Source organism: Pleurodeles waltl, chromosome 11 (assembly GCF_031143425.1).
Source record: "Pleurodeles waltl isolate 20211129_DDA chromosome 11, aPleWal1.hap1.20221129, whole genome shotgun sequence".
Lineage (NCBI taxonomy): Eukaryota > Metazoa > Chordata > Amphibia > Caudata > Salamandridae > Pleurodeles > Pleurodeles waltl.
Genome location: NC_090450.1, coordinates 801070008 through 801142096, shown reverse-complemented (window position 1 = coordinate 801142096; position 72089 = coordinate 801070008). Strand labels below are relative to the sequence as shown.

The 72089-nt window shown below is 45.8% G+C and overlaps 1 protein-coding gene across 2 annotated transcripts; it reads right to left on the bottom strand.

Annotated features, from left to right (window-relative positions):
* Positions 1-11779: 11779 nt before the first annotated feature.
* LHX5 (LIM homeobox 5) lies at positions 11780-50173 on the bottom strand. Of its 2 annotated transcripts, none has more exons than XM_069214527.1 (5): positions 49124-50173; positions 43250-43476; positions 35880-36157; positions 27562-27727; positions 11780-15837 (listed from the first exon to the last, which is right to left on the bottom strand). In XM_069214527.1, exons 1-5 carry the CDS (start codon positions 49294-49296, stop codon positions 15467-15469), a joined length of 1215 nt encoding a protein of 404 aa, XP_069070628.1. In that variant the 5' UTR covers positions 49297-50173; the 3' UTR covers positions 11780-15466. The 2 variants fall into 2 exon arrangements, with proteins under 2 accessions (XP_069070628.1, XP_069070629.1); XM_069214528.1 differs by having other exon boundaries at positions 43250-43473.
* Positions 50174-72089: the final 21916 nt, after the last annotated feature.

Genomic DNA, 72089 nt, shown 5'->3' with positions numbered 1-72089 from the left:
ACATTATTATATAATGTAAATGTTGTTCTAGATAATTGTCATAAATATCTATTTGCAAGCTGGGAGATCTCATGACTATGATGCTGAAATGGAATTCTTTAAGGATGACCTTATTAAAATGTTCTCTATATGCTGACAGCACCTGATTGTACTGCTCAGAGATCTCAATTACAGATCAGTCCCTTGTAAAATTGATATGTTTTATATATAACAAAAGACCCACGAAATATCCAGGAAGCCCTGTTATCCCTAGGAAGACATTATTGTTAAACATCCTTGCTTCAAATGGACTGCTCAGTTTAAATTGTAGTCTGTCATTGGCCACTCCAGCTAGGAAGACCTTTGTGCATGATAACCAGAGTTGCCCTATTGATTATGCTCTTTTGCATGCCTAGGCCTATAAACATGGAGCAATTTTAAGTTTTGCAGATCGAGGGAAGTGACCATCCCCCTGTACACTTAATATCTGATAGAGACTTCTAGCTGCAGATTCCTTACGTTAGAATTATCTCTAGGTGTCAGACTGGATTTTTTTGGATTTTGTTTAGAGCACAACCCCTGCATGCCAGTGGGTGGTATCGCTTGGCTTTGCATTGTGTTGTCTGCATGGGAAGTGAAGTGGGTGGTGCCTATATATGTGCCACCCTAGCTCCCTGACATCAATTGTTTTCTTTCCACGCCATTCAGCACAGATCCGGAGAGAGCTACCCTTTAGTCACTTTTTGACTAACCTTTTTTTTACTTTTGTTGCAATCTTTTTATGATATACTTCCCCTGGTGTGGCTGGGATGGCTTCTCAAAAGGTCGGCTTCAAGCCCTGCAGCGCCTGTCACTGTTCAATGTTGGTGATGGACCCACACCTGGTATGCCATTGGTGCATCTAGCGCGATCACGATCCAAAGGCCTGCCTAATTGCTGCATCATGAACCCAAAGGCCTTGAGGGAGTTATCCCTCAAGCTGTTGGCGGCTCGATGTGCGACACTGCAACAATCTCATTCCCAGTTGAAAGGAAGGTCCAGAAAGCATTCACAGAGTCCAAAATCTTCGCCGCACTCATAGTCGTCAGGTCATTTGGGTAAGCAGCACCGTAAGAAGACGACCAAAAAGTCAAAGAGTTTTTCGACTTCACCTCGCCCATCAGCCGACGAGATGAGGGAGCATCGGCATTCAAAGTCTGGCTTCACGGTTGAGCCAGTGCATGGGCCGTGTCTGCGCCTCCCCAGGTTTCCGAGAGCCAGACTGACACACGCTCAACTTCAGGAGTTTTATGAGGCCATCCGCCTCATATTTCAGCAGCCTGCTGGTGACCATTTGGGCCCCTGAGTTTGGGAGGAACACCTGCTGCCTCCTCGGTGGCAGCTTTGGCATTTGCACCATTCAGGTCTCTTGGATCCACAGATGGACTCGGACTGGCGCCGGTATTATCATCTCGACCTTCTCTAGTGCCTGTCCTGATGCTAACGCTCCCGGCATCCTCATTCTGATCTCCGACTCCAACATGGAGCCAGAAGGGTGTCAACCGATGCCGATTTCAGCACCAACTGGACCCATGCCTTCCAGGCTGGAGCATGAGCCCCATTCTCATGGGAGTTCTATTCCCAGTCCTCCCTGAGTCTATAGGACTGGGGGGGTCGCTGGACCCTGAAGAATACCAGCCCTTCAACCCAAACATGGACTGGTGTGAGGATTTGGAGGAAGCCAGTGGTTTGGACACATCCGCAGATACTGGTATACTTTCTTCGGCTACCATGGCTATGGAAGAGGGAGTGTAATTTTGCAATGGTAGTGAGAAGGGCGGCCAAGGTCTTGAATCTTAGCCTGCCTTTTGTGGTAGTCAAGACGAATGTCTTGACGCAAGTTCTTCAACTGATCCCCTCAGAACTGCTTCTTCCCTTTAATGAAGCCCTTACAGGTGTCCTGTTTGGGACCTGGTCCAGGTCCAGCACAGGGGCACATTGCCTGCCATCATCGCCACGCCCCAAGGGACCTCAGTTTCCTCATACAACATCAAACCGGAAGAACTTGGTGGTCAAAGCCTCTACCTCCCAAGTAAATCCTGGTGTATTCCCTACTGCACCTCCAGATAGGGAGTCCAAGGGTTTGACACCTTAGGGAGGAAGATGTTTTCTCTCACCAGGTCGGCACTGTGGTCTGTGAACACTACGTGCCTTGTGGGCTGCTACTCCCATGTCCTGTGGGATACTGTTACGCAGTGGAGGCACGGGCCATACTCTCCCATGCTGTTGTTGACTGAAGATATGCAGCTGAATTCACTATCAAGTAAGGACTGGATACCACCAACTCACGGGCAGAGCAGTTTCATTGACAGTAGCCATATGGCGCCTGGCTGAGGACAACTGACTTTTCTGGGGATGTCCAAGCATCATTTATGTCTTTAGAGACAAGGTGGATTCAGCACTGGAGCGCTTTAAGGACAGCAGGGCTAAAGGGCTAAGACCATGTTCTTTTGCCTTTCCATGGCCCCTCATCACCCCAAATCTGCCTCTCGCTCTGTTTTTTTGGCCACGGAAGGGGCTTTCAGCTGTGTGTCTAACCACCCAGCCATCGCAGCGCACACGCTTCCCAGCCTCTGTGTGGCTGAGGACTCTGTACCCGCAAACCCCATGGGTCGGGCAGCCAGAGGTCAGGCCAGTCCACCACCCTAGTGGCAGCCGCAGTCTCCAAACCCTCATAGTCTGCCATCTTACCATCATGGACACCCACTGGGAAGCAGGATACACCATCACCTGTCCCACTGGTGGTGTACCACATCAGGCCTGAGGCTTTCCTAAATTGTCTGAGGGGGATACTCCCTCCCCTTCATGTCTAACCCTTCTCCCCTGCCACCTACTTATGACAGGCTGACGGAGGACCGTTTATCCTTTCTCCACCAAGAAGTGACAGCTGTCTTGGCCAAGTGTGCCATCGAGAGGGTGCCAAAGGCCGAAGTAGGTCATGGTTGCTTTTTCCGCTGCTTTCTGGAGCCCAAGAAGGATGACGGCTTTTGTCCTGTTCTCAGTGTGATCCATCTCTATTTCTTCCACAAGAAGGAGAAGTTCAAAATGCTCATACTCACTCAAGTCCTGTCTGTACTGGATGGTAATGTTGGACTTGCAGGGCCCATATTTTCACAATCTCATCCTGCCCACAGGCTTTACCTGTTGTTCATGGTAGGCTATGAACACTTTCAGTTCATCGTGCTCTTTTGGGCCTTACCAGTTCCCCTGGATGTTCACCAAGGTGATGGAGGTGGTTGCAAATCAACTGTGGAGATCAGTGGTGTCAGTCTTCCCCTATCTTGAAAACTAGCTGTTGAAGGTGGGCTCGCCCCAGGCTGTTGTCACCCACCTCCAAACAACGGCAAACTTGCACTCACTTAACTTCACTATAAACATGTCAAAGTCATGCCTGACCCCTCTCAGGTACTTCCTTTCATTGGAGCTGTTCTGGACACGGTGAAGTTTTGGTCTTATCCTCCTGAACAGTGAGTCCAGGATATTCAGGCTATGATACTGTTGTTTCAGCCTCTATCCAGGATTTCGGTTAGACGGATTCTGAGGTTGCTGGGCCTCATGGCCTCCTTGCGTCCTGCTTGTGACTCATTCCTGCTCGCGTGTGCAAGCTCTGCCATGGGACCTGAAGTCCCATTTGATGCAGTATCAGGACAAGCTCTCTGATATGGTCCAGATCTCAGAGTGAACTGCAAAACATCGCCAGTGGTGGCTGACAAACCGCGATTGGGTCAGCGGCAGACTCCTTTCCCTTCCCCGACCAGATCTGACAGTAGTGCTAGATGACTTCTTTGATGGGGTGGCCATCTGGGAGAGGTGGAGATCAGAGTTCACAGTTCTCCAGCGGAATCCGTACACCACAATAACCTGTTGTAGCTCCAAGCGATCTGAATAGCATTGAAAGTCTTTCTACCTTCCATCAAGGAAAGGCTAGCGCGGGTGTTCGTGGACAACAATACTGTCATGTGGTACTGCAACAAACAGGGCAGGGTGGGGTCAAGGGCCCTTTGTCAAGAGGCCCTGCATCTCTGGACATGGCTAGAATGTCAGGGCATATCCCTGATGGTTCAACAGATGGCAGGCTCTCTGAACGCCAGGGCGGACAACCTCAGCCGAATATGCCTAGCAGATCTTCATTGGTGTCTCCATCCGGGGATTTGTGCAAGGACTCTTTCAGCAGTGGGTAGAGTCTTGGTTAGATCTGTTTGTGACAGCTTAGAATGTGATGTCAGCCGTTCTGAGCACTGGAGTTTCCAAAGCGGCTCTCGATCAGAGACACTTTTCATCTTGAGTGTAGCTCAGGCCTCCTGTAACCATTTCCACCCATACCACTCTTGCCTATAGTTCCCAAGAATATCAGGAATGACAGGGACTAAGCCATTCTTGTGGCTCCAGATTGGGTGCAGAGAGTTTGATACACTGAGATTTTAAGCATGGCAATTGGTCCTCCAATCAGGCTGCCCCTTTGGGAGGATCTTCTGTCACGGCAGAAGATCCTCTTCAAAGGTCTGCATTCTTGCTTGGAGATTGAGCAGTGCCAATTGACAACGTTTGACCTTCTTTCCGAAGTCTGTGATTTTTTCTTGGCAGCCAGGTGTCCCTCTTCCAAGTCTGTATACGCCTGCCATTGGGGAATGCTGTGCAGAGAAACAGATTGACCCTCTCTCTGCTACACTTTCTTCAGGTTCTTCCTTTCATCCTTTCCCAGCAAGGCTCTGTTCTGTGCACCGTAAAGGACTATCTTTCCACTATATCTGCAAATCTGCAGTTGCCTGACTAGCCTTCCCTTTTCAGATGGTCTACTATATTTAAGTTCCTGAAAGATTTGCAACATATTTTTTCTCCTTCTTCTATCATGCCTCAGTGGGACCATAACCTAGTCCAGACATTCCTGATGTGCGCTCCCTTTGAGCTCTTGCACAACTGTCCTCCCAGGCTCCTTACCATCAAGACTGCCTTCGTGGTGGCAACAACATCTGCCCAGAGGGTCAATAAGCTTCAGGCTTCATCATCCAAGACAAGCTGGTTCTGCAAACTAAAGCTTCCTTTCTACAGAAAGTCACCACTTCATTTCATATAGGCCAGACTATCAACCTGCCTCTTTTTTTCATTCTGCCAAATCCCTTTAAAGAAGAGGAGCAGGTCCACCGTCTGAACCCAAAAAGAGCATTGTTGTTCTACATTGATTGCACAAGAGAGTTCTGGGTGGATGACCAACTTTTCATGGCGTATGACGAAGCGATGAAGGGAAACGCCATGCAGAAGTGGACCATCTCCTGGTGGATTGTTCTCTGTATTAAAATATACTACACATTGGCCAAGAGGCAACTGCCTGAGGGCCTATGAGCCAATCCACTAGAGACAAGGCTACCACCACTGTGTCAGCACACGGAGTTCCAGTCCTGGACCTCTTCCAGGTAGCAACACGGACCTCGCTGCATATTTTCACCAAGCACTACTGCCTGGACAATCATGTCCATAGAAATGGGCACTTTGCCCATTCAGTCCTGCAGGACTTTTTGGTGTGAAAGTGTCTCGCAGACACACCTCTGGAGAAGTATTGCTTGGGTATCTATTCTAAGGTAAGGAATCTGACTCTAGAACTGTCTATTGATTGAAAAAGTTACTTACCTTCAGTAATGTCAGTAATGTCTTATCTGGTAGAGATCCTGTTTAGCCCCAGATTCCTTACTGACTCACCCATCATCCCCACTCCTTGAATGGATTTCTAGGTACAGGGGTTTCTCCTTTAAGGGCTCTAGTTTTACTCACAAGTGGTCAGTGTTCTTCGTAGTTCCGTGCTCCAAAAGTGGAAATTCGTAAAAAGAAACAAACACCAATGTGCTGGGATGGTGCCTACACATACTTCCAGCGCGAACAAAGCTGACGATGCCACCCATGGCCAACCGATCCCACCTACTAGCACTCAGGAGTGCTGCTCATGAAAAATTCTAGATCCAGTCTGACTCCTGGAGATAATTCTGAGAGTGACGAATCTGCAGCTAGATAGAGTCTCCACCAGACAAGGCTTTATTGAAGGTTAAGTAGCTTGTTCGTAAGTATAGGAACTTGGCAAAAAAAAGAGCAAGTGCTTAGAACAGAAATAACGGAGAAGCATTCAACCTTGTTAATAATTCTACCTGCTGCATTAGTTAAAGGAAATATTAATTGGTTGTTCCCTTTATTTTATTTGTTGTTCTAAAGAATTAGAAAGGTGGACACTTTTACTGTCTGCTGAAAGAGTGCAGTTATCAAACCAATTTATAAATTATAATTTATTTACAATGTATAAAAATGGAGATGCTTCATCCCCCTAAAACTAGAGGCAGGTTAACACATAAGATAAGGGTGGGAAATTATTCTCAATTTTTGGGAGGTTGCTGAAATAGTTGGCAGAGTCTAACGCAATAATCCCTACGGAACAATGGGGATTTTAGGAAGGTCAGTTGACTGCAGGACGTTGCTTCAGATTGTGGGCCTTAACCCAAAAATCCATGTAGCAAACAGGAAGCTTGTATTGTTGCTTTGTGGACTTCAGCTAGGCATTCAATTCAGTTGACCACAAATTGCTTTGGGAAGACTTTAGAATCTATGAAAAACCTCCCAATCGCCTCTTGATTTTATAAGAAATGCACAGAGAAAATTAGGTGCAAGTGGAAATTCATATCCGAGGGTCACTTTCAACAAGGATACATTTTGGAAGTGATTTAAGACAAGGATGTGTTCTGGCCCCACGTTCATTTTCACTATTGTTTAGTGGATCTACGCAAACAAATAGGAATATCAAATGGTGTTGACCCTAAGATGAATGGCACCCATGTTATCTGACTCCTCTATGAAACAATTTGTTTGTCATGGACTTGACAGAAATCAGTCTGCAGAGGACACTAGATGTGTTCTCGAAATACTTTAAAAAAAGAAAGAACTGATAATAAATGTGGATATAAAAACCAGATAAAGTGCTGCAATTTGGGGGAAAAAACGTAAAGTTTTGGTGGGTCCGTGATAATTCACAAGTAGAGGTTATCAATAGATACAAATATTTGGGGGGGTGGTTTGGGGAGAAATTGTCACGGAAAGACTCTATTGAAGCCTTACAAATAAAGGCTCTTTCACTATTAGTGGTCTTGAGAAATTTGGTAGAGAGTACAAAGGGCCAGCCCTAAGACTTGTCCTTGCAACTTATCAAGCAATGATTTGGATCAAATTTCAGTATAGTGTTCAAGTGCTCTGCCGAAGTGGCAAAACCGATTGGGATCTAGAGCAGGGAAGATGCCTTAAAAGAATTCTGTCCTTACCACCCTCCTCCATGATACGAACTGTGAAGATAGAAACAGGCCTGACGGTTTGGAGTTATCTTGCTTTTGCTGAGGTATTTTGGAAATGCTTTGAGGGGGGTAACCCCCAACTAATGTCCACATTATGTCAAAAGGAGAACTAGACTAGTTAACTAAAGCAGTCTTATCTGTTATGACATTTTATACATATAATATGTTATAAGTAACATAATGTGCATCAGCTATTGACACTCAATAAAGGTGACCTTCGGATGTTAATAAGAATTAAGACAAGGGAAAACGGTTTGAGATATTTGGAAGATAGATCTGTATGCCATTTAAGACCATCTTGGATGAAAGAAGAAACATTTCCATATTTTCAAAAAACTACCTGATTCAAATTCAAATCAAAATGTATTTTATTTCCATGACTAATTAAAATATTTTTTATAAAAGAATAGCTACGCAACAAAGCAAAGATATAAAAGTTATCTAAAAGATTATGCAGTCATAAAATCACAATAGATAATAGGAATTCAGTGTGAAACCCTGTAAAGAGTTTGCGTCATTAGAAATTATTATAAAATACATTATGCCTGGTTAACCAGGGTTCGAGAGTAAAATAGGTTTATACTGTACAATTGTGTTTATTTTTATCCCTGTTGGGGCAAAGTTTTTCCTGTAATATAGACAGGAAATTTACCAGCGTAATGTTTAAAGTTGTATTTGTCAGATTAGTTGGTTCATCCCCCCAACCTTTAAAAATGGGGTGTCTTATTGCGTCTTTCCAGGGAGTACTTTGATTAATAAAGGAGCTTCTTTATCTGCATAAACATTAGGGACTTTTTGTGGTATCCTATTTGACCCAGGAGCACAGACAGCATACGATTGAGCAATAATCTTCTGTAACTGATAGCTAATTGCCAGTGGGTAGGCTTCTTGCTTGTCTCCATCACCTTGAATTGCCTAACTTACAAGTGTTTGCCTGGAATCACCATAGCCATTGAGAGACACTGCTGATTTCAGTAAAGGGCTTGGAGCCAACCTCTCGCTCACCATTTGTTGGTTTGCGTGGCACTCTTCTTTACAGCCTTGTAATTTGTCAAGACCGGCCAGGCATCATTTCCGTCCCTCTGTGTAGAGCAGGGATCAAGCACTAGTTGATTTCAACTTAATTAGTGCCCGTCCGCTGCTCTGGAAATGATTGAGGTACTATTTTGCTCCTTGAAACCTCTAGTGCCCTACAAGCAGAAGGCTTGTGACTGGAACAAATGTGCCCAGCAAGACAAACAAAATTGCAAAGTTTCATTTTTTAAAGCAAACTTTCTTTTATTTTGTTCACTCAGTTTCCACTCATGTTTTCTGCTCGTTAACGTTGTTGTCAAAAGATGACAATTAACTTGTCGGAACATGCAAGACCTACTGCATTTCAAATGCTTGTTTTGTCCTCTGGCTACTGTTTGCTGTTTGTCTTCCTCGACTGTTAGATGGGTTGTTAGAAACGTAACCCATTCTTGCTTGCTAATGTTCACGTTGCGTGGTCTGTGCGGTCTGTGCTCCTTCTCGCTTACCTGCTAAAAATGTGAAGGATTCTTACAAGCATGGTCTAGATTATTATTCAAGGCTGGGATTGAATTGCCAGGGCTTGTTTTTGAGTTTTTTCTAGGCCCGGGCGGAGTTCACGAAGTTCCACTCCACTGAGTTGATTAAAATCTCAGTGGAATTCCGCTGAGTTCCGTAAGACGTGGAGTCATGAATGCGCTCGATCTCTGAAGCGCTAAGCAAGGTTGGGCCTGGTTGTTTACGCTTCTGAGATTGGGTGCATTCAGGAGAGGGACAAAGGCAGTCAAACTTGCCATGTCAGGCCTCTTGTGCACCAGCCTGTCCCGTGAGCACTGCACACGGGCAGGCCGTTGTAGAAGAGGCCTGGGCAGGCTGGTGCACAAGAGGCCTGAAACTGCAGCTTTCACTGCCCACAGCCCTGTTGAAACAGCAGCTTTCACTGCCAAATTAAAAAATGAGGACTCGCCTGGGTCCTCTTTGTCAGCAGCCTGGTGCTCTGCCTCTCTCTGCTCTTATCCAGTCCAGAGCTGGTGCCGGCAGCAGCTCCATGCTGCCGCGCCAACATCAGGCTGAGAGTGCGCATTGAAGCCCAGTAATGGGCTATACAGTGCAAGTTCAGACTCTCTGCACTTGCGCTGTGCAGCCCATAAATTGGCTGCAGACCGCATGTGGCGAGGTCTGCTCCGCTGGTGGGGCCAGCGGAGTTTTTTGGTGACCTTCGGGCTCCAAGCAGAGCACAGAGTGCCAAAAACTCCATTAACTCCGCCAGCAGAATGGAGCTCACCGCCCACCCCAAGTTTTTTCCTGCCCAGTTCGCTGATAGTATTAATTCATTACTGTGTGGACTGGCTTGCAGAAAACAAAGATGCTTCTTGAGCTGGTTTTCGGTACACTTTATCCCAGAGGGAATTGTTTTTTGTTGTTTTTCTTCAAGGGAATAAACAGCAGTACTGCACTTACGTGAGAATGTTGCTATTATATGCTCTGTAAATTTCTCCCAGTTACCAATCTGGTCCCCTCCTACTACATTCATGGTAAAGAAGTCTATACTTTGCTCAGTGATGGCTGACAAGCTCTGGTCGTTCCGCCATGGCCTTTTTGGATGTGTTTTATGAGCCTCCATTGGTAATACAGTGGCTTCTTGACAAACTGGAATTCTTACAGATAAAACAAAAGACTGTGGATGATGGTCGCTTTCTGAGGGGTGTTCAGTTCTGTATTGTAGGATATGATCAAATAGGGACATAGCTGCCAGCGTGTAATCCAGGTAGGAGACACTGTGCTCAGTGGCCCTAATGAATCTTGAAGGTTGGTGCTTTTAAAATTTAGATATGTGTAAACCCGGTTTTAACTTTGTCTGCTAAGAGCTCCTTGTTAAAAGGAAATAATAACATCTGTAAATGTGGAGTAAATATGAAATGTGACTTTGCTCACTTTTTATTAGCCTGTTTGCTGTACACCGTTAGGGCTAGGAGACAAGCACCCACCTTTTTCCTGGACATTAGATATTTTTATATTAATGACCTTGGGGAGGTATTTTTATCTGTGAAGGAAATACTAATGAGAAATTGATCTCAGGATGTTTTTTATGTCGAAGTTTAAATTAACTAGATCGTTTTTTTAATCTTTTTTAACCTGATTGTCAAGTTTTATAGTATGTTATTGTATATCTATAGCAGTTGTTTTTATGGTGATGTTTAAAGACTTAGGTCTAAATAAACAAAAGTTGACTGAGTAAACTCAGAGTCGTGGGTACAATTTGAAAGTGCATAACTTTACTTGATATTCAGTTTATATTCATTTTATCTTTCATTGACAAGTTATTCATGGTTATTACACAATGAAAAAATAATTGTAAGCAACTGCTGTTCAGTTGTTTTTGGTTAGACTTTATAAGTTATATATCTCTATGATCAGAAGACTCTGGGGAACATGGCTGTATACCACTATCCTAGATCCACTTTCGATAGCAAAAGTTAATCAACAATCACAGTCAGCAACCTTTTATTTATCATTTGACTGTTTTATCGATCTTTGAACAATCCACCCAACTGGCCCTTTCCTGGATGTTGCCTAGCTTTCGAAATATATATCTTTCTGGATTCACTCATGGGTTATACACCTTTTTTTCCCCACAAATTGCCAGCCGGGGGAACCACAAAAAAAGGAAACGTTGACCAACAATGACAAAGGTGTAATAGTGATAGGGGAAAGTAATGTCTTTCCCCTTTTTTCCTACTGCAGAAATGTGTAAAGTTGTGTATTTTGCACAGCAAACCTTTTTTATGTTTTTTTTTTGGAGGGGGGGCGGCACATTTTCGTGTGCTTCATGTTTCCCACTTTTTAGGAACAAAATTAATTTTGACTCTTTTCTCAATCTCCTCCAGAGAAAAAACAGAAGTCCTGGGCGGCGCTACAGTTGACACATTTGGGGGAAAACGACAAATTTGTGTTTGGATATCATATGTTGAAAACAGTTTGAAGACTCATGCCTGAACTGCCCCAGATATCAAAAGCAATCTAGCGCTAGGAGGCGAAGAGGAACGCATGGGACTTAAGGAGTTAAAGCACATGATTTCACACCCACGCTTAGTTACCTGAATTATGCTGCACCTGAGCAACTCACCTAATCGGAGTAATCATTCTAAAAAGTGGGTGAGCATCAACGTGCATGAAGTAAGTAATGCTTAGCAAGAGCTGCCTTCGAAGGTGCACACAAAAATATATGTTCACAAGTTCCAGGAGTGCGGCTTCTTTTGAAACGGTTGGCCATCATAATGCGTGTCTGTCTCAAAGATTACCTTGTAATATATATTTAAGGCGGGGCTTGTAGCATAAAATTGCCAGAGTTGCATCTCTTCTTTCTGTACAATTCGCACACAAGTAGCATGTATACGTTGGATAATCCATATAGATAAACACATATGTAAACACAAAAACATACTTTATTTGCCTCTTTATACAAAATATTAGGATCGAAGCCATCAACTTCCAAAAAATATTATACATAAGTGGATGCGGTTATCTCCAAACTGTCCCAGAAGGGAGTAGAGTTCACCGTGTTTGCTTTGCAAAATCAGGCTGTTCTCCTGTTCAGTTTTACTCTCAACAAATGTTCTGCAAAATGAGGTGTTTGGAGATTATCTTCCAAGTCTATTCCAAGCCCTGCAGTCGTGGATAGGAAGAGGTAGGCCTTTAGGGAACATTACCGCTAGAGGGCGTGCTGGTTCCAGTTGATGTGTTTATTTTACTTCCATAAGACAAGTTATTTTAATAGGCATGGCATCCTCCTCACCCGCATCACCACAGAAGCCATAAGTTAAATAACTTACAAATAACATTCCCTGGTCAAGGTTACCACGAAGAAAATCTCAATGGCAAAAAATAACTTATCTTCCCTCCCTCCACCCGCCAAACAAAAGCTTGACTCTGATTCAAAGTAGTGATGCGGGCATGTCAGTCTGTCACAAGGCAGATTATGCTTTGGTCCAAAGATGTGATGTGTTAACATGTGCATACTGAGTGTAGTGCCAGTGTCATTACATGCCAGGGTTGCCGGTGAATAATCAGGAGGGGAGTTGAGTCCAGTGTGACATGGGATTCTGTGTGCAGAATGCCTCACATATCCTGTACTCAATGCTTCAGGGATGTGTGTGCAGGTTGATCAGTGACGTTTTTTGCAACATGTTCCAGGGATGCTTTGTGCAAAAAGCTGATGTGCAGAACGACCAGAGCGCTGTGTGTAGAATGATCAAGGGGTGTATGTGCATAAAGACCTGGGATGGTTTGTGCAGAATAGCTGGGGGGCTATGTGTGCAGAAAGGACCACGGATCTGTGAGCAGAATACCTCATGATATAGGCTGCAGAGTACTTCAGTGATGTGAGCAGTGTTATTTATTAATGCTGTGTGTAAAATATTTGGGTTGCTGCTGGATACTCCCGGGGTGTCCTTTTCAAAAGTCTTCGAGGAGGTGATGTGTGGATGGCTCATCGATACTGTGACAAGAATATCTCAGGAATACCGTACGTAGAATGATTCAGGGATGTTCTGTAGAACGCATCAGTGATGTTCTGTTTGGACTTCTGCATGGATGCTGTGAATGGATGGTTTAAATATGTTAACTACAGAATGCATCAGGGTAGCTGTCTGCAGAATACATCAACAGTACTCTGTGTGGACGTTCACGAGCATGATGTGTAGAATACCTATGGGACGCTGTATGCTGAACTCATGAGGGATGCTATATACAGAATGCATCAGGAATGTTGCGTTGACAATAATGTAGGATTTTATATGCTAAATGCAACAGGGATGCTGCGTGTAGAATGCTTTCGGCATCCTGTGTGCAGAATACCTCATGGATTTTATGTGCAGAATGCATCAAGCGTGCTGTGTGCAGAATACCCCATGAATGCTGTTTGAGGAAAGCATGAGGGATATAGTATGCAGAATCCACCAGGGATGTTGTATGAATAATAGATCAGGGATGCTGTATGTGGAGTGCATTATTTCTACTGCATGTAGAATGCATCACAGATGGACTGTGTTGATTTCCACGAGGATGTTCTCTATGGCAACCTCAGGAATGCTGAATGCATCATGGATAAGAAGTTATCTGTAGAATGTGAAAATGGTGTAATCTTTGTAGGCACAAGAATGTGCAAAATATCCTTAGGACTGCAGTTTTCTGAGTCCCTGGAAGATGCTGCATGCTGGATGTGTTAAGCACAACGATCCACAGGTGGTTTGTGTAAAACAAATAGCTAGGAATATCTTGTGGGCAATTACTTACAAGTGCCAATGTCGATTATGGAAGCTGTGCGTAGACTGACTCGTGAGTGCTGTGTTCAGGATTCAGTACTAATGTTTGCTGAATGCCGTTTGCAGATGTATTCACAAGCACCATGTTCAGAATGCTCTGTGATGCTGTTCGTCTCATGGAGGCTATGTGCAGACTGACTGACTCAAAGAGTGCTGTGTACAGAATGCCCTAGGATGCTGGATGTCTCATGGATGCTGTGTGCATACTCACTCAAAGAGTGCTGTGTACAGAATGCCCTAGGATGCTGGATGTCTCATGGATGCTGGGTGCATACTCACTCAAAGAGTGCTGTGTACGGAATTCCCTGTGATGATATACGCCAGTGGTGTAACAAAACATGCTGGATGTCTTATGGATGCTGTCTGAAGACTAACTGGAGGGAGCTGTGTACAGATTTCACTATTAGATTACAATTCCAAATGCATTGTGAGAACTCCCTGTGATGCAATATGATGGATGTCTAATGCATGCTGTGTGCAGCCTGACTCAGAAGTACCATGTTCGGAATGTCTGTCATACTTTGGGCCAGATGTAGCAAAGGGTTTTACCAATTCTGTCATTATGGGAAAATGTGTTCGTACATATGGCCCTATATGTCTCATCGATGCTGTTTGCAGACTGGGAGTTGTGTACAGAATTAATTGTGATGCTGGCTGTCTCATGAATGTTGTGTTCAGATTGACTAACAAATATTGTGGTCAGAATATCCTGTGACCGTAAGTGTCCCAGGAATCGGTGTAAGACACTTAAAATAGCTGTGTACATAGTTCCCTATCAGGCTACATGCTTCATGGATGCTGTGTGCAGACTGACTCACAAGTACTGTGTTCAGATCGCCCCGCGATGCTACATACTGGATGTTTCAAGGATGTGGTTTGTAGACTGACTCTAGAGTGTTGTGTGCAAAACTAATTGTGATGCTGTCTGCCTCCGTGATGCTGTTTGCAGACTTATTCAAGAGTGTCGTGTTCAGAATTCCCTGCGAAGCTGGATGTCTCTTGGATGATCTTTACAGACTGACTCAAGAGCGCTTTGTTTAAAAATTATCTGTGATGTTAAATGCTTGATTTTTCGTGGATGCTAGATGTCTCATGTGTGCTGTGTGCTACGTTTAAAATTCCCTTTGATGCTATATGCTGGGTGTCTCATGGATGTTGTGCAGACTGACTCCAGAGTGCTGTGTACATAATTCCCTGTGATGCTGGATGCCTCGTAGATGCTGTTTTGCTGTTTTCAGACTGACTTGTGTGCTGTGTACAGAATTCCCTGTGATATCGGATGTCTCATGGATGCAGTTTGGGACTGACTCCAGATTGCTGTGTTCAGAATTCCCTGTCATGATGGATGTTGTTTGCTGACTCACCAGTGCTAGGTGTGTACAGAATTCCCTGTGATTTTAGGTGTCTAATGATGCTCTTTGCAGACTGACTCAAGAGTGCTGCTCAGAATTTCCTTTGATGCTGTATGTTATTTGTCTCATGGATGCTGTGAGTAGACTGACTCAAGAGTGCGATTCACAGAATCCCCTAGGATACTGCATGCAAAGAGGCCCATTGAGCTCCAAAGCCAGCTCCCTTCTGGTTCGGCGCTTCTCGGTGTCAGCAGTTGCTGACTTAGGGGTTTCAACCTTTTGCGCCAGTTGCCCTGACCAGGGTGCAGGTGCCTGGCTGGGTGTCCATCCAGGCCGGTCCAAGACGCTTTGTACGATAGTTTCTGGTCCAAAGCTCGGAGTGAGGAGACTGTTCTGGACCGTACCAGATTGGTCCATGTGCCTTGTCTATGCCCAAGGTTTACCAGACCGCCGCTTCGTTCATCTCCTGGTTGGGGTGAGATAGAGGGCCACTGTATCCACTGTTGCTGGACATGGAGAACGGGGGGCTCGGCCCTCCTCCGAAGACTTCTCCAGGGATGGGATGGAGGGAGCCGGTCATACCCGGCTCTGGGCTGGGAGTATCCGGATGAGAAATCATGTCCGTGTACCTTTGGTTTTCTGAAGTGTGGTGTCCAGAGAGAGGGGGCTCTAGGGGGCCAAGAGGTGTGGACCCGGGTCCTGAGTTCTGAAGGTAGCTGGAGTCTGCAGGGGACTGGGCCTGAGAGGAGGGAGGGCCGTGCGGGAAGAAGTCGTAACTGCCAGGAGGTCCGTAGTATTCTCCTTGGTAATCTGCGTTGAATTGTCGAGAGAGAGAGGGGAGGGGGTAGCAGGCGAAGAGAGGGGAAAAGAAATGGAAGAGGGCATGGTTGAGGTAGTGAGAAAGGGGATGAATGAGGAGGGCAGAGAAAGGGAAGGCGCGAAAGAGGAAAAACAATATGGTGAGGAGATAGAAAGAGGGCGGAGTGGGGAACAGTAGGAAGATGAGGAAGAGGGGAGAAGAGATACAGAGAGGAAGGGCAGAGGCCGAACGCGATAGGGGATGGAGGGGGCGCGGGTGGGGGAGTTCAGAGAACGATGGAAAGAAAAGACAGGGAAGAAGAGTCAAGAAAAGGGGAAGATCCGAGGATAAAATGGGAGAAATTCCAAAGAAATATAAAAAGACGAGGCACAGAAGGGTTAAAATGAGAATATTCGAAAGGTGAATGGAGGAGGAGGAGGAAGAAACGAATGGGTGGGAAGATGGGCGGCGGCGGGAGACAAAGCCAGAGGGGGAAGAAATGGAGTGAAAATAGGACAATAAGACAGAGAATAGCAGAATTATAGAGAACATTAAAATATGAGAGAAGGCGACAAAGGGAAAGAGAAAAGGAAAGGCAAAATGAGAAGAAAAAAAATCTGTTAATACACATCAGGTCTGAGCCGTGAAGCATTAATACAGCGCGGCGCGCGTTACTGGCGAGGCCGAGAAGTGTGAATGCGATTCTCGTTCATTTTCACAGCTTCCCTCATCGCCGCCGAGCCCGGCAGAAGGGGCCGGGGGCGCGAAGAAAGCCCCCTCCTCCTCGCGGGAGGAGGAGGGCAATCTTAGGGCGACGGAGACCCCAAGCTCTGCTCGGCCGTGGTTATTTTACAATGAACTGGCGCCTTCGCGCGTTAGAAGGAGCTACTCCAATCCCGACCCCTGGCCCTCCACAGCCACCGGCAGGCCTCGGCTCCACAAAGCGGCCCCGTCCCCTCTGCCCGGACATTGTTTGCCTTAAATTATCCGTAATTGCTGCACAATGGCTTAATTATAGAGCAAGCTAACGAAGTGAGTGCGGCACAGATCGGCGAGGCACGCCCGGGGTATCAGCCTGGCTTCGTTACAATCTATCTGCGCCAGCAGAAGGGGAGGAGGGGCCGCATACACAACCGCTGCTGGGTACCGAGGGTGTGCGTGCACACCACCGTGTGACAATACCTGCACACGTGCACAGCCGTCCACCTCTAGATGCTGATCGGTGTACGGTGCAAACAACAGTGTGACAACAGCCAGCTACCTCTAGACGCTGATTGGTGTACATGCAAACAACCGTGTGACAACAGCCAGCAACTTCTAGACACTGATCGGTGTACATGCAAACCACCGTATGACAACACCTGCACACGTGCACAGCCGGCCACCTCTAGACGCTGATCGGTGTACATGCAAACAACCGTGTGACAACAGTCAGCCACTTCTAGACACTGATCGGTGTACATGCAAACCACCTCGTGATACCATCTGTACATGTGCACACCACCCACCTCTAGACGCTGATCGGTGTACAAGCAAACCACCGTGTGACATCTGCACAGCCAGCCACCTTTAGACACTGATCGGTGTACATGTAAACCACCGTGTGACAACATCTGCACACGTGCACAGCCAGCCACCTCTAGACACTGATTGTTGTACATGGAAACCACCGTGTGACAGCATCTGTAAATGTGCACACTGCACACACAGCCACCTCTGAATAAAGAGAAGGAGCCGCGGCCCGGAACGTGTGCGTGTGCGCACACATCCACCCCTAGATACTGATCATTGTAGGTGCACATCACCCCGTGATACAAGCTGCACGCCCTGCAGACACAGCAACCTCCAGATAAAGACGGTCAGGTGAAGGCGCATACAGGAGCGCGTAAACACACACCCACTTCTACGTTCTCATCGGGGTATATCCACATCACCGTGTGACACCATTGGCACACTGCCGTCCAGATAAAAGCGGCGACGGGGAGCTGCATACTGGAGCGCGTGCACACACAACCATAGCTGGATACCAAAGGGTGTACATGCAAACCATCACGTGACAGCGTCAGTACAAGCACTCTACGTTGTGGTAGCATCGACGCGTGTGCACTCGGCCACCACTAGATACCGAGTGGCGTACATGTACACCACTGTTACACAGATCTGCACGTGTACACACCCACTCACCTCTAGATTCCAATGAGTGTACACGCAGAGTTATGTTATGTGTATTTGTAAATCACTATCACCCGCGAGGCTATCTTGGCGCTGAAAAAGCCTGACAAGGTATTCTGCACAAACAGATTTCGTATCTGTTTGCGTGCAGGTAGACACACACCGAACTACGTCAGCCCGATACAGCTGTTGCTATACACTGAGGGCTGTACATACATCTCAGGACTGTCTGCGCAGCTAAGACTACGTTCTTAAAAACGTATATATATATACCTTATCACAGTATTTGCACCCTGAAGATGTGGAACCTGCACGACTGGACCTGCACATGTGAAAAACACACATGACAACCTGCACTCGTGTTCACACATGGCTACAACAGCGGCCCGATTCATGCAAACACACAATGTGTTTACGCAGGTGCTCACATATATCAACGAACAACATACAGGGGCGTTGTTAAAATGCAGACGTGCTTGTGTGAGTATGATTGCTGTGAAAAAACACACACAAACCAGTCAATAGCTGCGCATATTACTACAAATTACACCACAGACACTGTGTACGCAGTTTATGCCCAAATTCCGAGCCACTCCTATGTGCTCTCTGCAATAAAAATAGTTCGGAAGGTAAAAATAACTCACAACGTTCATAATTTTAGTTTCATTTGATTTTAACTATAAAATCTAGTGTTCTAAGTATGTGCACCCTACATGTATTTTTGTCTACAGAAGTATATGTGACCTATACTAATCAGATAGCAGGGTACGATATTCATGTGCAGATATTTGCGGGAACAGTAAGCATTTTCGAATCAGGAAACATAAGGAAAAGGAGCATTATCTACTTCACAACACGTTTTCCTAGCTGTTCAATTCAGACACATTTTAGACACAACGAAAATGCTCACCGTTCCACCTGTTTTCTTTTTTAAAGGACGCACACCTAAAGGAACACCAATGTTGCCCAAGATAAAATACATTAAACAGCCAACTCAGTTTTAGATTAGTCCTTTTTAAAGTCTACACTGCAGGCCCGGTTATTATTGCCACCAGTACTAACCGGTGGCATCACCCCCTCCCTTCGCGGTACTCTAATATATATTTACACACGCATGTCGACAATATTTCGATATTACCGCGCGCAGTCACATTCTGGCTGCAAACACTTCGGTAAAAATCCGCGCGGCGTTCCTTCATGCACAACACGGGCTCACCATATCAAATACCCGGTTATTAGGGCTCCTTTGTAACATGTCTGAATGAAATTGGGGTGAGGGCAAACTAAATCCCCCGATCGCTGCCCCCCACCACCGCCGACATAACGCGAAATAAGTCATGTTTTGTAATCCGTTAACGCTGCCTCCCATTCAGCCTGTTTTCGCATTAATCTGATAAACAAACACGAAGCTTTTGAAAGAATCAAATAGCGAATTGCAACTTCTTCAAAGGGCGGGGAGGGGGTTATTGGCGGTGGTGGGGGCTGAGATCCTGCCACCGAGACTCAGTCATAAAAGAAGCGGCGCGTATTCATCTCATGCGCAGTGACACGAGTTTTGTTTTTGGTAATGCCAGGGATGTAAACAAACAGCAGAAGAGACAAACAGGGTTCTTGGGGGCGGGGTGGGGGCATGAAAGGAGGGAGCCCCCGGCCTGTGACAATGACCTTCCGTATGCTCGCAGAGTTTGGAGGTAATTGGAACAAATGCCGCATGAATGGGGTACAAAGCGGGGCAGCTGTATCTTTGTTCGGCTCTGCAGAGTGAGGAGGGATGGAGAGGGGGCCGCGGAGGGGAGCGAGGGGGTGTCTCGGGCTCTCCACACAATGCACGGCTTTGCTCCGGTTCTGCAGGGAGCTGGGCTGACATGGGACCAGGCAGGGCTATGATGTGTGTGTGATTTAGTGCATCTGAGCGTGCGTGTTCGTGTGTGAGGGGTGAGTGAATGATACCGGTTTCTGTGTGAGCGAGAATGGGGTTGAGGGTGCACGCGCCATTGAATGTCTGATGTGTGCACGTGTGAGCGTGTAAGACTGTTTTTATTAGTATGATGGTGTGGCTGTGTTCGTGTGTAGGCGCACCCGTGTGAGAAGTGAGTGCTTGTGACTAAATGAAAAGTAGAGGTGTGTGTGAGGGAGCCTGTGAGCGCATGCTTGAGAGCAGGTGGCAGAGCGTTAATGTGTTTTTTTAGACCGTGTCTGTGACTTGTGTCAAACATGGACGAGCGTAGGTGAGCGTACACGTGGCTGTGAGTTTTGCTATTGAAAGTGTGCGTGTATCCATGTGAGGGTGCACTTGTGGAAACCTGAGCTATTGTGTGCGTATGAAACTATGCGCATGTATGTATGTGTTTGTGTGCATCTACTCATGTGTATGCATGATGACCACGATGTTCCTTTCTGTATGTGTATTTGTGGCGCCTGCGTGTTTCTGCATGTAATTGTCGGATAGGCATAAAGTGTGTGTGGCAAGGACTCATGGGCTTGCGTTTGGAAATGTCGCTGTGTTTAGGTGAGTGTTTGTGTGCATATGCGATTATTTCTAATCGCGAGTTAGTTTAACGGGAAATTATTCATTAAACATCACATTAGCATTCTGAAGCTTTTTTCATTTATGCAGTAATGCGAATAGGACAATCCTGAAATGAATAGCCGAACATCGCTACCCTTTATTAGAAATATAGAATTGTAAATCGTTGCAATTGTGTGTGCACTGATTTACAACACATGTTTTTGCCTCCATAATCAGAGGTTTCATAACATTAAAACGAATGTTGCCTTCTCGAGAGTGTATTGAGTTCGAGCCTGTGTAGGCTAAGAAGGCCTGACACGTCTATCCATTTCACTAGAGTGAGAGAGGGGTTTTAGAGTGAGGGGCACGGACTCTACCCGAGCTGCCAGAGGAAGCCTGGCACAATCACAGGCGGCCACAGGCTTGGACTCCCCTTCCCTCTTCTGCCCTGTGGGGATTTCCTGCCCCTTCTCGGCTCTGCGTCTCCATAGGACGCGTTCCTCATCGACCCTACCGCGGCGTTTCACGCACATAAATCAGCCGCGGCCGACGGCAGGCCGGGGTGCGCTCCGAAGAGCTGTTCTAAGTCCTTTCAAAGCGGCAGCCAGGAGGCCGGAGGTACTGCCCGGGTGGTGGAAGGGCGGGTGGAGGGGTACGTAAGAAGAAGCGGGTTTAACCTGGTTGGGGGAAGAGTGAAGAAACCAGGGCGAAACGGGTCAAAATGACGTCACCGGTCAGTAACATTTTTAGATATCTGTCGTTTCCTCATAATGCTCTCATTTGACCGTGAAGATAACATCCGGTTCATAGGCACTTTTTAGCCGCACAGCACCGAGCAAAGGCACATCACACGGATTACCGTAAATATTATTGTTCGAATATAACAGACCGAGTGCCTCAGAAAAGCCAACCCCGTGGAAGATGGCACACTTAGTAAGCACACAAATTCATTATTCCTGCTCTGGCGGGCAACCAGCGCCCACCGAGGGTCACTCCCTCCTGAACAATTGTTTATGCGCTCTAATTTTGCTGGCTGAAGTAGCAATCCATTCAAGAGAGAGCACTGACTACACGTGTCAAGGGATGTCACTGAGCGTAAAGGCGCACAGAACCTTGTCACTCAGAAATGACCATTCTAATCCCGATTTATTCCATGCAAAATTCATAACAGTATTCCAATCTACAGATAGTTGTCTCTTTAGACAGGATGCTCGCACCAGAAGAGAGAGTCTCTCAAAAGTGTTCAGCAGTCATAGGCGAGCCACAGAATGAATTCAATCGCTCATCCTTTCCTCTAAATCCCACTAAAACAGTCTGACACTGACAAAGCAAGGTGCAAAAAGCAGCTAAAGTTAGATAAATACGGGACAGAACCCTAGACACGGCAGAACAGACACGATGACACAGAGGCACAGATGCAGTTACAAACAGACACAGGACAACAGGTGCCTTGTCACGTGGGTACAGACACAGTGAGGCACAAGCACACACCGGAACAGTATGGCAAACACAGTGGCACAGAGGCACACTCATAGGCACAAGGAGACGGCCACCGGGACAGAGTGAAGAGACACGGTATGAAACACGCAACAGCAAGCACAGGAAAACATACAGTGAGGCACAAGCACACACAGGCACAATAAGAGGTACACTGACACAGAGGGGCATTGAGGCACAGGCACACACAGCCACAACAAGAGATACACGGACACGGAGGCCCATCGAGGCACAGGCACACACAGGCACAACAAGAGGTACACTGACACAGAGGCGCATTGAGGCACAAGCAAGCACAGGCACAACAAGAGGTACACTGAAACAGAGGCTCATTGAAGCACAAGTACACATAGGCACAGTAAAAGATACATTGACACAGAGGCGCATTGAGGCACAGTACACACAGGCACAACAAGAGGTACACTGACACAGTGGCGCATTGAGGCACAAGTACGCAGAGGCACAACAAGAGGTACACTGACACAGAGGGGCATTGAGACACAGGCACAACAAGAGGTACACTGACACGTAGGCGCATTGGGGCACAAGTACACACAGGCACCAGAAGAGGAACACTGACACAGAGGCACATTGAGGTACATGCGCACACAGGCACAACAAGAGATACACTGACACAGAGGCGCATTGAGGCACAGTACACACAGGCACAACAAGAGGTACACTGACACAGAGGCGCATTGAGGCACAAGTACGCAGAGGCACAACAAGAGGTACACTGACACAGAGGGGCATTGAGACACAGGCACAACAAGAGGTACACTGACACGTAGGCGCATTGGGGCACAAGTACACACAGGCACCAGAAGAGGAACACTGACACAGAGGCACATTGAGGTACATGCGCACACAGGCACAACAAGAGGTACACTGACACGGAGGCGTATTGAGGCACAGGCACGCACAGGCACAACAAGAGGTACACTGACACAGAGCGGCATTGAGGCACAGGCACGCAGAGGCACAACAAGAGGTACACTGACACAGAGCGGCATTGAGGCACAGGCACGCACAGGCACAACAAGAGGTACACTGACACAGAGGTGCATTGAGGCACAAGCACGCACAGGCACAGAGCCACAGAAAACGTGAAGCACAAACACACCTTGGCCCAGTAAGACAGGCACATTGACACAAAGGCAAAGGCACAAAAAGGCACAGCAAGCACAAGCACAGCATGGTGTATTCTGACAGAGACTGAGGGACATAGTTAGACCCAACCACACACAGGCACAATAAGCGAGATACAGTTACATTGAGGCACACATGGTCTAAGACACAAGTACACACAAGTACAATAAGCTAGAGTGACTCAGACAACAGCACACAATCACATGTCCTATTCAAGCATTGTGAAGGGCCTGATTGGGGGTTCGTTAACATGATGCATGCCAGTTGATCTTGGAAAGAAGAGATGTGCGGTACCCAGACTGAGGCTCAGTCATGCCCATTGCTGGTTTTGTCATGGTGTTGTACATCTCATTGGTTCGGTGGTAGGAGACTGTCCTTATACTATTAACTGGGCCACAAAGTTCCAAACCAGTGTTTGCACACACTTGTGAGCTGCATGTGTCTCCAGTCTTGTGACAGGTTTACCTGCTACTGAATTCTGCAGTAACTGGTTCTGCCATCTCTGATCTGTGCTCATCAGTATGAGAAAGGGGGCTTGCAGGAGGTGTGGAAAAGCTAATTATGTGAGTGAGAGGGTCACCTCTGTTGCCCTTCGGGCTTCTCTTCTAAAATCACTTCTAGGTTCACTGCACATTTGTAAACTTGCACCACAGAACCTCACGGATACAACGCTGGGCATGTGTGCACTGCAGAACAAACCTACCCCTCAGTAGCTGCGTGCTGCCCAAGTGGCAAGTTTACTCTCTGGTGACCTGTGACTCGGTCCCAGGAAAGTCTCTTCTTCTCATGCAAGGGCTTAATGAGATTTGGGGATCTTGTTAACAAGAAATTATAAAGTGTATATATATATATATATATATATATATATATATATATATATATATATATATACACATATATATATATATATATATATATATATATATATATATATATATATATATATATATACATACACATAGATGAATAAGAGATGCACTATGCACTTGGAAATATTTCCACAAGTAAAATCTTCAAGGAGACTTGCAGACTACTCTTGGGTTAGCTTTATGATTGGCGACAGCTGGAGGACTTTGGGGACAGAACGGAAGACAGCTCACTCTCTCATAAGTGTTGCATACATCGATTGCATTCCAGGTATGGCCTGGTTCATGAAGCCCACTGATGGACTGCATGGTTGGCCAAACTGTTATCTGAACCTTAGGAAAAGGGACCACGTGGTACCAGCGCTAAGGGCAGTCTACTGGCTCACAGGGGAGTCAAGAGTTACATTAAAAGCTCCTTGTACATCCTCAAAGCTCACTGGAACAGATGGCCCAGACGACTTACAGAAGTTTGCCACTATCATTGTCCTACTTGCACCTGTTTCACCAAGCTTCAGATGTAAGGATGTTTGAGGCAGATCATGGGGCATCCAGGGACCCAGACTGTGGAATGCTTTTTGAACCATGCCCTGAGAGTAGAACTCAACCTCCTCTCCTTTAGCAACCTTGTTAAACTCGAACTCTTCAAGCTTGTACTCTACCCAAGCTCTGCATTAACTCATTTTGGGAATAAGAAATATTACTCAGGGCCCCCTGTCTTACTTTGGGACCATCACTCCCCTGCTCCCCCAAGCTATGCTGGCAGGTTTCCAGATGTTACAGTCTGTTTTGTTTCCATCTGCATTAGCTCTCAGTTTTCTAAATAGTAAAAATGTGACAGAAAAGAGACCTGGTGATCTGATATCCTCTATCAATTCTTATGGTGGCAGAAACAGGCATTCAGTCTGCAGCGTCTGGTGATTGAGCTGCCAGGATCTCAGGCTCGCTTACTACCAAAATCTTCCTGAGACTGCCTTAGTTGCAAACTGTTGTGAGCTTCTGGAACTCCAACAAGAAGATAGCATAAGCTCAAACATTTTTCATTTTCATTACCACTGTTTGACAGCGAAGCCCAGTGAGGCACTGTTTCTTAGGTTTGCCAAGGTGAGGCAGATTCACGAAGAATCCCTTGCTAGCACGGCAGCATCACTAGAGCAGACACCATAGACCGATACTCTGCCTGGTGGAAGCCTTGCTTTTTCAGCCAACCAATCTGAATCCATTCCTGAAAGTCATCTTGCCATGTGTGTATCAGATTCACATGCTTGTGCACTTTTACCGGAAAGGAACCTCTAGTACTCGGGGTTAACACCATATTAACTCTATGGGGACTAAATCAAATTTCTGGACATTGGAACACCCATTTCTGCTCCACTTGTGCTTCATATGGTCCCAGTGAGAACCCTCTCCTAGTCTTTGCACTGTATTAAAATTTGCAGACATTTAATTATTTTAAATGTAATGGACTTGAGCTAATTTTCTATTCTAATTGTTCTGTGTCATTATAGAGATTGTATAGTTGGACACATCCTCCGTTATTGGGCATGTAATTTGGGAACTTGATGCTAGCATCCCATTATGTGACCACAGCTAGACTAAGTTTACCTGCAGGACGGCCTTGGTACATTGAGTTTTATGACTCAGCCTCAGTCAAAAGTTCTTGGTGGAAGGAAGCAAGATTCCTGCCAGTATTGCAACTTCACAGACAAGTAGGATGACCCAAATACAAGCATACTTACACACATTCAGATGCAATGTCATACAGACACACAGTATCGCACACACATATGGTTTTTCTATTGCTGCACAGTAATACATTTAAAAAGAGACACAAACTCCATCAAGTTCAGTTTTCTTCCAATCTAGTACACAATACAACATATTTTATATGCTACTTCCCCAAACTTGTTCCCAAAAGGCTGGTCAATCCAGATTTACTGGACCTAGACAACATGATCAGAGCAACACTTTAGCCTCCCCTATTTACAGCAAACATTACCATAATTCAATAATGCTGTAGCTCAAAAATCTTTTCCAACCTGGACTTTCAGACATTGGGAGAAACTTTCTACCACTATACCATAAATTATTTTTTCCACACTGTAAAAAGGTGCTCTATTACAACAATGACTAGCCTTTGTTACTTAACCAGGCGGATGGCCGTATTTCCTGTCTATTATGTGACTGTAGAGTAACTCTGCAACCTCCTGATATGCTAAAATCAGTTTATGTATGGGGTGATCAATTCCCTCGCTTTTAAATCTACAGAAAACAACTCAGCATCTCTCATCATCTTTTCATGGTTTATTTAAAGCTGGATGAATGGGCCTTATTTGAAATTCGTTGCAGGAATTTCTCCATTTGTATTCCACTTGTTGTCTATGAACATTTTCAGATGCATTCCTTAGTTTGTACCCTCAAATCATTTGTCACCTCATTAACTTTGTACCTGTTCTTTCCATTGTTGTGGCCCAAGAGTATGGCTGTTGTCGACTTCAGACCAGGCATACAATTAATTGCCTATGATCACCACCACAAATTTCAAGAGGACACCAAATTGCAAGAAATTGCCCTCAAAGAGGCCTTATTGCGAGGGGAATGGAAGTACCTGGCTGGCAAAATGTCACTTTGGAGAATCATTTGGAATTTATCCACATTTCGCCTCATTTGCCAAAGGCGTGCCATTGACATTTGGGTGACAAAGTCCATTTAAAATGATCATTGTGTTCTGCTATTTTCTATCCTAATCAATTTTTAGTCGCCAGCAAAGTTAAAACATTGCCTTTCGCATTCCTCTTTAAATCATTTATTAATATGTTGCAAATTACTTGCCCCATATGATATCTGGATAATCACCACTACATACTTCGCAGGTCAGAAACTGTGTAACTAAGGGCTACCTATCTGGATTTTTGGGAAGAATTTGCGTAATTGCTTCAATTGATAAATGTGTTGGCAGTTCAAGCAATCATTGTATTGGCACCAGTTTAGCTTTACTTGGATAAGAATTCGTAAAGACACTGTTTCCCTGAGATACTCTCCATTTGTTTGTTTGGTTGTAGCGCCAGATATTTTCTTGAGGTAACTACCACATTTTACTGTAGTATATAATTGCTGTATTACAAATACAGTGTTGCTACTTTTATACCAAACTGACCTTCTCTAAATGAAGGCTGTTGAATGACACTATAGCAATTACTTAAGGCAATTGTCATCATCAAACATTCCCATTATTTTCTGGATCCACAGCCTAGTGATAGAGCATAAAAGTTCATTTATTGTAAGAAAAAGCTAAGTATTTGCGTTTGTTTGTTCATATTGTAGGACATAAAAGTAAAAATTCCATCCTTATTTTTCAGCAGAAAATACTAAAAACTCAGATTCTTAGCAGTAATTGCACATTACTTTTCTGTCAGCCTAATCCTTAATTTCTATCTAAAATACGAGCTGGAAACCTTTGAAAGGAACAAATATTTTGCACAACTTGGCATTCAACCACAAGTTGTCAGTGCTGCCAATAAGCGCTCGCTGGATTTGTCTCTTACCTCCATAGTAACTGTACGGGGTGGAGCCTAGCATCTCCGACTCGTCTAGCCGGCCTCCTAGGGGGCGCATTCTCCTTGGGCTCCTGAAGAAGGCGTGCCGCCGGGCCCCCAAGGCACTCAGCTGCTTCATGCGCCTCTCCTTGGACCGTCTGTTCTGGAACCAAACCTGGTGAGGACACAAGAAAAGATATAAGCATTTCAGAGGGGACACCCAACTCTTCAACGAAGACAAACCCTCATCTAAGCTGAAAGATTCGAAATGCAGGACATCAGAACACACATACATTGACGAATCCATTTTGTAAATGTAATCATGGTGTGCATGAAAAAATAACCCATCCTGGACAAGCTGTCTGGCAGCTCTTGGTCACTGCACATTCTTCCCCTCTGCTGGAACATAACTACCCTTCCCAATCCCTCCATACATCCTTTGTCATGTGCATGCACCGTTTTCCTTGTATTACATATCTCCACACTTACACCCGTGATTTAAAGTGTATCTTATAAAGACACCGGAAGTCTCATTGTCTAAATCTGAGCGATCAATGTCCAGGAGAGAGCTGACCGGATTCCAGTGCTAGAGAAAGTCAACATTCCTGTTCCCAAAAAGGGTATGGACATCAAGCTTGCATTAGCCCCTTTTAAATCAATTGTGATTTACCATTATCTGCGCCCAGTATGACAGAAGGACTTCTTTGCTGTGGGGTTTTATTAGACAAACTATTCGAAGTATGACAATTTCCTTGGGTTGCTAGTACCTCCTTCAAGAGATTGTTGATGAACTGCTGGGGAGGCTCTAGGTTTAAGTCATTGCTCTGTGATCATAGAATATTATATTGTGTTGTATTGTAATAGTATTTATATAGCATTTTCTACCCCAACGAGGCGCCGAAGTGCTTTTTGGCAAGTAGCACACTACTCCAGAACCCAAGAGGAATTAGTGGTGGATTAGTATAGATCCTTCTTGTAGATGATGCAATTGAGTGTGATCACAAGCAGAACTTTTCACAACTCTTCTCCAATTACATGTAGGCCCTTCTTAATGCTCACTTGTACTTTGAGGATTATTAGGATTACACCCTGTCTCCCTCTTAAGTCATATAGACCATTTTTGTTTTTTTATTTTATTTGACTTTTTCCTGCAGCACGATGCACCTGATGGGTACAGAGTTCTGTAATTTCAGAATTTTTATTTTATTATGCAAAGGGTCATAATCCATGAGCGCATTCCTCTTTTTAACAGTGCGTACATAGTAGTATATTGCTTTATGAGGGCAGGTGGTGTCTTAATCCAATGTCATTGGTAAATGCTCCACTTGTCTTGCTGCCTTGTTGTTCAGTGTGGATAACATTTCTGGATCCATGTCTGGCAATATTTCCAGTCTAAATATACATTTCCTGCCTGATGTCTTGCCTGGCTTGATGGCCTCTGTAGATATCCTGTCTGGTTTCATGCCCGCTGCATAAGTTCAAGGATCCCCTGAATGGTTTTCAGCCCCTGCTCGGTCTCCAGCTCAGTGTCATGACCTCAGTGGATTTCATGTCTGTTTTCAGTGCCCTGCTCGAACTCTGGTCTATGTTACATCAGTAGATCTTCTGCATGATTTGAGGTCACTGCTGTATCTCCTGGCTTAGTGCCTCTTCTGGCAGGTTTAAGATCCCTGCTGAATCACCTGTCAAGAGCCATGGCCTCGGGACCTCCTTCCAGGTCTCCAGGTTGGAGGTCCCTGCTAGATCTCCTGACTAAATTAATTGCCTTAGTAGATCTTCTGCTAGAGGTCCCTGTTGCATTTCCTTCCAAGGGTAATGCCTCCTGGGATCTCCTGCCCGGTCCTAGGCACCTCCTGGATCACCTGACTAGTTGATTGGCCCAAGTGGATCTTCTACCTGGTCTGAGACCCTTGTTGGATCTCCTGACTAATTTATTGGCCTCAGTGGGGCTTCTGCTAGGTTAGAGGCACCTGCTGGATCTCCTGACTAGCTTTGTTGCTTCAGTGGATCACCTACCTGGTTTTTGGCCTTTGCTGGCTCTGCTGCCTTGCTTCACGTCTCTGTGGTGAACCTGCATGGTTTCTGGCCACTACTGGATCTCTTGCTTTACGTAAGGGCCAAAACAGTGCTGTACTGCCCCTTTTGGGGTTGTTGAGCTAAGGCAGGTATACATCTGGTTGATAATGGTCTATAATGACAGAGAGGACTAAAAAAATTGAATACACATACAGAAATGACCAGTGGTTCAGCTTTCTTGAATCGTTTTCATTTATCACGTTTGTCCACATTTAATGGATCTCCTACCTGGCTTTCTAACCCTATTTGATCATGTACCTTGTTCAAGTCGCCCTGATGGATGTGCACCATAGAACGATTGGCTTCAGGGATCTCCTGAATGGCTCCATAGCTACAATGTATCTCTTGTCATGCTTCATGACACTAATGGATTTCTTGCTCAGTTTCATGTCCTGGTGCATCACTTCCCTGACCCCTGGCCGTCTGCTGTATCTTCTGATCTCGTCATGCCCCTATGATATTTTTTAGTTTAGTGCCATGTGGCCTTGGCACATCATGACTGTAGAGGAGACCATGGTGGACTATATTTATCTTTGAAGAGGCACCCCAGGTGGATTCCACGAAATGTCCTAGAAGAAGACAATATCACTGTATCCTCAGTAGAGAAATATCATTTGTTTTATTGGATCTCCTACAATATAGCTTGCTACTTGATGTCAGTGGCCTGGAGCACCAAGAGGCTTGCAGGAGCGAGGATGGAACATAGTAGATTCATCATAACATACATAATTAAATAAACTATATATTTTTACGGATGTCATTTAGACCTGGTTTTTAGATTTTCTCAGGTCTGCTGTTCCATGCTGCAATGGAGAAATCCTGCAGCTCTATTCCAGTAAAGGTGAAGTTCTGTGAATCCCACAGGATTGCTGATTGCTGCTGCTGCCAAATTCTTGACAAGTGACAGCTTTGCAAACAGGGGATGTTGTGAAATGGAAAAATGCCTGGCATTCTGTGTTCTGGATTCTGACAGCACACAAAAACCCTACCAAGTTTTATTCAGTTTGTCACATTATATGAAGTGTCAACTGGTTACCCGGCCCTAGCTGCATCATCTTTGGTCCCTTCGAGTAACCCTTCACCCCAGAAGCAGCACCTGGGCGCTATGTTTAATTTCATTTAATGCTGATTGCTCCTAGCCCCCTTTATCCAACAAGTAATATGAGTCCAAACCAGCAGGCTCTGTAGCTAATCTTTTCAAGGATTTCGGTGCGGACAGGGGATCCCCTTTCACCTAGAATGTCCTTCACAAAGTAACATGCTCTTTGTAAAAACATCTCCTTCCCTCTCTGTGCTCCGGAAGGCAGACATGCCCTCCATGGAGAGGGATGAGGAGATGCCTGGAAGGATTATACATCTAATCCTGTCCAGCTGAGCAGTTTTATTCGCACAAAAGTTGGACTTAACTCCAGAAGCCTTAAGGAGTGGGGGATTTTTAAAACCCTTTGGGGCATTTCATAATAGAGACCCCAAAAGTGGAAGGTGAAGAATATCTTAAGAGAGGAAGTTACTGAGGTGGAAGCGAGCACACCTTCACATTCATCTGAAGAGTCTGTCAGGAAGGAGGTAGCCACAGAGCCGAAGGAACCTCTGCCCCTTCTCTTCCTTCGGAAGATTCCCGCCAGGAATAGCTGCCTTTGCATTAATTCTTCCTGCACTGCCAGGGAATGCAGTCTCAGGCAGGGTAGGCCACGAAGGATGAGCTGGCCGGGAGCAGGCTCGTAATTAAACCTGTTAATGTCCCTGAAGAAGGGAGCTCATTCTAATGCACAGATGGCAGCCTCTTTGTTAGTTAACCATCGTACTCCAAACTGTGGGCATGTCTCAATTAGTGGCCGGCACATTTTTTTTTATTAAGCTTACCTATCGGCAAAATCTGACAATTTGTGTGTAAAACTTAAGATCTTACTGGTGTGGAATGTGTAATATATGTCCATTTGCCTTAAACAAATGTACCAAGATCAACAGCATTCATATTATATCGCTTTTTAACTGTAAAAACTCATATATAGTTTGTGTTACATTTGCATTGTGGCTTTTTATGGGTAGGAAGTACTGTAGGCTAACTGAAATTCAGAATTTTGGAGGCGACTGGTACGATTAGAAGTGAAGAGAAATATAATATAGCTTTACATTATAAAGAATGCCACAATAGTCAAACCGCACTGATCACATGTTTTGACATCGGTAATCAAACAAAACAAGAATTTAATGTTTGCAGCCTGGAGTTAAATATTGTAATCAAATTGGTGACTATGAGCCCTAATGGCCTACCTCTGGATGATGGGGTTTCATATTTTGTTAACAGTTAAACAGTTCAGCCACACAATAACATAGGGGCTCTGACAATGGTGATCAGTGAATTGAGGACTTTGCTTGTTATCAGAAACATATAGCTATACTTACCACATAATATGTGATACATGAGATACAGATAGATATTTTTCGGCAGCATGAAATAAACCAGTGTGATCTGAGCTGTACAAAAACCCTGTAATAAAATGAAGAACAAATATGCTGCCACAGATTTCTGCTATAGTGTTAGAAGGGTAGCTTTAATCAGAAGATGAAACAACATGGCCACGCTGCACATTTACCAATCCCCAGTGAATGGATCATTTTAAGGAGAGATTCGATGCCCCATTCTATCATTAGCCTCTCAGTGACTTATAAATCATTGCTGCAAGTAGATGTCAGATGGGACTTGATAGCCGTCCAGTTACTGGCCTTTCCCTAGTGGCAGAGTACCCTCTGGGGAAGGATCTGCTCAGCTCTTGGCCTACTCTAGGTCGTTCTTGTGAAACCTTGCTCACATTCCAGAACAATTAATTACTTGGCCTCTTTCTGCTGCGTTGAATATGTGTCCCTACTTATACTGTACCCTTTCATGAAGAGTTTGGGTGGGCATTTTACTGCCACTTGAAGTGAATTCCTATCAGCCCTCGGGGCACAAATTTAGGAGGCAGCAGCGAGATTAATATCCTTGACGATTCATCCGTCGGCCTCTTTCTGTATGGAAAAAGCTCTTAGAGGCGTAGAAAAATCCATTTGCCATAGCCAAACTGCTTTTATTATGCATGCAAAACACATGCATTGGCTTGTTTCTATGACTTTACAGTAAAGTAAGCATCTGAAATGTATTGATAATTTGTGTTTCGTAATGAATGGTTTTATTATAGTGTCTTGTAATTTTGTTTGAGCTAGGAGCATTAGAGCTCCTATGAGCCCCCTGGACCCTAAATCCCAGCTAACTGGCTTCTGTCAGGCATGTTAACATAGAGACCAGGGTCAAAGCTAGCCTGCTTCTCTACCTAGTCAGAGATCCAGTCCAGGGTCTCAACTAGTCTTGTCGCCCAGGCATGCTGATAACCAGTCATGGTGTCCAGGGTCACAACTACCCCGCTGCTTCCAGGGATGGCATATTACAGACCCAAGGATCCATGATCTCAACTAGCTTCATTCCTCCAGCAATGCCATCATACAGACACATGGGTCCAGCTATCGTGCTGCCTTAAGGCATGCCACTGCTCAAGCCCTAGGGCCAGGGCACCAGCAGGCCTGCTCATTCATGGCTTGCTATCATCCAGATATAGGTAGAAGAGTTCAAGCTAGTCTGTTTCCTTCAGGCATGTCATCATACAGACAGAGGGATCCTGTGCCTCAGATAGACTCTTCGTCAGGTTGTTATAATACAGGTTTGGGGAATCCTGAGCCTAGTTGCCTGAGTCTCACAGGCATACTAACATACAGATGCAGTGCTCGAACCTGCCTGGGTACCTTACTGATATATTAAACTGAGGTACTTCTTCACAGATATGCTGCTATATATACAAAAGTAATCCAGGGCCCCATCAAATCTTGTGCCTTCCATACATGGAGACATACATGGAACTGGTGCCCAAAACCTAAACATGTCTGTTCCTCCCGAGCATCAATATCATACATAAGCCGGTAATTCATAACCACATGAAGTCTGCCCACCTCTTCTTAAGTCACTCTGCCCCAGCACCCCCAAACGGGTGCTGTACTGCACGATCCTTCTTTTTAGCTGAGATCCACCATTTGAAATATAACCAATTTCTCATTTTACCTCCAACTTGTAGGCTCATAAATGAGTAATGTTACCACATCCTGCTTTTTCTACATTGTGTGATTATATGTTGTTTCGACCTAGAACTCCACACTGAATTGTGTAACTGAATCTTGACAATAATGCTACCCAGTGCTCCGAGAGTATTTCTATGGTACCTTTTATGTGAGTTAACAGCCTCCTGTAAGAATGGCACTCGCAGAGTCTATCAATCTTTCAAAAAGAAAGTTCAATGTTTTAGAAAGGCATGGCATTGCTTGGTACTAAATCTGCGTTGGGATTTTCAGAAAGGATTACTGTGGGTATGTTCGGATTATGTGACACAAGGACATTGAATATTTGTCTGGCTTGCCTCTCTGGAAAAAGATCAAGTTGTATTTTTTGTTTACAACTAGACCTCCTTGATAGAAAAATACTAAGGGCCAGATTTAATAGGGCCTAGTGCCAGACTAGTGACACATTAGTGTCATTTTTTTACTCTAATGTGGAATTAGGTGGCCAAAAACGCTGTGCCATTTTTACAAAGTGGCGCAATGCACGTATTGTGCCACTATGTAACCCTTTGCTCTACATTATGTCTGTGCCAGGCATAATGTATGCAAAGGGGGCGTTCCCTTGTGGGGGGGGGAAGGGCTGAAAAAATGGTGCAAAGCAAACTAGCAGATTTATTTGCGTAATTTTTGTCTGCACTTTTATCGCCTGCTCCGATAGGTTGCAATGGGCCTCTGGGTGCTTTGCAGGATTAGCATCAAAAAATTTTATGCTAATCCTGCAAAGCACCAAACTAGCATAAAAAACTGTGATGCTAGTTCCCTAAGTACGTCATGGTGCACAGTATGTTAAATACAGCGCACACATGGTGGCGTAAGGGGGGCGATAGCGGGCGCCAATGAGCGCAAGAAAACTAGGTGCAGTGCCACTTTTCATAAATGTGCCCTTCAGGTTCTGGCAATGCACAACTTTTGACTTCAGTTACAAAACTCTGTTTAAACTTTTTGTGCACGTTCACATTTCACTGTGCAAGAAAACTTTGAAATGTACATAAAGCGATTCTAGAAAGGGCCCAAAAATGCAACTTGTGCTTGTCTTTTCTGCAAAACGTTCAATCTCAAAGGGTGGGGAAGTGTCTTGTGCCATTCAGGGAGTATCTCATTTTCTTTATGTGCATGGGATGCCCTCAGTGTATTAAATCCATTTGCGAAGTAAATGGTCCTGGCAGCCCTCAGATTTCACAAATACATGTGCCAGGCTACACCTCAGCGAACATAATTTCCAAATTCACAAGATTACAATGTCTACTGGAAGGTACAGCCCTTCACTCAACAGTTCCTGGAGCAATAATGGAATGAGAAACATGTATGTAAAGCAAATTTTCAAAGTTTGAATATAAGCATAACTTCTGCCCGTTTGGGAGGATTGTGGTAGGGGACCTCTGAAGAGGAACTTGAGTGTGACTCAAAAATTTCGGATGTACACAATTTTCAGCCTCTTCTCCGCATCAGACAGTAGTCTGGGTTCCGGCTTTCACAGCTCCTGTTCTTCGGCCATGTCAAGTAATATTGAACTGTAGGGTATTGACTAGGTATGCAAGTATGTGATATTTCTATAGCATAAATACAACCAAAAATAGCAAAATTCTGTACAGTGGCAATTGCAAAGATACAGTCAACAATGGATTAGAGGAGAAGCTGGGTCTGAGAGTGGGTGTGGACTGTTAATGTCTAATGATGTAGTGCTCATTAAGTTCATTAACAGCACATCACTGCAGGTTAAAAATGGTGGTGTGCTGCACATCTAATAGCAGACAACACCAGCATATGTGACTGCAGTGGTGGCTGGGAGGTGATTCTGGTCCTGCAATTAACAGCTAAGATAGCCTATGGAAGCAGGACTATGGGCCAGATGTACCGAAGGATTTTACCGATTCTGTGTCTATGGGAAAAAGCTTTTGTACATATGGCCCTATGTTTATAAGTATATGTACAGCTTTACAATGTAAGGTCACCTTTTGAGTTCCTATAAGATGAGGATTTGTTGAAGATGTGAAGATGCTCACAGTCAGTTGAGAGTACTGTGTATTTGGTCCTTTCAATGTGTTTCCTGTCTGGGCTGCGAACTTGGCACATTGACAATTACATGAATGACAGCCTAGTTTTCGTACCTGAATAACCCTCATGTTGAGTCCCGTCTCCTGGGCGAGCTGTTCCCGGATATGCCTGGTGGGTTTGGGGGTAGCAGCGAAAGCAGCTTTGAGGGTCTCCAGCTGCTTAGCTTTTATTGTGGTTCGTGGCCCCCTGCGCTTGGTGCCTGAGTTCTGCTCTTCATTCTCGTTATTGGTCGTCTCCTTGTCAGAGGAGGTGGAGTTGTCGGTCTCCTTTGTGTCATCGTGGATGGGGTCCTGGAGATCTGGGGACAAACTTCTGTCCGTGCAGGAGGACACTGCAGAAAAAAGGTGAGCAGAGATTAGTGTGCGGGCTCCACAATTGTGTATCTCTGTAGCCAGAGTCAAGATTTTGTTGCATTAATTTTGGAAATAAACAGCCTCTTTATTGAAAAGACTGTAAATTGCAACAAAGGTCACCCCCTGTGCCAGAGGTCAGCCTATATAGAATTCTATAGAACTAAATACAATGATTCATCAAGTCATTTTCAACAGAAATATTTCTTCTCATGAGTTGGGAAATTTTTGTATGTGTATCTTGTAACCACATTTTAGGTAATATTGGCCTTAATACATATCCTTACGAATCTATGTCTACGTACTGTCAGAAAAACATATATTGTCTCAATACCGTAATAAATAGTACTTGAAATAAAAAAAAATGTTATTCTATTGTGTGTAGAAGATACATGCGAGTTTCCAGCTGATGTAGGAAAAGATTCTACTGAAAATTACCAGATCAACAATTAATTTAGTTACAGTCTGTACTAAAAAGGCAGCAAAAAAACAGAGGAACCGAGACTTCTGAACTAGATGTAACTACTTATGTGTATGCTGCTTTATTACATCCTCAGCAAAAACAATAATATGCAGATCTTTATTTTAATCCAGTTTCCTTTGTAAAATAAACTGTGTGACTCTGTGCAAATGACTGTTCTTACCATTAATTGATCTGCCAAACTGTGAGCATCTAGAGTGGATTCAGTTTACATTGCACTGTATATCAACTTGAATATATTCAGAGTTAGGCACCAGTGGCTTGTCACTGAAAAGCTATAGAGATGCGTTTTTCGGTTCTAAAGCATGTGTACCAGTGGACAGTGGTAAATCACATTCTCGACTTCTGGATGTCTGATGGATGAGTGTGGCTGATGAGAAAAGTGTCCTTTCACTGGATCAGTCGATCCCTCAAGTCATTGCATTGAAAGAATGCAATATTACACTGCCACTGCTCACTGGTGCATATACTGTACACACAGGAGGTGATAAAAACAATGGCTGAGATATTGTAGTGCAATGTACAAAAGTGGAGCAGCTAGGCAGAGGGAGGAATATACAGTGGACCTGCTACTCCAGCATTGTCCAGCATAGGTCCAGGCGTGCCAGATCCAGGGCATACTTTAAGAATATCCATATCAAATATATTTCCATACAGTGAATCTAAATGGACCTCATTTAAAGAGTTAGCCCCTCATGACTAGCCGGGCATAGGGTAAATCCCGGATGCATGATTACATGACCCGATTTCACAAGTGTGGATTTGCTATGGACTTTCACACAACCTGGTCCTCACCCAGCCTCCTCCCACGAGCATCACCACAGATGGAGCAGACTGTGCTCCTCCCAGGAAGGCACAACATACCTCCAGATACCATTCTCAGCCCATGGCCCACCCCACCTGCAAAGGCCTCCCTGCTCTGCTGAAAGCAGGTGATAAATACCAACTGAAAAGACCTTGAAATCGGACAAATATGCAGATTTCCACCCACTATTCCCAGGTCCACTGAGTTAATCCACTTTCCAGGAACTATATCCCAGCACCTAAGTCTGACCAACCTGTAATAAGGGCCAAAAACGGACAAGGACGTGGCCCTGCTGTGCCTATTTTGGACACCCCTCCCTTACTTACTGGTAGAAACTGCATTTAATCAGTAACGTATTACCCCTAGTGCAGTTTTACGGGTTCCACTGATGTGGGTGCTGCAAGCACTTGTGCTCATCCAGTGTTCAATTTGTAAAAAGTAAATACGTTTTGCGGTCCAAATGTATTTTAAGGAGGCCACCCCCATTGCTGCCGAATGACAGATTTGATGACTCCCCCTTGGCCCTGATTCCACCTCATGCCAGTTTTCCCTCCACCCTGCACTCCCTTCCTCGGCTGCTTTGTCTCTTTGTCGCGGTTTCGTTGTCTTACTCTTCCTTCCTCTGTCTTGTTCTTTCTTGCTCTGGGGCAGAGACTGATGTAGAAAAAATAAATTCTGGCCATTGAGAAGTGCTTATGCCCACCACTGCCAATCCCTGGGGCGAATTAAGCCCCGTGCTAAGCTGCATAAGGGCACGCTTGCTAAAATGGACACAATAGCATTTGTACTGATTTTCATTATTTTTACATTTCACCCAGGCCTACTGACCAGGCCAGACCTTCCCAGTAACTCTGCATTAGTTCTGTGAATGGGTTGTTGGGGTATCGCGCCTGCTGTCTGTGGACTTGATGCCGCTGATGTGGAATAAGATGGGCAGTGGCCTAACATAAGCCCCCCAGTGCGGGTGGGGGGAGGGCCCCCCTCAGAAAATGTTGTAGGTGGTGGCCCGCTACTTAGCAGCGGCGGGGGGGGGGGTTAATTTTTGTTGCCACTGAACTTGGGTACGCTGCCTACCAGTGTTTTTGCATTTACTTGAGTACAGTCAGCACAGGGTTTTTGCTGTTTCTAAAAGTCACTGTTCGCTCCTCCATCCTCCAAAACACAGTTAGATTATATGAGCAAAGTGGTAATACCACATAACGGTAAGGTTACGGTGCGGTAATCCTTTCGCCACACGTTTAACCCAGACTTGTCCACTTCCGACTGCAATCAAAGCCCCGTAGGTAATTTTATACGGAGCTTCGAAGCTGCCGCTGGGGTGCAGGGCTCCGCGAACGCACCGATGCAAGATAATTTATTACAAAAAAAGGAGCTGAGAGTTGTTGAAAAATACAGAAGCCAGGAGGAGGAAATAAAAGGGAGATCGGAGGTGCGTATCTCACATAAAGAAAATGAGGGATCGGCTGGAGTGACCGGCGTGACAGAGGCGCAGGGAACGAGAGGGATCTGTCAGCGGAGCGCGGTGGAGAGGGCGAGGACGAGAGAGTGGGTGCCGTGAGAGGGAGAGGAACGGCGAGTGAGGGTAAAGAGGGAGAGCCCCCGAGAGTAAGACACTGAATGTGAATGCCATAGAACGACATAGAGCACGAGAAATAGGTGTATTGAGGGGTGCCCGTGCAAAGAGAGTGAGACAGTGCGTGAGAGATTGGACAAGAAAAGCAGAGATCCCACGAAAAGCGAAGAGAGAAAGATGAGAGGCGCACGTGTGAAATGTAATATAGCGCTTACTACCCAGCGAGGTGTCGAAATAACGTGTGTGAGACAGAGAACTCACGCAATACATATGCACTCACACACAGACTAATATTGAGAGAGAGAGAGTGAGAGAGAGAGAGCTCAGTTGGTGAAGAGATGCAAAAGGGGGCGGGTCCAAGGGCAGTAGAAAATGGACATTGGGCGAGACGGAGGGAAGGGAGGGAGGAGTGAGACAGTGGAAGTGGGAGAACGAGAGGGTCGATAAGGATATGAGGCAGCGGACGGGAAAGGACGTGGAGACATGAAAGGAAAACTAAATGGAGGCAGATCATGTGGAGGGAAAGACTAAACGTGAGCCGGGGTGGAATCAGCGGTGATGACGTCTGAGTGTGCCTAGCTCTGAAAAGGCAAATCCGTGAATGTGTGCGCTACATGCTAGGACTGAGCATGAGGCGATACATTGACGTCATGTAAAAGGTTTTTTTTTGTTTGCTTTTTAACGTGTGTGGGTTTCTGGTCGACGTTCTTGTCGCAGTTCCGTGTTCGCGCTCCGCCTCAGCCTTTCCACCAGCCCACGGTTCGAAGGTCGGCTAGGCCTTAGGGTCACCCTGCTTTGCCCGCTGCTCACCCAGCGCCTCTGCTCAGTGTTCATTTTTTAATTCCCCATTTGTGTTCCCCACTCTCTCTCTGTGGGCCGCTCTCTGTATCTGTAATATCGCCCTTTTTTCTAAATCTCCACTGATCACTACTCTTGCCCCACCCCCCCCCTCCTCTCCAGGCACTTTATCCTCGTCGCTCCTGCCTCGTCACCCCCACATCTCTGCCTTCCGTTACATCTTCTCTCTTCTAGCCCTCTAGCACCCTTTGTTCCTCTCCGTCTACTTGTGTCTCGCTGTCCCTTTTATGCAATCTTTACCCATAGGACGAATATCAAATGTTACACATCGATATCATATGTGCCACTTGCGAAAACATTAAAACGCATTTCCTACTTAAACTTGTAAATGCACAAGGCTCACAGGTCACTGATTGAATTCAAACATCTGGACTTTCAAAATGTATTTTTCACAATCGAAATCTTTTCATCAAACTGTTAGCGTTTGAAATATTGATCGAGTACAGATTTACGCGCGGGTTATTGGGCATCTCTGCAGACTTTAAGGTAACACCCCAGTCGTGCGTCCCTAGTTCGGATCAGGAGTCTCCTTTCTAACCAGGAGAGTAAAATATCCAAAAACGAGCTAACAGGAGGAATTTAAAAAAAAATGCTGCTAGGGTCTCAACAAATAGATTTTCCACATCAGCCCTTCACATCCATTTTCTATAAATATGCGTGTAAATTAAGCCTAAGAAATCCTTATTCGTTTTGGATCAGTTTGTTGTTCGTGTTGAGCGCTAGTACATCGTAAAAGGTGTTTTAGTGGCAGGGAGCTGTGAGGCTTGGTCTTTAGAGACCTCACAAACCGCGCCCTGCCGGGTATCTCATTCTGAGGTACCGCACTTCTTCTTGGGGGTCCCTCTGCGCGCAGGCCCACCCTTCCACCTGGCTAGAAAATACCAGATAATCTCCAAGGTGTAAACCCGGCGCCAAAACCCGGTGTCTCAATTCACCCATCCAGCAATCGATCCGTGAATTCTATCCACTAACCCACTCATCCATTTATCAACCAGTCAAACTACAAACATCAAACATTCATTCATCCAACATCCATCCATCGCTAATCCATTTTTTATGCCCGACTGTCTAATTGTGTGCGTTCCCCTGTCTATTCAAATACATAACATATCCAGTTCCCCCGTTCAGCCCCCTCCGTCCATGGTCCTGCCTTGGATGCTTTAAGGCTGGGGCTCGTGCGAGGTGTGAAATGTCGAAATTATGTGTTTCCCTCAATAAAGTTTAAGGGAAAATTCATCTTCAAAAGAATATTTTGTTTAGGAAAAATTCTCCCGTAAATATCAATTTACCAGGTGGCCATTCAAAGTAAAAATATGAACAAGCTCTCAAGGATATTTCACTTATTTTTTTGGGCGAAAATATATAATTTGGAGATTTTTCCTCCTTCAAAATTCTTTTTCGAAAATGTCTTCTCTGTCGGTTGCTTGACACAGACGCGTGTCACATTTCGCGATATTTTTTTCTGAGATCTGACCCAGGCCTTAGTGAAGTGTGGAGAGACGTACGCAATTCCATGCGCTCCGCAGGGCGGGTGTAAAAAGAGTGATGGGGTTATGGGTCCAGTGAGGGCCAATGTGGCCACATCCCCAGTAGTAGCATCCTCTGCCCTCAGTATCCGCACCCAGCGGCAGGTATATATGTGCAGGGTGCCCATCTGCCAGCGGGCGCACGAGAAATCGCGCCCGAAATGGCTGCGGGTCATTGTAAACGCCCTGATCTGGGCGCCGGGGACTTTATCCAATGCCAGTATGTACTAGAGAAGTGCCAGAAGAGAGATAACGTGCCTTCGGTAGTAGTGTACATCCCACCCCCACTCTTTCCTTCTCATTCTCTGATCTGGTTTCTTTCTCTAATATTTCTTATTTCTCATCATTCTTTTCTCGTTTCACTTTCTTCTTTCTCGGGCCCATTGTCCTTTCTCTATAACCCATCCATCAATATCTTCTTTCTCTTGTTTCTTCACCCCTTTCCATTCTCTTCTCTTCTCTCGCTCTGCCTCTTAACGTTTCCTTTCTTGCCACCCTGTTTTTTGTCTCCTTTATCTCATCAGGCTCTCACGTCCCAGTCTCTCCCCAAATTCTCTCATCCCATTCCCAATCTTCTTTCTCACTCCTTGTCTCCCCATTGCTCTCATTTCATTTGAATCTCACACTCAAATCTATATTTTAGAAGAGCGTCTAAGGAACATCATTGAGACTTTTCTTCCACTTAATTTCTTTAGGCCAGACTTTTGTGTTATATTCTATCCCTAGTTCTGGTCCCCTGTCCTTTCTGTTGCCCTGGAGTAGGGTTTGGAACTATTGCCGAGTCTCATGGCTCATTATCACTTTGGAGAAGAGTCTGGAGAACTTTCCCGAGTTTTAGGCCATGTCCGTTGTTATGCAGGTGCCCATTGAGGGTATTACTGGGTTTCAAGCCCTGACAATCAATCAACCCCTTTATAGGATTTAGACAACTCTAATCCCCATTATACACTCATGTGATACCCTTCTGTCTGTTTGTGGCAGAATATTCAGACCTCTCTGTGAGGCATTACACCTGGCACAAGATTGTGTCTCAATGAAAATCTCCTCTCTTCCTATGGTATAGACTTATGCCTGAGTGCCACCCAAAATCTGTCACTTGATAGTATCTACAGATCAAAGACCATGCCTGGGTTATGGCTTTTAGAGTCTAGGATCATCGGCTCAATTTACTTAATCCCACCTCTACCCTGTACCTAAGAAAGAGCCTCCTGAGATCTTACACCAGAGTAAAGGTTGGACAAGATACTTGAGTAAGCCTACTTGTGTTTAGCTGTCCTTGAGTTTCCCTTTCTGAGTTCAGGCTGTTCTTGCAACCTTAGGTCTGCTACTTGATTTCAAATTGCCCCCTGACAGTACAACTTGAGTTGAGACTGCTCTTGAGGTCTGTTACCTGAGTTCACGGTGCCTACACCCCACCCCCCCCCACACACACAAACACACTGCATAGTCTCTTGTGAGGTCCGGGTGCCCCACAGCTCTGCTGTACCTGAGATCAGACCTGTCCCTTCTCCCCTGCCTGAGGTCTAGTTGTTCTTGAGGCCTGATTCCTCACTTCAGACTACAGTCCCTCCAGTCTTTCTACAAGAGTTCTGGCTGCCCCTGTCCAGCCTCCCTAGTTCAGGATACCCCTCCCCTGAGTTGAGGCTGACCTCCACCCTTCCCTTCTACCTGAGCTTACACTGCTGTGGCCCTCATGCCTTCCTGCAGGAGTTCATCTGGAACCTCAGACCTCGCCACTACCTTGGGTCTCCCCCAGTCCCTCCAAAGCCCTTGCCCCGCCAACACCCCACCACCAGCCTTGGGCCTCAGCCCTTTAAGTTGCACTCCTACCTGAGTTCAGGCTGCCCTCCTTCAGGCCGATGGAAGAGCTGCTGTAGTCCTCCTTGCAGACAAACTTGTTTTCGTCGATAATGTACAGCTCCTCGCCGGTGGAGAGCTGCTTGTTGCACACCATGCACGTGAAGCAGTTGAGATGGAACACTTTACTCCGCGCCTTCCGGACCAGGTCACTGGGGGATATGCCCTGGGAGCAGCCCGCACACTTGGTCCCAAACCTCCTGGAAGAAAAGCAGACAGAATCCCCTCAGTGTGTGATTGCTGACTACGGGAGGATCGCCCCTCGAAAGGGCCTGTGATGTTGTGAAGTGCCTGCCAGGCTCAGCATGGAGGATTGGCCTTGGGGTTCAGCGTGGAGGTTTGGAGCACACTAGGTGGCCACCAGACTCAGAACGGAGAATGGTTCTAAGGTAATGCAGTTCCTGTCTGTCATCTTAGGAGAAGGGCCTCTGGAGGTCAGCATGTTGGGAGAGAGGGTGAACTCTAGGGGTCATGTAGTGCCTACCAGACTGGCCCTTGTGGTCACCACAAAGGTGGGTGGCCGTGGGGGTTGTGCAGTGCATGCCCCGAGGTCAGCACAGAGGAGTGGCTCTGGATATTATGCACCTTCTGTACCAGTGCATGGAGGAGGGCCCCTTGACTCAATGCAGTGCCTGACAGGTACAGCATGGGAGGAGGGGCTCTGGAGGTCATGTCTTGCCTGCAAGGCCCAGCGTGGGGCAGGTGCTCCCAGCGTGGGGCAGGTGCTCCCAGCGTGGGGGCAGGGGCTCTGGGAACACGCCTTGCCTGTAAGGTCCAGCGTTGGGGAGTATTTAGACTGCGGACCCCGAAGCTGTGCCTGTCATGAATCAGCATGTGAATGTGGCAGATCCCAGGGGTCACTGGGTGTCTGTCGGGGCGCACTGTGAAGAGGTCGTTGGGGTGCTGCACTGCTTTGGAGAGTTCTGCTGGAGAAGGTGCGGTGACTGCCGGGTTCAGCATGGTTGGGGACATGCCCTGCTGGGCGACGGGGTGATTTGTGTGTGTGTGTGTGTGGGGGGGGGGGGTTATACTTTCAGCCTCCTTGACGGGTGCAAGTCCTGGGGCAGTGAATAATGTGTGTGAGAACCAGTGTACTTGGGCAGTTCGTGAGACGTGACTGCAAACGTACTGGGGGCTCTCAGTGTCCATCAGAGCTCAGTCTGGACAGGAGGCACCGGCTCTGAGCAAGGGGCAGTGCCCACCAGGATTACGCACGGGGAGCAAGACCATAGATTACGCATCCGGTGGCCGCAAGGCCCCGCTCGGATGAGGAGGTTCTGGGGTGTGGGGGTAGTGCATGGGGAGTGTCCAGGGCGGTCATGCAAGGGCTCAGAGTGGAGGGTTGGGGCATATCCTGGGGGTCGTGCAGAGCCTGTCAGCGGGTAGCATTGGATAGTTTCAAACAGAGCCATTCAAGGGATCACGGTGGGGGGTGGGCATGTCTTCATGGCCATACAGTGCCTGCTGCCAGGATTCAGTATGTGTGCGTGTTTGGAGGTGACTGGGGGGGGGGTAGGTTTGGAGGCGTGGATCCATCAGGCTCAAAGAGGAGCAGGTCTTGAAGATACTGCAGTTCGCGTCATGCAACAAAGAAAGGAGTGCTGACTGTAAAACACGAGATTTCTAAATCAAACTGAATCCAATCAATAGACATTTTGATTCGTTTTTTTAACACAGACGTCAGCGATTCAGACATATTTTGCTTGATACACGGACCTAAACAAATTAAGTTGTCCTTCAACCAAGGTGTCCGGCTAATCTATTGCGAGGCGGTGTCACCAGACCAGATTTGGCTATTCGGTTAAAACAGATGTAATCCAAGCGATGTCAGAGAAGCTCGTTGACTTCCAAAAACACATCAGAAATTCTTTTTTATTTACCTTTTTTTTTTTTTTTTTTTTTTACAAAACGAGACGTTTATTTTTAGAAAATCGGGTTACATTTTGAGGATATTTGTACCCTCAAATAATTCCCCTGAATAACTTGCATTTTATCGGTGCGTTCGTTATTAAAAGAAAGTCACATTGGATCCTCAACACCCCCATAAAACCCTGCCCAAATCTGTGCGTCCCCGGGAAGCGGTCTGTGAGATAAATGGAGAATTCTGCGAATCCAGAAAGATACTGTCTCCTTTTCCTTAACGGTTTTACTTGGAAAATTTCCAAAATTATTCTGGAACCCTGGGTGAACTAGCCTACACTGCTTGGGAATTTTCACGATGGGGAATTATTTATTTATTTGGTAGTTTGATGGTTGTGCATAGTTAGGAATGTCACCATCTGTCCCTAGGGAAAAAAGGCATCGTGTCCTTCAGTCGGTCCCGTTACCCTGTGTTCTACTGGAAGAGTGGCCGCTGATATATAAAATGTCATAAATTCAGCCTCAGCCTCCCGCTGTCTTTCTGAAATCCGTATTGTGCCATAGGTCAGTTAGTCTGCTCCTCCGCAATTGAGAAAGCCACCTTTTGCACAAGCGGTTGTGTTTGTGGAGTATTTGGGGGGCGAACACACTGGGCTTTGTGCTTGAAGCATCTCCTCGTGTAAGGTAAGAAGTGTAGGCAGACCCTGAGGGACACTGAACGAATTCCTACTGGAATGGAGGGCCCACCTCACACCTGGGAGGAATGGGCGTAATTTCTCCAAACACAAAGGCCCATATTTATACTTATTGAGCGCCACATTTGCGTCCTTTTTTGACAAAAGCGGCGCAAACTTGCCAACTACAATTGTATTTTGTAAGTTAGCGCCGTTTTTGCTCAGAAAGCGGCACAAATGCGGCGCTAAAAAAGTATAAATATGGGATAAAATATCCACTCTCTCTGTTACACGGTGAGCCTAAGGTCTGTGGGTCACATCAGGCCAGAAATGGTCCAAGGGCCAGCTGCGGTCACCGGCGCAAGGAGAGTACAGTGCTGTGTTAGTATGTGACCAGGCATCAAAGCGCAGGATGACCAGATGATGTGCGACCTCTTTTGGCAGGTAGTGCGGGCTCCGGCAAAGACAGAATTTAAATGTTCCGAGCGAGTAAGAACATGAGTAAGAAAACAAAACAAACAAAAAAATAATTGTAATTTGTGCTAGACTGTCCAGAGCACTTTCAGACCATACCAACGAGAGAAAGGAGCAACATAACTGGTAATAAGAGAAGGAGATTTAAATGAAATGACCAGACTGCGCGGTCCTAGGTCTATGATAGTGGGTGTGTCTCTTTAGAAAATATTATCCACACGTGTTGCTTGTGACACAATATATAACAGAAAGAGAGGCTGATGAAAGTGACGGATAAACGCCTTAGTACGGTTGTTGTTTATCACACAAGGTAATCTTTCAAATGTGATTCACAGACCTGAGATTGACATTTGCTGGTCTTTGTGACACGCAGGTGGATAAAAAGACATAGCGATAATGGATGCCACGTAGAACCGGTGGCAGGGTGGGTGAATGACAAGCCGACAAACGGCGACATGAACATTTCAGGCTTCCGGTGCCTGGGGACCGAGGACACCAGCGCGCGTTTTCTAGGTTGAGAAAAGGGCCCGTGGTTGTAAGGAAATATGCACTCTTTCCTTTTCCAAAGTGAGTGCAGGATGAGGGGGGTACCACCTCCGGGGTAAGGTTATTTTAGTAACGTGGGCGATGGCTCTTGAGTGTGGGTGGAGAGGGCATCCCCCACGGCCCCGCCCGGGGACTATGAGCCTGTTAGAAAGGACCCACCCCCTCACCTGCCCCTCAAGGAGCCTCTAATATGGGGCTTCTCACCTGAGGGGATGCCCTGGCTCTGTAAAGGCCACCGCAGGAAGGCGGGGAGCACCCCCTCCAAAGGCGCTGCGGCGGACACATCACTCTCGGTGACATTGATACAGTGCTCGCATTAGGGCCATGAGCCACGGCCTCGTCTTCTCAGCCCGGGACATAATTGTCTCATCTGCCTCTGATCGCCGATCATTAAGAGCCCTGAGAATCCGTGGGGCCGGGCCGGGCCACCAGGGGCCGGTTAGACGGCATTAGCAGCCACTGAGAGGCCATCACCGGGGTGTGGCTCTCAGGGCCGGGTGGGGGGCCTTTCTGCTAGCACCCTTCTACCCCTTCCCACCTTGACCCCCTTCCACACGATTCAATGTCTGAAGACGTGAGAATGTGCTATTTATTGCCATTGTTGGGTGCCTCAACAGAAGGAGTAAATAGCACATCACACTCTGCACATCTATGGGCCATGGCTTTTTATATGTATTTAGTTTCATAAATGCACTCAATAAAACTAAAATGCAAGGCGCTACTTTTGTTCCGCAAGCTAAAATCATACTCGAGAACCAAGTGACCATTGGGAGAGTTGATGCAACGGAAACAATTATTTTTACAATCAATGGGTGAGGCTGTAAAGGGCGTTTATCTCTTGTATTTTTGCTGTACGGTGATAATAAACTCGAATTTGACCATAATATTGTAATAATGTGGGAATGTGTGTTCATCAGTGCAATTGCATTACCTAGCACGTTACTGGGTGAAACTTATTTTCACTGCAGTGAAAATAAATGTAGCATATGAACACATGATATGTTCATTAACTTGACTGTTTATCGCACATTTAATAATACTGGACAATAGCCAGATGCCACTTCATTGCCACAGTACAACAAAATTCATATTGAGGCTTGAAAGGCGATTTTTACTGCCTCGCACGGTGCTTATTACGACGCTTTAAGCAGCGAAACAACTTTCCTAATGATTACATTCTGCCTGTCAGAGAGAGAAGGGAGGTGTAATATGTGAATATTTTATTTCTGCACAGCGCCTTCGACTGCCCCAGAAATAACATCACAGTTTCAGAAATAAATTCTAAAGTTAATATCTTGTCTCGCGCGCTCTCCTTTGTACATATGTAATCACAGCTCGTTCCCTTCCCCGTTAAAAACTCGATTGCATGAGTCTCTGTGGAAAACGGACGTGTCCGTCAGTGGAAGGAGGGGGCTGCGAGCTTTCTGCAGCTAACCCCGGACTGACTGAGCGTGGCCCCCCGGGTGCCATATAGCAGGTGCCTCGAGAGCGTGACATCTCCGTCCTGACCAGTGGAGGGGGCTGTGCGAACTCCTCGGACCCGAAGCTCAGGGTGCTCCGCCAGGGTCCACGGAGGGCATCGGAGTGAAACGTGATTGGTTCTGCCTTCACCAAGCAAGCAATGTAGATCAGAGCATAGGGCAGTCGCCTCATGTTTGCTTTTCAAGGCAGTTTGCGCATTGTTTGTGCATTCTTAAAGCGTCAAAAATGTCCAGCCTGCCGTTTTGGGCGAGGATGCGGCAATTACCCCCGTGTTCACGTCTGGAAAAAAAATCATAAGCGGGTGTACGCACCCCCTCACCCTTCCGGGGTCGGGAAAGTAGTGCCCTTTAACATGTAACTGGTAACACTCTTAAACCGACAGCTCCTTATTATTAGTGGTGATATAGAACCATTACTGATTAGAGCGGAGTGTAAATTTACCAAATATCAATAGTTGTGAGCGTGGACATTTTTTCATATTGAGACAAAGCCGAACAGCTCCATTGCCCTTTAATATACGCCGCTAGCTAATGCTACCAAAATCAATAAAACGCGTTTGATGGATCCGAAAAGGGTGAAATGCTCCCTCCCTGCAGTTTAAAATCATAACTGTGGATCCTGCGCATTGAGCACCAGTGCTAATTAACCCGCTGACCACAGTCCAGAGGTACGTTGGCATAGGGAACACACTCGCGGCCTTCAAGGCGCTGGCCTGTTTTCCTATCCCGAAAAAACTGTGCAATCAGGGATTGAGACCGCTCGGTGTGTTGCTTATGAGTGTTTTTTGGGGAGTGGTAGGGAGGTCACTCACCTGAAGAAGTCATTCTTGCAGTAGAGTTTGCCCTCCCGGGAGAAGCATTTGTCGGTGAGGTTGCACTTGCAGTCACAGCACAGCACGCACTTTATGTGCCAGGCCCGGTCCAGCACATTCAGAAGGAATCTGTCCAAAATTGGCCTTTCACAGCCTGCACAATGTACCATCATGGCTGCGGCCGGGGGCTGCTCCTCTTGTCCGAGAAACAGAAGCTCGGGTCCCAGCGAGCAGGAGCACACCCTCAACTCCTGCTCCCCCGTCCCGGGGCCTCGAGGCGGAGAGCACAGGAGCAGACCATGCAAGCGCCCCAGTGCGCGCAGGCTCGTCCTTTCAAGGTGGATCCCTGTGCCCGGTGCATGGGCCAGTCCGCGTCCAGGGGTCCAACTATCCCGCGAAGCAGGGCCTAGACCGGCCTGCAGCAAGCGCGCTCCTGTGAACCTGGCCTGTCCTTCCAAAGCCAGAGAGGACGTGGCCTGCTATGCTGATGTCCAGAGGGGGCCAAGCAGATGCTCCCGTGTTGGGCCAATGTGCGGCTGTAGGACACAGTCTGTGGTGATGCCTGGAGAGGGTTAAGATGGTACCCAAAGCTGGGCCAAGGTGCTGCTGCTAGCAGAGGTCCAGCCTCGATTTCATCTTTGGGTCCTGCTGTGATATCTGGAGAAGACAAAGCTTGTTGCCCCTCAGTGGGCTCCTGCGCTGGTATCTGCCCCTTTTTGTTCTCTTTCGCATGAATGTGCCCCTCGCTGGATAGTCAGGAGGTATCTGAAGATAAAGCTGGTATCCTACACCCAAGCTCGGAGCTCCGTCTGGGCTGTTATGTGTGCCTGTTGCAGGTGGGACCAACACTTAGCCCCTCTTCCTGCTTCTCCTCCTCCCCCTGTCGCGCCCGGAGGAATGGTCCCTCTTCTCCTCCACTTTCGTCCTCCCCTAAGATCAGCTTTGACTGCCAAGCTGGTCAATTCGCGCATCCTTATTCAGATTCGGTGACGTCCCCTGGCACGCAGGGGGCGGGCAGCCAATCGGCAGCTCGTATCCATGGCAACCCCTTTAATTTATAGCAAGTCTACATTGGCTGTAGCGTTGAGCTAGGCACAGAGGGGGAAAAACAAGGGACATTAGAGTGCACCAAAAGTGGTTGGGTTCACCTGGTGCCGATGGAACAAAAGTGAGTAGAATCTTTTATAAATTTTTTGCTTGACTTTCTCCAGCAACTATGCGTGGGAAGGGCCTGCAGCTCACCCACTGTTGGGTGTGTTTTTTATGGCCAGACTACGGTGGCAGGGCAGCTGACACCTCCTCGTCCCGTCCTCAGCGTTAGCAGACGGGCACAGTGATCTGCGCCCCCTTAATTTTTTGCCAAGTGCGAATTAACTGCTGCGTTAGAGCTGGGTGGGGGCGAGACGAACGGGGGAAGTTTGGAACACAGGGGTTTAAAATTAATTGACATTGGAAGTCGAATATCTGGTAAGAAAGCGACAACGCACATTTCTCGTACTTTTCTTGAATTTCTCCCCCTTTTAGGTACGGTTTTCGAGTTGTATACGAAAGGAGCCAGGCAGACGGGGTACCGTGATTTGCACCCCATCATTAATAACAAGTACGCTGGGCTCGAGCATTATTCCATAACTAGGCAGCTGGTACTTGCGGAGAGAAAGCGAGAACGCGTGATCCTTGCTGTTTTGGTTCACCCTCCAACTAGAAAGCATTGGAAGTGCCTCAAGGCGCACGCTTCATTTGTGTCTTCGTTGGAGCTTTTGCACACAGGCCCAGGGTGCCTGGCAGCTGCCTGTTTCCCAGCCACTTCTCAGAAGTAGCGGAGGCGGATGGGGGTTGAAATGCACCCCTTCTTTGAAAGCGGGGTTATATTGGCTGCGCTTCAGAGCAGGGCACAAGGGGAAGGCTGGAGGGGTGGAGCGATTATGCCAGGGGCTTCAGTGGGTATCACAGACGGAAGGCATTGCTTGTACAAAGAAAACAGCCAAGGCAGTTTTTTTGATTATCATTTTGCATCAACGTCCCCGTAAAGAGAGGTCAGAAAGTGTCCTGGGATCTGGTTGGCCGGTCGGACTGGTGCTGAGTCAGTCACTGTGACAGTCTCTTCCCAGCCCTGTTGGGGAGCTGCCTCAAGGCATCGACTCTCGGATCGCCGCTGCCTGCGCTGAACCCCTTGAGTGCGTGCGTGCCTCACACAGCGGCGATGGTTTGTGGGGGCCGAGGGGGGCAGATCAGGTGCTTGTTTCCCAGCCATTCTCAGTGTCAACAGACACCCATTAGTGAAACAAAGGCCGCTCTTTACACACGGGGCTGCGCGCCCGTGGAGGGAGCGCATTACACAGCGGGGGCTGGGTGGGGGGACCCCAGCTAAATGGAATGCAGATCGTCCAACCTGAAGGCTCCCCAGGGGTGAGGACCCCGAGGGACAAGGTGAAGCTTCTTATGCGGAATCGCCGCTCCTCGTTGCCCCGCTGGGCCCTTGTTACGCAGATGATGCCCACTGGGCAGTGAAACTTACCTTGGAGGGTGGCAGGATAATGTCTTCCCCTACCAGAAAAACATTCCACCAGCCCATTCTCATTCATTGCCAACGTCTCTCAGGGGGTGAGAAACATTGCACAGTTTTCATGTCTTCAGGCCGAACTCGGAGGTGAGTCGAGGCTGCACCGCCGGCCACCAGCCCCGAGAAACGAGCCCTCGTGGATCAGCCCTGCAATTACTTCCTTCCGTGCTTTTTTGGGTAATTATTTTTTCCCCGTACTTTCATTCTGTCGCTCTTTCTCTTCCCGTCGCATCTAAGTGGAGCCCATCCCGAGTAACCCCGCAACACATTTACACCTTGCTCCATTTCATAACATTTCGTCTCTTCCTCACAATTTTTCTAATTTTATCTAAATTAATTCTGCCGTTTAATGTTGTATTTTCCTTTTGCCTTCCATGTCCTAATTCAGCAGTTCTGTCTCAACTCCTTTCCCTCCTTCATTCTATCCTTCCGGCCTTCCTCCGTTGTCCTTTTTATTCCTTATTAACAATTCATCTTTTTCTCCAGTTTTTTTCTTGTTTTTCTATATGTTTTTCGTCGTTCCATTTAGTTTCTTTCTCCTGCCTTGCCTATAATTATTTCATCAGTTCCACCTCAACCTTCACTTCACTCCTTCCTTCCTGCCCTCGGATTGATTCTTTCTTTCTTTCTTCCCGTCCACGCCGGGGCGAACTTCCCACACGTCACAAACAGCAGATTTATAGTTGCGCTGTTTCTGCTGTTATGTTTGCAGTGTGCCTGTTTTTACTTACCTGGCGAAGGGGGCTGCCCCGCGTCCTCTTAGCCCCGGGCTCGCACAGATCATGTATGCACGAAAGAAAGAAATTAAAGGAAAATAAATTATCTCTCCTCGAACACGTGATGTACAAAACGTAAGCTAAGGCAATAAAATCTAAGCAGTGATGGTCCTGGTTTAAAAAAGGTAAACTAGATTATTAAAACCACAAAATGTCCCGAATGGTGGGTCCAGGGGTTTACGTTGCTGTGTTTAAACCACAGTGGGTTGGAAACATGTCTCAGTATATATACTTTGTGACCTCTCTCGGTGGCAGCTCCCACAGTTTATTCACCAAATCTGGCGTTTTAGGTGTTATAGCACCGCCCCACGCAGCAATAACGGACACAGTAATTCCACTAAACGAAGATCGGACTTGTAACAAAAGTCTAAAATAAAATGTGATTTAAAGAAGCCCTAGCGTGTATTTTCCGATCGGCTGCCCGCAGACAGGTTCAAGTTCAAATCGTGGTGGCACGAGATGCCGCTCGAGTTTTTACATATATTTGTTAGGTCAGTTTTTCAATGTATGTGTTGTACTGAACGGCCATGCGTGCGAGACATGTCAGTGATATGTCATTTGTGAGTGCGGGTAGAGTCTGTTTTTTTTTTCTATTTCAATCTTCAACAGTAACACAATACAACCCCCACCCCCCCTTTCCGAACAGGCATATCTATTCGATGTTTTAAATTGCGTGCGCTCAACACCCTCTGAACCACCCAGCCCACTTGCTACGTCCTCTCTGCTCCTCCCCAAATTAACCCCGTGTGTACCCCCAGCAGACAAGGCCCCGCTGCCTCTGGTTGGACAGAGCCGGCTAACTCCGCCGGCGGCTCCTCAGGAAGCTCAAGGTGTTTTTGTTTCATTCCAGGAAATCTTTTTCCAAACACCCCTCCCCCAACTCCCGTTCTTCAGGCCTTCGCCTTTCCCTAAGAAACACTTCACAGGCAGTCTCAGACCGCACCCTCATAAGGACGGAGGAAAGAACTCAAGAGAGGAGGGGAGGAGAGGGTAAGATGGGGGGAGGAGGGATGGAAGGGGACACAGAGGTCAGGACGCACGAGAGGAGCGTACAGGCGGGGAAATAAAGGAGCATACAGGAAGATGGACAGAGGAGCGGAAGGGAGAGGTGAGAAGGAAGGAAAATCCAAAACAGAGGAAGGACTATAGGGGACGGGCGGAAGGGCGCGACCAGGAGAGAAAGGAACCTGGAAAAGAGAAGAGGTGAGCAGATTAGAAGGAGCACAGAAGGGAGAAGGAGGCAATGACAGGAGGGGGCAAGAGAGGACACGGCGCGGAGGGGGTAAATGTGAGGACACAGGACAGGAGAGCACTGGCACAGAGCGAGAGAGGGGAAGCAAAGCTATTGGGGGAGAGGAAGTTAAAAGAAGAAGAAGAGAATACAGAAGAGGGAGGAGAGGAGAAAAGAGGCCATAAGTGTTCATTTAGGTGAGATGATGACAGAGGGTGGAGGCGGGAGGAAGAAGTAGACAGGCGAGAAGAGGACAGACGAGCGAAAGGTCAATAAAGAGAAGAGGAAGACACAGGAGATTTGAGGAGAAAAAGAGGGCACAGGAGAGGAGGGTGCAAGGGAGAGGGCATAAGGAGAGCACTGGCAGGTGAGAAAGCCGAGGAGGCTATGAAAATGTGATGAGAGGACGGAAAGAGATGGGAAAAGACATCTCATCAGGAGAGTGTTGGGTGGATAAAAAAGAACGGAGGGGAGGAATGGGAATGGACGCGTCTAAAAGCAAGGGGAGAAGGGAGTCGAAAGGGGAGGATGTAGGACCGGAGGATGGAGAGGACCAGCGGCAGGAACAGAATAGGAAGGGTATGAGATGGAGAGACGCTGAGTTCGCGAAGGAGAGGGGTAGGCCTGTGATGCAGGAGGACGGCTAATCAGGATTCTAGAGAGTCGACCTCCTAAAATGGTTTGGTACCGCAATATCGTAGTCTAAATATTGCCTGGCAAAATATCCCATCCTAAATATCTTTTACAAACATATGGCTAAGTGAAACTATTAACAAAAAATGTGCACCCACTGGAGATAATTATTTGCAAACGATATTTAGGCCACGATATGTTAGATTATATTATATTCTGACATACAACTCTTAAATACTCTCCTGTTTGGATGTATGTATGCATCGTCAAAGAGCAGCAGGGTGCATGCCCCTTCAAGGACAGAGTGATAGTGATGGGCCAGATCTAATGGCTCAATGGACTGATACATTCCCTCCAGGAATCTGTTTCACTGCTTTAATTGAGCTGGTGCTTGCATTTCGGGTCGACCGGCACTAATTTTTGCAGACTAACTTATTTTTCGTCAACAAACTTGGAGCCAAAGTAAGAGAGAGGAAACAAGGAGGAAGATAAAGATGGACAAACAGCAACAAAGCAAGAAATCTTGGGTGGAAATGAACCTACACGCTTGAGATAAAGATGCAGGGAGTGTCTGATGGTGGATTAAAGTGGCACGAAGTGGAATTAAGACCATGCAGCCTTGGTGTTCCGTACCATGAGCGTCAGCCCCAGACTTCTGAGCAAAACGGGGCACAACACCTATTTTATTTCAAATTAAACACTGTTGTGTTTTACCTCACGGTCACTTGTTTGAATCCTGGTTGATCCACTCAGCATTTCGGGGCATATTTATACTCTGTTTGCGCCGGAATTGCGTCGTTTTTTTTTACGCAATTGCGACGCAAAACTATCTCCATATTTATACTTTGGCGTTAGACGCGTCTAGCGCCAAAGTCCATGGAGTTTGCGTCATTTTTTAGTGTGGACACCTACTTTGCATTAATGATATGCAAGGTAGGCGTTCCCGTCTAAAAAAGTGACTCCGAGGCATATGCGCCGTATTTACACTCCTGGGCAAAATTCACGCCCGGGAGTGGGCGGGTCAAAAAAAATGACATCTGGCCGCTTTTGCGCCTTTTTTTAGCGCCTGGTCAGGGCAGGCGTTAAGGGACCTGTGGGCTCGGAAGGAGCCCAGAGGTGCCCTCCCAAGCCCCCAGGGACACCCCCTGCCACCCTTGCCCACCCCAGGAGGACACCCAAGGCTGGAGGGACCCATCCCAGGGACATTAAGGTAAGTTCAGGTAATTTTTATTTTTTTTGTGGCATAGGGGGGGCCTGATTTGTGCCCCCCTACATGCCACTATGCCCAATGACCATGCCCAGGGGACATAAGTCCCCTGGGCATGGCCATTGGGCAAGGGGGCATGACTCCTGTCTTTGCTAAGACAGGAGTCATTTCAATGGGGGTTGGGAGTCGGAAAAAATGGCGCAAATCGGGTTGAGGCGAAAAATTTGCCTCAGCCTGACTTGCCCCATTTTTTGGCGCCCAAGCTCCATATCACCCTACGCCGGCGCTGCCTGGTGTACGTCGTTTTTTTTCACGCACACCAGGCAGCGCCGGCGGCTAACGCCGGCTAACGTCATTGAATAAATACGGCACCCGCATGGCGCTTCAGAATGGCGTTAGCCGGCGCAAATTTTTTTTACGCAAAACTGCGTTAGCGCAGTTTTGCGTCAAGAAGTATAAATATGGCCCTTCATCTTTCCAAAGTCAACAAGGTGAGTATCAATAAGGTGGGTACTATTGAAGGGTGGGCTCTCACTTTACAAATACATGTAATGTTTAGAACCTAAGGTTTCTTTTCACATGCTGTACGGTGACAGGTACTTAGTGGGTCAGTCAGTGGCCAACACAATAGGCCTGGGGCCTAAGACCAGAGGGGTTGATACGAGCTAAAAGGGGTAGGTGTGCTTATGTGAGGGGTTAAAAACCACATGGGTGGAGTGTTTCACCCCTTGCACACTTGCTTCTGTGTGCTGCTGGTAGTCCTGTGGTTGGTGTAAATCCATTGTACCACCATATCTATGTACAAAGTCCGAGGCACTGCACTCTATTTGACAGTTATCATTATACTACTGTTGCTCTGTTGCTGTTACATCTGCTGGTGTTGCTATAATCCAATGTTGACAAACACTTGGGGTCTGATTTTAAGTTTGACAGACAGTTCTCGGTCCATCAGAGTGGCCGGGGACAACACATTCGATAATGAACATACCTATGCTTGAGTGCAACTCTGGATTTCTCAAACCTATATGTGATACCATAGCTGGATGCAGCAAAATTGCTGCAGTGGTAACAGCCAAAATATGGAGGCCAGCTTCATGCATCCTGTAAATTCATCTTATTCCCTTCATACTAGCATGCACTCTACAGGTGCTCCATCCATACCATCACCAAGGTTTGTAACCTTGCAGTCATGTTTGACACTGAGCTCTCTCTCTGTCCCTAACTAAGTGAGTGCGGTCACTGGGAATGTGCTTCATCACCTTTGTCTTCTTAGTAGCACATTTCCTCTTCTACTAGTCCTCCCACAAATTGTCTTATTTCTAGCTATGGTCTTTTACCATTTGGATTCTTGCATCAGCCCTTACTAAAGCCTTCCAAGAAGGCTGACAAACTACATAGAGTCTAAAACTATACTGCTTGACTCCTTACAAGGCTTATATGTAATGACCATATTACATCCACCCTTAGTAGTTTCTACTGGCCGCGGAGAGATCAAGATTCTAAACACCCTGCCTTGTCTATAGACCTTTCCATGGTCATGCACCATCACGCCTCAGTGGAGTCCTTTATTCCCATCAGCCTCTTTGGCACTTTATATCAGGCTTGGTCAATCTACTACTGGTTTATGCAATTGAGTGGTGTGAATGGTTGGGGTCTCCTAGTTCCCAGGTCCACATCCATTGCCAGTCTTTGGTGCATCAAGACTGTACCCTTGCACCCTTTACTTCTCTCCTTCAGACTCAAAGAGGACTTTCCAAATTTCAGAAAGTTCTAGAAACGCATCTTTTCAGATAAAGTCAGTCAAATCTGAAGTACACACCCAGTCTTCCATACGACTTCAAATCATTCCTCATTTTACCCATAGTCAGTCAGATGCATAAGACCATTAAAATCCCAGTTGACTAATTTAAGGGTTTTCTTTCAAACGCATCACCACAAGAACGCATCTCATGACTAGAGATCTCTAACAAAGGATTCCTTCTGCATCAGGTCTACGGACTACTTTCATTTTTAGTCACCTCTTAAATTGAATGTCTTGTATCATGCCACACCAATATACTTGTTTCTCAGAGGTAACACAAATGTGGTTTATAAAGCCTTATAAAACCCCTAAGTTAATAAATAAGTAAATAAATAGTACCTGAACCAAATCAGCTTCCAGGACTTAACACACAAAACAGTACTGTATATAATATCTAAAATTAATATAATATCCATAAAATACAAGAACAGAAAAGTAAATAAAATTATAATTGTTAAAGTCCCTAGGTCATTAGATGTCACCAAACACGTGAAGAGGGAAGGGAGAGGGGAACTGGGTCCAGTGTTCATACAGGGGCGTTGCCGTCTTCCTTCACCATGCCGGCAACTGCTACTGTCAACTGAGCCTTGTAGGCTGACTATGTCCTCTCAATGGTACGGGCTTACAACAGTAACCCAGGTGTTAGCAGTGGTTTCCTGGTTGAGTTCAGCTCACCTGTGCTGGACCTCGATTTTAGTTTAAGGATTTGGGACCACTAGGTGAGGCTTAAAGTAGAAGAGGGATGTATGTCAGTAGAGGGAAGCTGGATGTACCTCTGATCATGTTTCATATGTACAGGATCAACATACTGTGGTACAGAACAAAAGGGGCAGAATTGGGACACCGCTCTCTAAAGAATGACATATCCTGAGCTCCTTCCCATTCTAATGTCCTGTTATAGTTCTTAATTCTTTTGCTCTGGGTTCCCTCTGCAATTCTGCCCTTATCACCTAGGTCTGAAGCAACACAGGTCAGCAGCAGCTAACAACATAAACCCTGATGAAATGAGCACTACTGCTAAAGATCATAAAAACACTATTGCCAAATTCCGGACAATCCGGTACCAATCATAAATAAGTATGCACGAACCCAAACCCAAAAATTTAAGACAAGGATGTGGCGATCCAAGCCAGAAAAGTACAGAAAACATAAAAACCTGACAAAACCCTCCAGTAGGATGTTTGATTAAACCATGTCAAGACAACCGACGAGGCACCTGTAGTTAAGCAATGGGAAATGTCTCTAGTGAGCTTTTATGTGTTCAAAATGGAAAGATTGGTTAACAGCAGCAGGAGTCTGTGGGCTGTAGGATGCAGCGGGTGCCTCCATTTAATATTTCTGTGTTCAGAGTGGGAAGCCTGGCTCACTGTGGCAGAACTCATTTGCGTCAATCAAGCTGGGCCTGTAGGATGCAGCAGGAGCTTCTACTGAATATTTTTATGTTCAGAGTGGGAAGCCTGTCTCACTGTCCCTGAAATCTGATGCATGCAGTCAAGCTGGGCATGTAGGGGTTTCCATTAAATATTTCTGTGTTCATAGTGGGAAGCCTGGCTCACTGTGGCAGAAGTCTGATGCATGCAGTCAAGCTGGGCCTGTAAGATGTAGCAGGAGTCTCCCTCTACGAAGCGGAAGACAGCTTCTCAGCTGCAGAAGTCTAATGCATTCAAGTTAGCTGGAGGATGACCCCACTTCCTCAAGCGAATGTTTCTTTGTTGAGAATATGAAGTATGATTCACTGAGGCAGAAGCCCATTGCCTGCAATCCTGCTGGGCTTTTACTATGCATCAAATTATGCCACTGGTTCTTTCCCTGTAGTCCGGGGTCCTGTGCGGGTCCACAAAGCCTTCTCAGGGGGTCTGTGACTGCTTAGAATATTAAATAATATTAACAGATTAATAATTGTAAATAAATAAAGAAGCAAAATGTAAAGTTGAAAATTATAAAACATTCTGTGATTGTGAAGGATTGTGAAATTGGAGGCTGAAAATAAAGTTAATATTTTCAGACAGACTTGCGGGAATAGTGCAAATATATCAAGCATAATATAGTATGAATGATGAGTGGCCTCAATGGAATTTAAAAAAAACTCATTATAATTACATTTTTTATTTTTTTATATTTGTGAATTAAATAAACTATTCCAACATTTATGTGTTTGTATGATGACTGTTTATTTCTGTATTTTCTGTGTATTAGTGGTTCATATCTTCGAAAATGCTTAAGCATGGTCCCAGGCTTCCAGTATTGATTAAGTAGGGGTCCTTGGATGCCATCAACAATTCATTGGGGGTCTGTGGGTTCCAGTATTGATTAAGTGGGGACCACAGAAGTCAAGAACTACTCAGGGACATCTTAAGGATTTTGGGGGCCCTGGGCCAAACATATTTTGGGGGGCCCTATTCGGAACATCTTTGAATTTATGATCCAATTTCAGCTCTGGCATGCCCTCTTTGGCCAGGTCACTGACAGCATATTCAGTGATAGTGACTTCTTTTAATATTGTATCATAGTAGCAGCTCACTAATATTAGTGCAACCAATCTCTGCAACACCCTCCCATTTCTCATATCTGAGGTCCAGTTTTGAACAAAATAAATTTTTTATGGATTTTGAATGAAACATAAACACAACATTTCTCTACAATATGTCTGTAATAGACTCCCACACATCACCCACAATAGAAATACATTCAATGAAAATTGTATTTTAAACAATATGTTTCATAATTATTCAAGGGTATCATGGCAAGACTCTCTGCCGAACACAGTTGGCTCTATCAGGGGCCCATCTGAAAGGCAGGGGCCCTGGGCCAGAGTGCACTTTGCCCATGCCTTAAAACGTCTCTGGAACCACTGGGTTACACCATTGAAGATTTCTATGTCCAAAGCGGGAAGTCTGGTTCACTGCAGCAGAAGTCTGATTTATGCAATCCAGCTGGGCCTGTAGGATGCATCAGGTTCCTCATAAGATTTTTCTGTTCAGAGTGGGAAGTCTGGATCACCGTGGCAGGTGTTTATTCTACGCAATCAGGCTGGGATTGAAAATTGCAGCTGGCCTCCATTAATAAGTTCTATGACCAGAGTAGGAAATTTGCTTTAGTGCAGCAGAGGTCTGATGCCTGCAAGCCAGCTGGAGGAGTAAGCAGGTGCTTTCCAAGGACATTTCTTTGTTTAGTATGGTAAGAATGATTTACTGCGACATAGGTCTGATATGTGCAGTGGCATACGAAGTGTGACATGGGCCTAAAAGCAATAAAAGGAAATGCCCCCCTTTCTTCTGTTTTTGTTCCTTACCTGCTTGAGCTTTGGTGCCACCACACTTGCTGCACTATTGGTATCTATGCACCTGGGCACATGCGATCTTCCTGAACCTATAAGATGTAGTGAGTGCCTCTAATGAACGGTTTATGTTAAAAACGGGAAGTATAATTCACTGCAGTAGCGGGTTTATGCATGCAGTGGTACTTGGCCTGTGGAAAGTACAGGATACCTGCAATGAATGGTTCAATGTTCAGAGTGGAAGTCTGGTTTACTGATGGCAGGGGTCTAATGTAAGCAAATAAAGTGGGCCTATAGAATGTAGCAGGCATCTTCAGTGAACATTTGCATGTATACAGAGTGAAATCTTGTTTACTGCATCAGAGGTCTGACAATTGCAAGCTATCTGGGCCTGTAGAACGGAAGAGGTGCCTCAACTGTAGATGTCTATGTTCAGAGTGGGAAGTCTAGTAGTGAAGCAGAGGTGTAATGCGCATATGGCCTGGTAACACTGAAGCCTCACTCCCCCACCCCACAGTTAGCCTCGCCAACGTCCCGTTTAACAACAATCAATAATGCATACATCTTTTTGGGTAAGGGGTCGTAAACCCCCAGCTATATTTTATTTTGATGAAACAGCTAATTTATTTTATAAGTCAATCATTATTTCAATACATACACAGTTAGCCTTAATATTTACAGCTTTATTTATATGAGTAGATGTCTAGCCTTAACAGAGACGCTAATACATCTGGATTTCCCATCACTTTCTAGAACATGTTCCTGCATATCACAATTCAGTGGCTGCGGATGAGATTATGACTGGTCCCAATGGTGACCCCTGATTCTGGATCCACCTCTCTGTCTAAGTGACCTGGGGTGGACTCCTTTTTATGTGAGGACCCCACCCCTGCAACCCTTCCTGGGGCAAACTTTGTGCAGGGGGGCCGCCTCCCCACCAGGATACCTACCTCAGTCGTCCACCAAAGACTAGTACTAGCTTCACGCCCACTGAACATACGCAGGTGGTTGGCCCAGAGAGCCAGGTGCCAGCAACTCCACGCCCCTGAATATTCACTTCAGTTACCTGCCAGCACCCCTTGGAGGGCCCCATGACATTGCTGTCATAGTTAAGTATGGAAAGGTAAGCCGAATTGCCCTACCAATTCTGATCTCACCCTTCCCTAGCACACTTAATAAAATACAACATGATTTTCCACTAAAAGACAACACACTAGCAGGACAGTTACAAAATGAAAACATACTTTCACAACAGCGGCGCCCGACATGCCAGGAAACAAAAAGGTTAGCACAAGAATTCACCAAAGCTACAGAGAAATCTCCTCAGATAACATGAAAAGCAGTAGAACTCATTGCGTAGATGTCTAGCCTCGACAGAGACTAATAGATTCCCCTCCTTCTATCAGTCCTGCCTCAAAGGGCACATGCACACGTGGTTGGCGCTAAGGACCAGACGCAAGCGATCGCTCATAACCCCCCAGACCTCTGGATGTTCACTTAGATTACCTGCCAGCGCCCCTTTGACAGCCCAGTGACATTCCCGCTATGCTTAAGCAAGGAAAGGTAAGCCAAATTGCCCTACCAATCATGACCTCACCCCACCACAGGCCAGCATAGTTCCCCAATATTTGGCTTCACTCCAATCACTCTCTTATAGAGGGTGGTGCAACAACCAAGCCACCAAGTTGTTCAAAAACATCTCATTGCCAATCCTTGACAGGTGCACCCCATTGTGAAGAAAAAAAAACACTCGCCTTTATGTATCCATGGGGTATGGTGGTCAGCCTACGCGGTCTGATCAGCTTGGATAGCTTTGTTTATTTGCCTCACTGACTCAATCAGAGCTCTGACCGATTCACCGCCCCTTCATTGCAACCAGGGGATGATACTCGACCAAGCTAGTATGCCTGAGGAAATCTCTTAGCCAGCCAACCAATCTTTGAGGCCACTAATTCAAATAGAAGTCACCGGCCAATATTAACCAAGTCATTACCACCTATTAGCAGAATGATGATCCAGGGGGTGTGTACCCCTTAGGCAGCATTGTCTCCAGTACAGACTTCAATTGCGCTAGCTGCAATCCTCCACAACCGTAGAAGGTGAGACAGCATCCCGCCTGCTGTGCGCGGGACACTGAAACTTCTCTTGGAAACAGCTCCCCTGCTTGCTGCATGTAAGAATGGCAGATGACCCGCACATCTGTGATCCTGTTCATTCCTGTGTGAACTGGAGCCTCCAGGACATTCAACTGATAACTAAGCTCCCTGCACATATCATCTGTTTTCGGAGAAAGAGACGAGTAGGAGAAGACAAAATAGGGAAAGGTCAGGGCACTTATAACATATGTAATCTCACATAACTTTAGTAACAGAGGGCCACCTGCTGATCTTTTGCGGAGCTGCACCTGAGAGCCCAATTGCCACTGCTGCAGTGGCCTCCCCAATTCTAAAGGAACGGGTTCAAAACTCTGCAGAGTCAAAGCCCGCCATCCGACGGGCACTGTCCAGTATTCCGAAGAACTGGTACCTGGTCATAGGGGTGCCATCAGTGGTGACTAGTTCGGGCCCCTGACACCCTGAGGCCGATGAGTCATGTACACCTCCGGTTATGTACAGGGCACAACTCATTACCGGGGGCCCTACGCAATAGGATGTGGTCACGCCCTACTGACCTAATCAACCTTAGAACGGGGGATGGAAATAACCAAGGACTGAAGTGCTTTTTGCATTGTGCTGGCGCACCAACCAATTCCTGACCTCATGTTGTGCATTTGCCCCCACCCAGGCACTCGACCCAGTACGACCCGCCATATGTGTGGCTCCCCTTAGATGGGGGAGCCTGGCGCAGAAGTAACTGGGCTGATAGAGTGCAGCGGGTGCCTCCAAGAAACATTTGTATATTCAGCAATGGACATCTGGCTCACGGTGGCAGCAGTATAACGTATCATAGTCAGGGCCAATGTAATTATGCTTTAGGAGAAAACTAAGGGCCAGATGTACAAAGCCCTTTTGCAACGGTTCGAATCAGTATTTTAGGTCGTTAAGAAATGCAAAACTGACTTTTCTTATGTACAAAGGCCTTCAAGAAATCGCAAATTGTGATTTCTACCGTGTATAAATCGCAATCTGCGATTCCCAGAATGGGAAATCGCAAATAGGGATCTCCTATTTACGATTCCTTTTCTGATGTACAAAGCATTTCCTAAATGCGACTTGGGCATTTAGGAGATGCAATTACCACTGACTTGAAGTAGGTAGTTACAAGGTGCAATTTAAAAAAAGCACCCCCAATAGAGCATACACATGCCCCTTAGGCATATGTGTGCTCTACGGGTGCACCCCTATTTTTGGGATGCACCAAGAGGGGCCTTTTGCCCTTTGCCAACCTTGTTTTTGCATTTCCTAAATAGTGAATTTTTAATAAGAAATCGCTATTTAGGAAATGCAAAACAGGTCTATTGACTAAAATGCAATGGGATTTCTTAATACTGATTTCCTAATAGCGATCCCTACTGTGTAGGGATCGCTATTAAGAAATCGGTATCTCTGTACATAGCATTTTGCATTTCTTAAATATCAATTTCTATGAATTCGCTATTTAAGAAATGCAAACTTGCATTCTTCTACATCTGGTCCTAAGTTATGCAGCAAAACAATGCAAAGTATGCTGCATAATGCAGCACATTTTGTGATAGTATTACTTCAATATGATGTAGTTGCGACACTTTTGAAAACTTTCTGGACAAACGTTTCAACTCATTAGTACCAGTTTATCACGCAAATACATCAATAAGCAACCTAAAGGTGACCAGTCAAGTTTTGAGAAGGGCCTTTCACTGTGCAGCAACATGCGTTGCCACATTTTCAGTACCTTTTGAACCACTTGAGCTAGAAACCATTTTTGTTGAAATCTGCAAATTATTCAGCACATGATGGGTTAGAAAGCAAATGTGCCAAATCCATAATTATACAGAAACTGCAGGGGCCACATAATTGCATAATCCCAGCAGCCTTGGTAATTGCTAGCTGGCCTCTAGAGTGAAGACGATGCCTCCACAGAATATTTCGTTTTTTTATCATTAAAATTTTGCTTCTGTGATAGAGGGTGATGCATGCAAGTCAGTGGGGCATCTAGGAGGGATGAAATACCTGTGTTCTGCCCCTGACAGCAAAAAAGGCACCTTTGCATATCTTTACTCAATTGCTTGGCAGTTTGCTAGATGATTTCCACATTTAACTTCTATTTTTCTTTTGAAGAAGACCTGAAAAATTCACAGTACCAAAGCCATGAGCATCAACCATGCATTGTATAACATAGGCATGCACTCACATAAGATGTTTTAATGCATCTGATCCTATATTTGGCCTAGTCGCATTGAACCTACATTAGATTGTACACAATCCCACACACATCGCTGGTCACATCCTAGATGTCATTTTTGCTAAGCCTGAACTAGTTACTATTCATAGCATCACGCCAATCACTTGGTCGGACCACCATATGATAACTTTCCGACATACAACTCCACAAATCAACACACACACCCCACAACTACTTACATACATACACCTATTGACCATGGAGCAAACTCAATTTGGATCACTTAGAAACACAACTAACAGCAAACACAGAGCTTCATACAATTAATTCTGTGCCAGAACTTTATGAGTGGCTACAGGAAGCTTTTGATATCCTAATACCACTCAGAAAAACTAAACACAACAAAAGAAAACCAACACCTTGGAGAAACACAGAACTTAAAAAGATAAAGCAACAAATCAGAAAATTGCAGCGGACCTGGCTCAAAACAAACAACAGTCAAGGCAAACTTCAGCTACACAAACTTAACAGGATATACAAATCATCAATCAAAAAAGCTTTAAAAAGATACTACTCAGACAGAATTCAAAATGCTCAATCTACAACCAAGGAATTTTATAAAATTCTCAATGAATTTCGAAAACTTACATGCATGGAAGGAAGTCATCCCACTACTCAAGATTTCACAAACAAATTGGCAACTCACTACACAACCAAGGCAGACACATTGGATTCCTATTTAAAACAGAAGAAAACCATCAGCACCAACCCCTTTCCTAAAATACCCTTTAAGAATAAACCAACCCAACCTCTACAGTCCTTCAAACAAATATCCCAGGATGAATTTACAGATTTGGTCAAAGCAAGCAAACCTTCTGGTTGCCCTCTGACCCTTGCCCACCACAAATCTTCAAGAACATTTTTCTATCTACTTCTGCTGCCACACCTGTAAGAAGAATCATCAACAACTCTTTAACTTCAGGAACTTTTCCTGCAGACCTGAAAAAGGCATACATACGACCTTTATTAAAGAAAACAAACCTAGACCCGCAAGACCCCAACAACTACAGACCAATCACAAATGGACCTTTCCTGGGCAAATTGATAGAAAGAACAGCATTCGCCCAGATGTCACAATTCATTGAAGGCAATTCTATACTTTCAGACTTCCAAACTATATTCCGCCCAGGAAGAAGCACTGAATCGGCACTCATAGCAATCTGGGATGATCTTAAAAACACAGTCGACCGAAATGGAGTTGCTGCACTACTTCTCTTGAACCTCTCAGCTGCCTTTGATACGGTTGACCATGGCACCTTAACTCAAAGACTCCACAAAGCCGGCATACAAGGGATTGCTCTCGACTGGATTACTTCCTATCTTAAAAAAAGATCTAATATCATCCACTCGCCCCCCTTCTCGTCTGAACCCTACCTCACAAAAACAGGGGTACCCCAAGGGTCAATCATCTCACCTTTGCTTTTCAACATCTACATGATATCTTTACCAGAACTGATCAATGATTTCCATCTCACATGCTACAACTATGCAGATGACACACAAATACTACTTAAATTAGAATGCCCCAAGAACACTGAAAACTCACAAATCTTCAGTTGCCTCAGAGCCGTTGATCACTGGATGACCTGGAGCCATCTCAAACTAAATACCTCCAAAACAGAAATATTCATATGTGGTGACTGGAAAAATTATGACCCTCTGTGCGTCTGGCCTGACGATCTCGGACCACCTCCTCAGTTATCCAAGGAAGTTAAAAACCTAGGAATCACCATGGATTCCAAGTTAACTATGAATGCCCAAGTGGACAAATTAGCATGAACAAGCTTCATCACCTTGATGACTTTACGACGCATCTTCCCCCACCTCGGATTTCCACACAAGGTGCAAGCTACTATCTCGCTTGTACTATCCAAACTGGATTATGCCAATGGCCTCTACCATGGATCATCTCTATCTGTTATGAAAAAACTACAACGTATCCAGAATTCCGCAGCCGGGCTACTATTACATGTAAAGCCGCAAGCCCACATCTCCCCTGCCTTGAGAGCACTACACTGGTTACCCGTTGCCAGAAGATGCACTTTCAAGCTGCTTTGTATCACCCACAAAGCTATACCTGGAACGGGACCGCTTTTTATCAGAAAGAAAATGACCAAATACATCCAACAAAGAAACCTCCGCTCAAGATTGGCACCCCGCCTTAGAACACCACCATACAAGAAAAAGACTATAGGTGGTACATCCTTCTCCTTCCAAGCAGCCAAACTATGGAATTCATTACCACCAACTATAAGAGCCACAGATAACTTTCTTGTTTTCAGAAAACTACTCAAGAGTTGGCTCTTTCCTTCATAACCACCATATTCAAACAACTATGAACTGTATATGCCTATGTTGATGAATATTTTTTCAGATTATGTGTATATTTCTATTTATTTATGGTTTCTTTAGAAAATATGTATCGCTACTATGTCATAACAATAAAAGACACACACACTCTTTAAACCTGTTTCACTAAGTATTTTTTACCCATGGTTCTAATTATGTATTGTATGTGCATTTGTTTGTGTATTCATGTGTGTGTGTGTGTGTGTGTGTGTATATATATGCATGTATGTATGTATGTGTATATGTTGTTTCTGTGCTTGGCATGTTCGTGGATCATTGCATGGCTCCTGGGTGAGTTGTTATACTAGATATCTATGAATTCCTGCTCTCATCTTATCACACTTATCTACTCATCATCATATGTCATGTCTCTATCAAACTATCCTCCATTCTCACTCTGACTCATCCCAAATCCCTTCTACTACTTTGATCTCCTAAATAACTCTCCCTAAACTCTCCCGCTTCCACATCTAACTCACCAAACCTCACTCTACTACTGTGACCTCCCACACAACCCTACTAAATTCTCCTGCATTTATCTCGCCCTGCTACTATGCTCTCCCTAACCCTTCCACATACTCTTCCCTCCCCAAGCCTTTGGGTTGAGTAAATGAAGGATATACTCCCAAATAACACTTCTGGATTTCTTTCCTCCTCCACCCCTCCATTACTCCAGTCAATCTAACTAACAAACCCTCATATCCGCGGCTCAAATTAACTCATAATAATACTAAAACTGTACTCATTACTTCCCGATACTAATCCATCACTAATTCTTGTTGGGTTCCAGAGTAGCGTGCTACTCATCGAAAAGCGCTTCGATGCCTCGTCAGGGGTAGTACGCGCTATATAAATACGATTACAATACAATACAATACAATTTGCACTACAGCTTGATAGCAAAAGAGGCAATGCGTCTGTTAACAATACACTAGGAACACTGAAAGCAGAGCAGTTAGACGGTCTATTCAGATAAAGCCAATCAAAACATATTGCAATATATGATTGTTCAGTATCTGTTGTGTTCTGGTGATATGTACTAAGATATCCCCGAAACGGTTTCCAGATGTCTTTGGGCTTACTTTGTTCTGGTAGCATCGTGGCATATGTCTCAGCACTATATGTGGATCAAACAGCGTCCTGCGCCCCCACTGTCACCCTTGGTGGCGGTCTAACCGGCTCATCACCACCCATCTCTTTGTCAACAGGAGAATCAGGGTAGTAAGAGTTCTTACAGATTTGGCAACATCTGCCACATAACCAAGCAACATGACAAGGTATTACATGTGCCATCATTTTCTGAAGTTCTTCTCAGACAGAATGCCAGAACCCAGAATTTCTGGACATAGCCACTCAAATGCATAAAACCAGCATGTACTGTCCCACACATGTTTCTTGTATGACCTTTACTGGAATCTCTTCTGGGTAGTCGCATATTCGTGTATTCTATGGAGAAACTTTAAACAGTCTGTGCCTATTGTTAGCCGATATGAGCGCGTTTTGCCACAGCGATTTGAGCATTTATCATCTGACAAGGTTGGCCCATATCAACAGCACGTCTCTAATGCCAGCAGAATAAAGTTCGTTCTATTTCTAGCAAACTTACTGTATAATGTAGTTGGCTCCCCTCGTCCTTTTCAGCGTTAACACGCTGAAGTTTGTATCCGGGGTCTTCGGTTCTTCGGGAAAGGACACGTATTTAGCTTTCAATACATTCTTCAACCAGCAGTAGATAAATATATACCAATTCCTTAAAATGTTCTACCGACATGAAGACTTGATCCTGAAATAACTATCTCGCTCTGTAAATGTATGTGTGCTTTTCAAGTACTGAGCATAGTTTGCCGCAGAGTTGGCAGTGGTACGGATTATTTCATAGTCTGCTTTAAGGTGAGTATAAGACAAGGATGTTGTCCTTTCTTGAGTGATTCTCAGGCTCTATCTGTGCTTGCTACATTGAAAGCTTAATTTCTGGGACACACAAAGGGGGTCATTCTGACCCCGGCGGTCGCCGCCCGCCTGGTGGGAACCGCCATTTGTCCGCACCGCGGTCAAAAGACCGCTGGTGCTATTCCAACTTTCCCGCTGGGCCGGCGGGAAAGAGGCCTGCAACACTGAAGCCGGCTCCGAATGGAGCCGGCGGTGTTGCAGGTGTGCGACGGGTGCAGTTGCACCCGTCGCGCTTTTCACTGTCTGCTAGGCAGACAGTGAAAAGCAGGCTGGGGCCCTGTTAGGGGGCCCCTGCACTGCCCATGACAGTGGCATGGGCAGTGCAGGGGCCCCCAGGGGCCCCTAGACACCCGTTCCCGCCATCCTGTTTCTGGCGGTAAAAAACGCCAGAAACAGGCTGGCGGGAAGGGGGTCAGAATCCCCATGGCGACGCTGCTTGCAGCGCCACCATGGAGGATTTGGGCAACCGGGGGAAATCCGGCAGGAAACCGCCGGACCCGGTTTTCTGACTGCGACTTTACCGCTGCGGTCAGAATGGCCCAGGAAGCACCACCAGCCTGTTGGCGGTGCTTCCGTCATCCCCGGCCCTGGCGGTCTATGGCCGCCAGGGTTGGAATGAGGGCCAAAGTGTTGGTACAGAGATGTGGCAAGTGTACCAGTCTAAACTGCCTCCGCCACAATATTATGTAGCAGGAGGATGGGTGCGTGCAAAAGGTTATAGGGCGTTATGGCCTTGTGCAAGAAAATGGTACAACTCAAAGGCAGACAGGGAAATACACCCTTTTTAAAAGGATGAACGAGTGTGGGTTTTTCCCATCCATACTAAATGTGCTAGGTGACCCATTCCTGTTGTAACGAAGGATTTGGTAACAAAATTGGGATTTTGGTAAATAGACATGGAAAGTACTGCAATTTTTATAAAGGATATTCAACCAGCCATGGACCTGAGCAGTTTTTCCCTTTTTTTCGACCTGCATACTTAATTTATCAGTGGACAGACTGTAGTTGTTGCGTAGCAAAACGTGTTTAGATCTGTGTTTTCTAACCCTCAGAAATCTGATTGAATCGCTACTCCAACTAAGGGTATAGGCAAGGTCACCCTAAACCGTTTGCATTGTCAAATGAACAAAAATGGATTTACACCATTTGATATTGGTACCTGACATTGCAACAAAACGCACATTTAATAACAAAATAAGATATCATCTGAATTTGGCGATATTGTCAGTTGCCTTTATTTGCTATCAACCCCCGCTGAAAATGATGTTCCCTTATCATGGACCAGACTCCATGGTAAGTACAAAAATCAAGGATGATAGCACGCACCCCTGACCAGTACCCCATTGTTCACTGAAGGGACGAGAGAGGTATCCTGATTTTGGCAGTGGGGTTCTGTATATAACAATCTGATCAGCCTCTTCAAGAAATTAACCAGACACATTCTGCCAAGGGTGTAATACATTTGATCTGAAACCAGGGTGAAAAACACCTTCTCGGGTCCAAAAAAACAGTGACTACTGCTAAGTCTGGTTCTATTTGATCCTTTATTGCAATCAGTTTGCATAATATGTGCTTTTTCTGCTGGAGATAAAACTAGTTTGCTCAGGCAGGACCATCTCTTACATCGGGTTATTAGTCAATTTGCCACTATGCTTAGTCCTATCTTAACATCAGACACTTGTGCCCTACTCATTCCTAAACCATCTATAGCATTTTTAACTTTCAGGCTAAGCAGGCCCACCAAAATGTATTTCTTTCTCTTTGCCTTCCACCCATGCTAATGTTATCTCCTTCGGGCACTGTCTCCTTAACATGATCGACTGGCCCTTGAAGTTTTTCATAGTATTTCATAAAGACATACAACGTATCTAGGGAGTGAGTTATGTCCCTTCACCTTCACACCACAGGCATAATTTTTGGTGCTGGTACTCCCTTAGCAGCCATGCCAGGTTGCAGGTAGGACGTTTGCCATTGCCATATTCCCTAGCTTGTATAGGCGCCCCTAGGAAGGCTAGTTCTTTATCTGCCAGCGAATGGAAATAGTTTATGGCTAACTTCAAATGACAAGTGGTTAACAATCCCAGGGCGAGATTTGTAACATGTGCTGTTATTCTGTAATCGTGCTTTCTTGCTTTTTTAAATGATCTGGTATGGCTTTTAGCACCGAGGGCTGTTTTGATATAGCAGCCCTTCTATTCACTCCTTTAAATGCCTCCCACAAAGTGGACTAGATGGATACATTACTTATATTGTTATCAAAGTATTCTGTGATTGCATCAGCCATATCATGCGTAAATACCCCACCCCTAAAGCATCCCTCAGGAACTGCTATTGCCTCAAAACTGTCTATTTGGCTAGAAGGCACATATGCAAGTCATGGGCCAATGATCAGATATTGTGCTAAGGATTCATACTTGCATACCCACTTGAATACCTGCTTTCAGCATAACCAGAAATCGATTCCAGAGAAAGAAAAATCCATATACATCTTCTTGGTTGGATGTGTGTATCTCCATATATCTAGGGACTCAAGCATGTCAATGTAAAATTTCAGTATTTGCAGGGCTATTGATCCGTCGTGGTATAGGATCTGTCCCTCTTGGGTTCTAAAGTTAAATGACACCTACGACCTCATGTGATGTTTCGTGCACCTCTGCAGTAGCACGCAGTGTATGTTTTGTCAAGAGTACTGGGCATATCAATGTATGGGCCTTGGGTAATCTATAAACAGGCCTATGATATAGGCTGCATGGAACAGCCCGGGCTTCACTAAGCTTGAAATGTACAGTTTTCACAGTGGTT

Coding starts and splice junctions, on each gene's coding strand:
- LHX5 (XM_069214527.1), bottom strand. CDS start 49,296: ATGATGGTACATTGTGCAGGCTGTGAAAGGCCAATTTTGGACAGATTC. Junction 43,477..49,123: donor TGCAAGAATGACTTCTTCAG/GTGAGTGACCTC, acceptor CTTTTCTTCCAG/GAGGTTTGGGACCAAGTGTG. Junction 36,158..43,249: donor GGAGGGCAGCCTGAACTCAG/GTAGGAGTGCAA, acceptor TTTTTTCTGCAG/TGTCCTCCTGCACGGACAGA.